Genomic DNA, 72,089 nt, shown 5'->3' on the forward strand with positions numbered 1-72,089 from the left:
GTGAGGGAGATCTTTGATCTCCCCACCGGCCCGTCATGGAATACAGCAGGGCCGGCGCTCGGATAGTGCCGGCCCTGCATAGACCGGCAGGGGAGATCCTGTGACCTCCCCTGCCGGCCTCGGCCCATGGCCACCGCGGCCCACCGGGCATTTGCCCGGTGTGCCTGATGGCCAGTCCGGGCCTGCTATTGGTTCTTAAACTGTGACCCAAGGTGCATGTGTATGGCTGAAGGATCCTGCTTTATATTAAAGGAACACGATAGGGTCATGAACACAATCATGTATTCCTGACCCTATAGTGCCACCCTGGCTCTCTCTTCCCACCAGTCTGCTGGTCCAGTCTGCTGGTGCTGGCTCTGCCCCATATCTGCCCCATATCTGCAAGCTTTGCTGACATCATCAGAAGCCAACCACAATATTTCCACGCAGGAAAGCATTGGATTGGCTGAGCTTGTCAAGAAGGCAGGTCAGGGGCAGAGCCAGCACAAGCTAAACACAGCCCTGGCCAATCAGCATCTCCTTACAGAAATGCATTGAATCAATGAACCTCTATAAGGAAAGTTCACTGTCTGCATGCAGAGGGTAGAGACACTGAATGTCAATGCTGCACATTGCGCAGCACTGACCCAGGAAGCACCACTAGTAGCCATCTCAGGAGTGGCCAGTAAGGGTATCCCTAGGCTGTAATGCAAACACTGCGTTTCCTCAGAAAAAAACTGTGTTTTCTACAAAAAGCCTACAAGGGATTGTGATGTAATTCCAGTAAAATACAAGTTTAGCAGGCTAAGATTGCCACAAGGCATATGTATGTATATGTGTTTGTAGTATCAGTTAGTTAATTACACGTAGCTAAGATACTGTTATCACTGTACTGACCAGGTGCAGGAATGTAAGAACTGGAATTACGCGTCCCTCTCCTTTGTATCAGATGAGCCACGTGGTTAGACCGGATGGATGAGTTTAGACTCTATTTATTAAATAGGTTAAGGGTATGTGTGGGTGTAGTTAATTGTGGGAGGAGCTACAGTGCTATATAAGGAATGTACTCTATGTATTCAGTACTCAGACTTTGCTGTATTTTGGTGACGCTAGTCCCTCTGAGTCCCGATCGGTGATCCAATAAAGAATCTCTTCCTTCCTGAAGAAACCTGTGTCCATCTCTCTGTGCTTGGCTTCCGTCAGTTTCTCCGGTATCATTTGGTGCATTGGCCGGGAAGCTCATCGTTCAACGGTAGCTGAGAGGCAGAGGCGTGAGACGGTCTATCTTTGCCCACGTTCTCTACGGCTGCACCCCTGAACTTCTGCGTGGACCTCCCTTCGTCTCGGCGCCACTGGTCTGTTGTCCAGGAGATCATCGGCCTCTACGTGAGAAGTGCTGGGGTGTCCCCGTCGATGAGTGTGAACTCAGGTTCAGGAACGAGGAGGTAAGACAACTGCTGTTTTAGACGGCAGGACCCACTAGGGGTATACCGATTGTGCGGTAGGCCCAAAGGGGTTTTGAATCAGTGTATCTGCCCCCTCTGTCGGAGGGAAGGAGCGAAGGCGCACCGCTCGATCGAACGCTCTTTAGTCAGACCGTTTGATTTGGTTAGTCAGGCGGGGTCCTGGTGTAAATAGCCCTAGCCGGACACCGGTGTCTTGTCTAGACTAGCGTTCTAGGGTGTATATTACGTTCGCTAGGTCGGAGGGACCGGGAGACTAAGCGGCGCCTGTGTAAATTCGGTTCGCTAGTTCTCATCCTATCTGGGCTAAGTGGGAAGGCGTGTAAATTTGGAACCCACTAGACTTTTGATAGTGCGACTAAGAGGCGCCTGTGTAAATTCGGTTCTCTAGCTCGCTATATATGTGGTGATTGGGCAGTGTGGCTAACCAAAACGGGTGTATATAGTTTTAGGTAGTCCATTCAAGGTACTGGCCAATAGTTTAGTTGGGAATTGTAAATGTGTTAACGATTGTTTTAGTAAAGTGTATATCTTGTTAGATAGCGCGAGCTCAGCCGTCTAGCGAGAGTGTTAATAGTGTGTTGCTGTATTATAGTGCACGGTACCATAACCCTGTATATTTACTGACATTATATAATAAGTACTAATCATTGTCGTCCATTGCATGTTTAACACCATAACCACTAATAATTGTATTGTGACCTTAACTTGTGCTTTGACCTATGCTAACCGTACTGTAACCGCTATTTGTAAAAGACGATGTTACTGGGGTGTGTTATAGACGGGTAATTCGTATATAGAGAATTATAGCGTGGGTGACTGTATAGTTACGCCAAAGGGCATAATATTGATTATATAGTGACTGGTGTAACAGCTGTGTGTGTACGGGAATTCCCTGAGTGTTTATTGTTATTGTGTACGTTTCACTTGGTAACCGTACCACGTGGTGCTGTTGCCAGAGGAAACGGGTGTGACTGTTGAATAGTACGCGTGTATAGTATTCGTTGTCGACGACGTTCCATTGTTAAGTATGGGTGCGTCGCAGTCAACGATTCCGGATCCCTTAGGATGTATGGTTAAGAATTTTAAAAAGGGATTCAAAGTTTGTGATTTTGGGGTAAAGATGTCTCCTGTACGTTTGGTCACTTTGTGCACTAGGGAGTGGCCTACTTTGGTTGCGGCATGGCCGCCACGTGGCAGTTTGGATCCAACTCTGGTACAGCGCTTACACGTGGCTGTATCGGGTAGGCCTGAACTTTACGGCCAGTTTCCTTATATTGACTGTTGGAGACAGGCCGTAAATGACTCGCCAAAATGGCTCCAGACATGCCACGAGGAGCAGTGTCGCCTCATGGTAGCTAGGACTTGCTCGTCCACTAGGACTGGTGTTAGGCCCATTTTGGACACGCCCCCTGAGTCCGAGATCCCTTTGCCGCCCCCTTACTTTCCGTTAAGAAGAAGTGACGCAAACGCAGGAAGTCCTGCACCCCTCCCCTCATTACCCTCATCCACTTCCGCTTCCTCCTCCAGTACAGGATCCACCCCCCCTCGTACTAAATCTCCCCTTCCGGAACCAGAATCCACCCCCATTAGAAACGAATATCCTGATTTGGCGCCACTTCAGACTTCCGGTCAAGCTTCATCTAGCTCGGCTCGAAGTGTTTTATTTACGACCTTTTCCCAAAACCGACCTCCCACATCCCCATACCCTATCTCTCCCCGACCGGAACCCATGACTGACGCCTCTCTACGTAGCCCCATCCAAACCCGACAGTTGACTGGTGCCCAACAATTAAAGCACTATCAGATGCCTCTTCGTCTGAATCCCGGGTCAGCTTATATCGATGCCGCAGGTCAAATGGCACACGCTGACCCAGTCTTCGTATATGTCCCATTTACCACAACCGATCTTTTAAACTGGAAGACCCATAATTCCTCGTATACTGAGAAACCACAAGCTATGACTGATCTGTTCACCTCAATAGTACAGACGCATAATCCGACATGGGCTGATTGCCAGCAGTTACTAATGACTTTATTTAACAATGAGGAAAGGACAAGAATAAATCAAGCAGCCATTAAAGCATTAGAGGATAGAGCCCGTGCTTTGAACCAAGCCAATCCAGCAGCATGGGCCGCGACACACTATCCCAACACCGATCCTGATTGGAACGTAAATGGTGCTGATATGGTTCAACTCAGAGCCTATAGAGACGCTATAATTGCTGGCATGAAAGCCGGAGGAAAGAAAGCCATTAACATGTCGAAGACAGTTGAGGTGATCCAGAAAAGCGATGAAGCGCCCAGTGTCTTTTATGACCGATTATTGGAGGCATACCGCTTGTATACCCCCTTTAATCCGGAAGACGCAGACAATTCCCGAATGGTTAACTCCGCCTTTGTCAGCCAAGCATACGGAGATATTAAGCGCAAGCTACAAAAGTTAGAAGGGTTTGCAGGTATGTCCATCACCCAACTAATGGAGGTAGCAAATAAGGTCTATATGAACAGGGATACAGAAAGTAAGAAAGAGGAAGAGCGCAAGATGCGTAAAAAGGCTGATATGCTAGCGGTAGCGATCGCAGGCGTAGATAAACGGGGCCCAGATAGAGGCAATAATAGATGGAGTAGGGAGCCTTTGAGTAGGGATCAATGCGCGTATTGCAAGGAAGAAGGGCATTGGAGGAACGAATGTCCGCAAAGAGAGCAGTACGAGAGAGACCAACCCAGGGCAGGCTACGGAAACTTTAGAGGTAGAGCGAGAGGTAGAGGAGGCCCCGGAGGGAGTAATGGTTATAGAGGGAGTAATGGGAACAGAGGAAGTGTTAGGGAAGACAGGTATATTCCAGCAGCGCAAAGGTCCCGCGATAGAGAAGGTAGGGACTTTGTAGGATTGGCTGACACTGTCATGGAGGACTATTGATACCGACCGGGCTCCATCCCCCTTGGTCGAGCGGAGCCTATGGTCGATGTATCAATAGGGGGGAAAAGGAGTGCGTTCATGATCGACACTGGTGCTGAACATTCAGTGGTGACTAATCTAGTTGCTCCTCCATCTGGAAGGACTATTACTGTGATAGGAGCAACTGGAAGAAGTGCTGAAAAACCGGTTCTTAAAAGTCGACTCTGTACATTGGGAGGCCACGTAGTAAAACACCAATTCCTTTATATGCCTGAATGTCCAGTCCAATTGCTGGGACGTGATATGCTATCAAAATTACAAGCGCAGATTACGTTCCTACCAAATGGAACAACATCCTTAAAGTTTAATGGACCTTCAGGTATTATGACTTTATCCGTACCAAAGGAAGAAGAGTGGCGACTTTATACAGTGTTGACTAGCCAAAACCCTAGGAGTGATGAGACATTGTTTAACATACCAGGAGTTTGGGCAGAGAACAACCCACCAGGACTGGCCCGCAATATTCCACCAATAAAAATTGAACTGAAACATGGGGTTTATCCAGTGAGCCTAAGACAATATCACATTCCGCAGAAGGCTAAGAAGAACATCCAATCCTATCTGGATAAGTTCATACGGTATGGTATCCTAAAATTCTGTACTTCCCCCTGGAACACCCCATTGCTGCCTGTTCAAAAGCCCGGTACAGATGAGTATCGACCTGTACAGGACTTAAGAGCAGTCAATGATGCGGTTGTTAGCATACATCCAGTTGTACCCAATCCATATAACCTGCTTGCTTTAATTCCGGGCGGGGCTACTTACTTCACAGTCTTAGATCTCAAAGATGCCTTCTTTTGCCTCCGAATTGCCGCAGAAAGCCAATGTATTTTCGCTTTCCAATGGGAGAACGCTGTAACGGGCTCAAAACGCCAAATGACTTGGACAAGACTGCCCCAAGGGTTTAAAAATTCACCTACCCTATTTGGTTCAGCTCTAAGTCAAGATCTACTGGATTTCGAGTCTATCCCAGGAGAATGTGTATTGTTACAATATGTAGATGACTTGTTGATAGCAGCAGTTACAAAAGAAAAATGTCAGCAAGCAACGCACGATCTACTACATATTCTCTGGAAGGCAGGATACAAGGTGTCCAGGAAGAAGGCTCAGTTGTGTTTGCCAACTGTCAAGTATCTGGGATTCCATATCTCTGAAGGTCAAAGGATTATGGGGCCAGAGAGAAAAGAAGCTGTCTGCCAAATACCAATACCCAAGAATAGAAGACAAGTGCGAGAATTCTTGGGGGCAGCAGGCTTCTGTAGGATATGGATTCCCAGCTATGCGATACTGGCAAAACCTCTGTACGCATCCATCAAAGGTACAGAGCACGACCCCTTCTTATGGACCCAAGAACAGCAAACGGCATTTGAAGATGTGAAGAAGGCTTTGATGAGTGCCCCAGCATTAGGTCTACCTGATCACACACGACCATTCTACTTATATGTACACGAGCAAAGAAGAATGGCTGTGGGAGTATTGACACAGTACTTGGGATCATGGCAAAGACCTGTTGCCTACATGTCTAAGCAACTGGATGCAGTGGCCAGCGGACTTCCACCTTGTCTAAGAGCCGTAGCTGCAGCCGCCCTGCTAGTAGCTGAAGCCGATAAACTCACTCTGGGTCAAGAACTTTATGTACGAGTCCCACATGCAGTACAGACGTTGTTGGATTACAAAGGAAATCATTGGTTTAGTAACAGCCGTATGACCAAGTATCAAGCAATGTTGTGTGAAAACCCAAGAGTGCATTTAGAGACTGTAAACACCTTAAATCCAGCTACCCTTTTGCCGCAACCTACTGAAAGTCAACATGATTGTTTGGAAGTAATGGATGAAGTATTTTCAAGTAGACCAGATCTTCGTGATTTTCCCATCCAGAACCCCGATGTTCAATATTACACCGACGGCAGTAGTTATGTGAAAGAAGGGATCCGCTATGCAGGATATGCAGTGACAACAATAGACAAGGTGATAGAAGCTCGGCCACTGGCGAAAGGAACATCAGCACAAAAGGCAGAATTAATAGCACTAACACGAGCGTTACAATTGGCTGAAGGTTTAAGAGTAAATATCTATACGGACTCTAAGTATGCGTTTTTAACCACTCATGCCCACGGAGCTTTGTATAAAGAAAGAGGACTACTGAATTCAGAAGGCAAAGAAATCAAGTACGCAGCTGAAATCCTACAACTATTGGAAGCAGTGTGGGAGCCGAAAGAAGTCGGTATCATACATTGTCGAGCGCATCTGAGAGGAGATGGTGATGTAACCAAGGGAAATCGGATGGCAGATAGTGCAGCTAAGCGTGCTGCTGAATCAGGAAGACAGGAGTATGTGGGGCATATAGCTGCTCTTATACCAACTCCACTGTCCCAATGGACTCCAGTTTATACAGCTCAAGAAGAGGAGTGGTTAAAGACTGAACCGGGAAAGTATTTGGAGAACAAGTGGTATCAGCTAGAAGATGGAAGAATAGTCATACCAGCATCACTAGCGGTAGAAATTGTCCAAAATTATCACAACGGGACACATTCTGGGAGAGACAGTACTGAAGAATCTCTCAGGAAACATTTCTACATACCAAGATTGTCCAACTTGACTCAGGCCATTGTACGCAGATGTGTAACGTGTGCTAAGAATAATGCAAGACAAGGACCAGTAAAGCCACCAGGAGTCCAGTTTATGGGGGGACTCCCCATGTCCGATCTACAAATAGACTTTACAGTAATGCCTAAATCGGGTGGACATCGTTACCTGTTGGTAATTGTGTGCACCTATTCAGGCTGGGTAGAAGCATGTCCTACTCGTACAGAGAAAGCAGGAGAAGTTGTAAGATTCCTGCTACGAGAAATAATACCCCGATATGGACTACCCTGTTCTATAGGATCGGACAATGGTCCAGCTTTTGTTCATCAGTGCCTACAACAACTGACTCATATGCTTGGTATAAAGTGGAGGCTTCATACTGCATATAGACCCCAGAGTTCTGGTAAGGTAGAGAGAATGAATAGAACTATAAAGAACCAGTTGGCTAAAATGTGTCAGGAAACACAACTTAAGTGGAACGTTCTCTTACCCATAGCTTTATTGCGAATCCGCAGTACCCCTACCAGAAGGATGGGCCTCTCTCCTTTTGAAATCATGTATGGGCGACCACCTCCCGTACTTGGTAACTTAAGGGGGGACTTGAGTCAGTTGGGAGAAGGAATTACCCGGCAGCAGGTTGTAGAGTTGGGTAAGACTATGGAGGAGGTACAGAAATGGGTACAAGATAGATTACCTGTGAATATTTATCCCCCTGTTCATAGTTATCATCCAGGAGACCAAGTGTGGATTAAAGAGTGGAATAATGTACCGTTAGGGCCCAAGTGGAGAGGTCCTTATGTTGTTCTTTTGTCTACCCCTACAGCGATAAAAGTAGCCGAAGTAACTCCGTGGATACATCACTCCAGGGTTAAACCAGCAGCAGTCGATTCTTGGCAAATTACAGCAGATCCAGAGAATCCCTGCAAGATCCGGTTGAAACGCACTACTCAGTCGGAGTAACGAGGAATTATTGTGGATTACAAATTTTATTGTTACAGGTGTGAGTGAGAAGGCCATAATAAAGCCTGTCCGCTTACCAACACATAGTGTATAAGCCAGGAAAGTCTCGAAGGGACACCTGTGAAGACGAGCAGAACTCCATTCCCTGCAGCCCTCACATCCTGGAAGCTGAGGTTCCATCGCACGGACGAAGACTGAGGATGACGGCGAAAGATGTGCTTTTGATTGTGTTTATTTATATGTGTTTTTATATTCAGGAAGGTAGAGGTACCGACACTCCTAGCTGTGAGGTATGCATTAAGACTACGAGAACAGGTAACCATATTTCCCAAACCCTAATTTGGCATTCACAATACGAATGTAAAGGAGAGGTATCAAGATGTAGATACCTAAATATAGACTATAGTGTGTGCCATTTAGGAGTAGGAGAACCTAAGTGCTTCAGTCCAGAGTATCAACCTCGTACAATTTGGTTGACTCTCAGGAATGGAGATCCTCAGGGGACCCTAATTAATAAGACGGTGTTAGAATCCGTACATTCTTCGGGTGTTCTGCTATTTGATGCATGTAAGGCGATATCAAGTGGTAGAAAACCGTGGAATGTATGTGGGGATCTTAGATGGGAGAGGACGTATGGGTCTAATGATAAATATATTTGTCCCAGTAGTAAAAATAAATATGTGAGTCCTAGATGCCCAAATAAAGACTATAACTTTTGTCCATATTGGTCTTGTGTGGGGTGGGCGACTTGGGGACAGACAGTAGATAAAGACATGATAGTGACTAAGTTGCCGACTAGCCCTTATTGTAAGTCTATGGAATGCAACCCAGTCCATATACTTATTAATAACCCCGACAAGTTCCTAGATAAGTATGGAAATTTATTTGGGTTTCAGATATACGGGACGGGTTTAGATCCTGGGACATTATTGTTTATAGGAATAGAGACTGATACGGTATCCTCCCAGACTCATCAAGTATACCATTCCTTTTATGAAGAGATGAGTATAGATAATAAGATCCCCCATAACGCTAAAAACCTGTTCATTGACCTAGCTGAAAGTATTGCCGGTAGTCTTAATGTTACCAACTGCTATGTGTGTGGAGGTACTAACATGGGAGACCAATGGCCTTGGGAAGCAAAGGAGGTAATGTCCGGTTCTGAGGCAGTTGACCAACTAATATCTACACAAGCCGATTATCATTTGAGTGTTAGAGGTAAATCTGAGTGGAGATTAAAGACCTCCATCATAGGTTATGTTTGCATAGCAAGGAAAGGAATAATGTATAATACTTCTGTAGGAGAATTAACTTGTCTAGGGCAAAAAGCTTATGATGATGATACTAAAAATACAACTTGGTGGTCGGCTTCAAATGTCTCAGAACCATCTAACCCGTTTGCTAGATATGCCAGTTTAAAGGATGTGTGGTTTGATTTATCCATCACATCTACCTGGAGAGCCCCAGCAAATTTGTACTGGATCTGTGGTAAGAAAGCCTATTCGGAGTTGCCACAGGACTGGGAAGGGGCATGTGTGTTGGGTATGCTCAAACCATCCTTCTTCTTGTTACCGATTGAAACAGGTGAGACTTTAGGTGTTAAAGTGTATGATGTGAATCATAGGAAGAAAAGGGGACCCTTAGAGATAGGCACCTGGGAAGATAATGAATGGCCTCCCCAGCGTATCATAGATTATTATGGGCCAGCCACGTGGGCAGAAGATGGTACCTTTGGTTATAGAACCCCAATTTATATGCTCAACCGTATTATAAGATTACAGGCGGTGGTTGAGATTATTACTAATGAGACCTCACAAGCACTCAATCTTCTAGCGAAGCATAATACCAGGATGAGGACAGCAGTGTACCAAAATAGATTAGCCTTGGATTACCTTTTGGCAGTAGAGGGAGGTGTATGTGGGAAGTTTAACCTGAGCAATTGCTGTCTTCAAATAGATGACGAAGGGCAAGCAATAGCTGAGCTTACTAGCCATATGGTTAAACTAGTGCATGTGCCTACTCAGGTATGGAAAGGGTACAATCCAAGTAGTTGGTTTGGTAGCTGGTATGAGTGGTTTGGAGGGCTTAAGGCAGTGGTAGGTGGAGTCCTACTGATTTTACTGTTGTGTCTACTCCTACCGTGTCTTATACCCTTAGTAGTTAGGTCTGTGCAAAGCCTGATAGGAAGTATAGCAGAGAGGAAGGCTGCTGCACAGATAATGGCGATATATAAGTATAAGGCTCTAGATCAAGGAGAACCAATGCAGGAAGATGAGTGTTAAAAGATTCACATCATAAGATAAGTCTGGTCTGGTTCATGGTAACCTGAGGTATATGCAAACCAAGGTTAAGTGATGCCTCAAGTAATTGTGAAATATCAGAGGCATCAAAGGGGGGAATGTGATGTAATTCCAGTAAAATACAAGTTTAGCAGGCTAAGATTGCCACAAGGCATATGTATGTATATGTGTTTGTAGTATCAGTTAGTTAATTACACGTAGCTAAGATACTGTTATCACTGTACTGACCAGGTGCAGGAATGTAAGAACTGGAATTACGCGTCCCTCTCCTTTGTATCAGATGAGCCACGTGGTTAGACCGGATGGATGAGTTTAGACTCTATTTATTAAATAGGTTAAGGGTATGTGTGGGTGTAGTTAATTGTGGGAGGAGCTACAGTGCTATATAAGGAATGTACTCTATGTATTCAGTACTCAGACTTTGCTGTATTTTGGTGACGCTAGTCCCTCTGAGTCCCGATCGGTGATCCAATAAAGAATCTCTTCCTTCCTGAAGAAACCTGTGTCCATCTCTCTGTGCTTGGCTTCCGTCAGTTTCTCCGGTATCAGGATTGATTATATTCACCAGAACAAATTCCATAAGCTGTAGTTGTTCTGGTGAGTATAGTGTCCCTTTAAAAACAGCGATGATTTTTTTCATTTCTTTACCAAGATTTCTTTCTTTTTTTTCTTCTTTTTTTTTTATGAAGTATATTTCCTTTTAAAACTCAATGAAAGAATTGTTATAATAATAAAAAATGTTTTGAGGTGACAGTTGACCTTTAATTAATCAGTTTAAGAATACCGCCTGTCCTACTGTCCGGTTCGGTTCCTTAGTGACCCACCCATGTCTGGGACACCAGGGAACTGCTCCCAGTCAGCTCAGTATGTGATGTGGGCAATAGGACCATGCAGTGGGCACTTCAGCAACTATGCATGGCCTGGCCTGCGTGATTCTGCCTGGGAGACTTCAGTCAACCTGATATGCATTGACGCCAGGTTGATATACCCCTTTGGTGGGTGTGTGAGACTGCACCCTGTGTAGATGAGCTTTACCAGTGATGCAAGTTGCGTAACGGCCCCCAGCTTTCCAAACCCAGTTTTACAGTTTTAAACATTCTACTAGCTAACAATTGTCTTTTGTTTACACCTATATTTTTCCAAGTTGTTTAGTCTATTTAATTTATTTTGCACATTAAGTGGAATAGATAAGCCTTTAGGTATTTATTGTTTTTTCCTCATATCCATACACATTTGACCCCAATTTTCATAATTTTGGTAGATGTCATTTTTTGTTTTGTTTTGACCTATTTAGTAGATGAGCCGCTGCTGAGTATAATTCTAAACAACACTTTTTCAAACAGGTCAAGCTATACAGAGATGACATTAATCCACTTTATAACTTGGGGTGTGATAAGTTAGCTACACCTTTGACCCCACAAGTCTTTGTTTGCCAAATGTTTTATTTTTACATATTTGGGGACCTTCTTTTCTCCTGACATACATGGAGAAATGGACTTGGTATCTCTCTCCAAATGATCACTGTTTGTGTGTACACATGGATATTAGTAGAACTCAGTTATAAGGTCTTAAGGCTTTCTGCACAGCTATTACATGGATTACGACAGTTCTGAAGCGGGCTGGTCCCGCCCACCTGCCTATGAATACAGGAAGTAGAAAAGGCAGGCAGGCAGGCCTTGGAAGGAGTGATACAGTCTGTATGTGTAACAAGCTATCCCAAAAAGGGAACAGACACTCGTGGACCACAACTACTTCATTAGTATGGGATCCTTTGGATGCCATTATACTTGAGAACAAAGTATTCATACAGTGTAAAGACATTGACCCAGTGGGAGAGGAGACTCATTAATTGAGCCCCTGGTGAGATATTTATTTTTCTCTTATTGTGCCTGTCCACTTACTGGGAAGCATTTAGAGCTTTGCATTTTTTTTTTTTTTTTACTTTTTGTTGCTGTTTTGGAGGTGTGTATTATCTCTGTAACTGAGGTCTTGATTTGTATGTATTGTGTTTTCAAAGCTATTACATTTAATAACTGGTGGAATGCTTCACAAAACTCCCAAGGATATTAATCCACTTTTTGCTGACATGTTTACCAATAATGAGGGATATAACACTATTGCTGCACTGTGTCCACATTGATTTTAAGCTCCAACTGCTAGAATTTTTTTATTTATTTATTTTTTAACTTTCCTATTTTTTCTGTCATCTCCAATGGATGTTACTTTTTATTTATGCTAGCTTTTTTTTTTCCTCTAAGGTTAACAAAGAACCAATAGAGGGTGCTGTGGCAATATACAAGTTTTTTTTTTTTTTTTTTTTATATGCAGTAAAGCGATATTTGTATAGTTTTGGTTCTTGGGTTATTCAGATTATAGGTTGCCTCCTTTTTTAATAAACAAAACCCTTTTAAACGAATGCTAGCATTGTCTTAATTCGCACATTGAGGTCCCTCTGTGCTGGATATGTCTCCTCCTCTGATGTCATGCCAATGGAGATACTAATGCGCATGAGCGTCGAACCGTGTGCACATTACAACTTCACCATAGGAAAGCAATAAATCCGTACTCTCCTATGGAGATTCTGAACTTCCTCATGCAAAGCGTGAAGATGTTTAATGGAGTTAAACTCTGTGAAAATGCAGGAAGCTCATGTAGTTGCTGTCAGTATGCAGGGTTAAGGGAACAGGGACACTGCACCCAGACCATGCCAATGAGATTAAGTGGTCTAGGGGCCTAGTGTTGCTTTAAATTTACTGGCTAGCAGTGAATTACCAATCTCCTGACCGCTGCAGCTCTTCTGTTGAGATCCTCCACCTGGATGACCGCTGATCCAGTCCAATGTGTTTCGTAGAGAAATAGTGGAGACTTGCTGGGTGTTTGTTAAGTTAAAGGATCACTATAGTGTCAGGAAAACAAACTTGTTTTCCTGACACTGTCATCCTTGGGGGACCATCACCCTCAGGGCCCCCCTCACGCTGGGCTGAAGGGGTTAAAACCCCTTCAACCACTTAACTTAATCCAGCGCTGGGCTCCCTCGGCGCTTGTGACCTCTTCTCCCCGCTGACGTCATCTCCTGAGTGGAGCGCACGTGTGCGGCATGAGCCGTGCGCACTTTCTAACAGTCCATTGGAAAGCATTTCTCAATGCTTTCCTATGGGCGTTCTGCACGCTGCATGTGAATTTCGCATCCAGCGTTGCAGAAACCCCTCTAGTGGCTGTCAGGAAAACAGCCACTAGAGTCTGGATTTACCCTATGTAAACATAGCAGTTTCTCTGAAACTGCTATGTTTACATAGCAAGGGTTAAAACCTGATGGACCTGGCACCCAGACCACTTCTTTGAGCCGAAGTGGTCTGGGTGACTAGTGTCACTTTAAGCCAGTTGTATGCATATTATCTCCTAATATGCAATAGGTGCCTGGATTGTGCCATGTGGGGTTCAGTTAACTGCAGTTAGTAAGAACCTGAAATTTGGCATCTGATTCCTACTTTAGTGAAAAAAGCCTGTCCCATAAATAACCTTTTGTGACAGATTCATTCCGGGTAGGAATAATGAGCTATCTATACACTCAGTAACTCCAAAAACATTTATCAAATGAGAGATGCAAGCCATATTTATCTTTTGCACCTGTGCTCATGAAAATGGCATATAATTAACACTGCAAAGAAGTAGTATCTTATTCTGAGGCAGCAAGTTTGAGCATGGTTTTTATGAAATGCTGTTTTTTTTTTTTTGTTTTTTTTTTAGCTTTGGGATTGCTCAAATCGTGGTAGTCCCTGCTTTGTTTTATGGGATCTCTGGATTGCACTAATATTTATTTACGGAATTCATAGAACTGGCTGGCTGGCTTTAAACTAACTGGTGTAGAATTTCTATTGCCAAAAACCTGGACATGTAGTACCCTTGATTTGGTGCTCTGAACCTTTTGGGTCACTGAATAGTCTTAGATGGACCATATCCTCATTAATATTACGAAGGCACAGTTCTATAGGGAGTGTAACTTGGATTTTGTTTATATGGAACATTTCCCACATTTTAATTCTACTGCCAAGGACTAAACTCCCAGTCTTGGTTTCTGCAACAAGCAGAGGGCACACATTTTGCAGGGACAAACTCTGATTTGGGCTACATTTCCTATGTATGTTATGAAAGAGATTTAGATTCTTGTAATGAGGTGTGTGTTTTAATTTTTTTTTTTAAATTTTACTAGGGCACTGAAATGACCTGTTAGAGGCTTGTCTGTCTTTTATTCAAGTGACGTGGTCTAAATGGCACAGCATGACTTCGCTCCAGCCTGGCTTAACTTTCCCACACTCTCATCCACCTCTTCAAAGGTAAATACTCAACTTTTAATTTGTACTTCTGTACTGCACTAGAGTGGATGCAGTTTAACTGGTTAAAAGGTAATTTTGAGAACAGTAGCAGACTGTGGTGACATCTTCATATTTTTTTTTTTCTTTTATCTAAAAACTCAGTTTTACAAAAGGAGGGAGGGCTCTTTCTGGTACCTGTAGCCACATTTTCATTTGTCACAAAGTAACATACACTTATCAGTATGTTTCTGTATTATCTTTTTTTAAATTTACGAGCATTACAGGGATATCCCTGTAATGATAACAACCAGTAGATGGTGGGAATAGTGCAATAGTACACTTTACCTGTATTACAGAAAGGATTTTATTCTAGAATCTTAAAGGACAGCTGTCACCTCAAAACGACTTTGTCTTTTCAGCCATATACATGCACCTTAGTTTGTTTGTGTGGTTGGGTTTTTTTTTTTTTTTTTTTTAACTATAGTCTTCCCTGCTTCTGTGAAGTTGGGAAGACATAGAGACCAATTGACCAAGGTGCATGTATGTGGCTAAAGGACCTGGTCATCTAGTAAAGGTAGGGATTTACTTCTTATTTATTTTTTTAATCTTCAAAAGCTTTATTTTATTCAAAAAAACAACAAACAACTAGAGTGTTCCTTTTTTTCCCCCTCAAAACAAACATCCAAAGTACTTCAGTATGCTGTCCTGTTAAAAAGAGGGGGGGAAAAAAAAAAAGTGGATTCATATTCTGTATACTGCCTGCTAACTTTTATTATGGAAAATGTTTTATGACTTGTCTATGCAGTACTCTTCAAATATTGAGAAGCATACTGACACGTCTGCTCGCCAAGATGCCTGGTGCAGTGCAATACGACGACATCACAGTTCTTCAGAGAATTTAGACTCTGCTTTTGCAGATTCCAGTTGGAGTAGGTAGTTTTCCATACATTCTGTTTCTAATGGGTTCAATAAATTTTAATCCTTGCGTTGATATGGGAATAGTCCATTTTAGGCTAAAATAGTGCTGTTGGGCATACAGTAGGAAGTATTCAAACTTTGCAGTGACGATGATCCCAGGATTAAAGTTCTAATACAGCAAGATTTTACAAAGTGAAGTCCAATAAAGAAGCCGTGCACCAAAAAATACAAAATACTTGTTTTGTCCTAAACAAGTACTTATTCATAGGCAATTAGGTTTTTTTTTTGTTTTTTTTGTTTTTTTTAATTGTACAAACCTGTCAAAGTTTATTACTAAACCTATTTAGAACAGCCAATTTGCAACAAGGGCCTCAGTTTAGTAATTCATATTTTTAATATAATTTTTGTTTTTTTTTGATAAACTTTTCAAATTATCATTTTTTTTTTTTTTTGTGTTTATGGCAATTTTTTTTTATTTTTAGCTTTTAATTTTTATCATACATTTAGAATGTTAAATATTCTTGGAAGTATTGATCATTCTCCCTGATGGGTCTTTTTGCTCTTTGAACAAAGGTAATTTTGGAAGGAAAGAGAAAAATGTCTGGCATTCACAAAGCCGGAATGGAGCAGAAAATATAAATCCGCGTATGGCATACAGCAGTACTAGTTCACGCTTTTGCACTAGCACTTTCCACGGTGGAAAAAGTAATCAGGAGAGCACTACTTTTGAGCATGAGATTACATGGAAAGAGGATTGGGAACGATGCAAGCCGTTTCCAGCTATTGATTTTGTAAGTATTTATCTTCTGAGTGGTTACTTGAAGTCGTAGCACTTCAATTTGTAAATCATATATTTGTACTACAGTCCTGTTTTTGGTCCATCCCTGTGGGATGAGTTGTAAAGACGAAAGTATCACATGATGGAAGCTGTGTTTTTAAGTAGGGATGCACCGAAATTTCTGCAGACAAAATTGTTTGGTTTTTTCAATCTTTTTTTTTATTGAATTTTTTTTTTAATTCACATTTTTTTATTTTTGTAGTGCATAGTTTAACAGACATGCTTGCATTGACCATTCAGATGATTATATATCACAATGAAAGATAGTAATGATTACATGAAATGTTAAGAATACTGCACATGGGGGACACTAGAGTCTAATATGTCTTTCATATTAGATTCATAAAAAAGTCTAATAATAAAATTATAGGAAAAAACTATTTTAAAATCCTTGGGGGGGAAAGTTGGTTTCAGTTTTCAGCCAGTGGCCTCCTGAAGTTTTGGTGCGTCTCTATTTTTAAGCATGGGTGATTGACATCCTTTGTCAAAGTGACACCATTACTTTAGACACAGGATTTCTGGATTCCAGCATGTCACGATTGAGCAAAATCTTGGCTCTGGAGCAGAGGTTGTCACCCAGTTTTGAGGTTGGTTTTATTTCCATTTGCTAGAGTATGTGTAGGATATAGGGTAAACTAGGTGTCTGTATGTGTGCGCGCACTCTGCCAATGAGACCCACGTATGCGCAATTTGTACGTCAGCTTGTTACATGCTGGCCTTAACCATCCGACTTCTAGTGCCTGGAGTCTAGTGCCATATAGTGGAAAGTCTCTCTTCATGATTTGGTAACACACTGTTTTTAAAATGATCGCTCTGAAGACACCGCTCTCCTTATGAGATGCAAAGAATTCCAGCCACTACAAGTTGTTTCATGCGACTTGTATGCAATATGATCCACAAAATGGAGTGTACCAAAAAAGGTATCTGTCAAGCCAAGTAAAGGTTCCATTAAAGAAAAATGGCAAAGTAATTGTAATCAGTGACACTTTTTTTTAGAAACCTAAAATATTCACCTATTGGAATTGGGTGGTAGCAGCACAAATCTCTATGGATATAAGCAGGAAATGCCTTGCATTCATCCATTTGATATCAGACCATTATGGCTCAACCATAGTGAATTGTATGTGTATTCATTTTAAAAATGTTTTTCGCTTTTCTGTCTCGTGTCTGTTGCATTGATGATTCATTAAATGTTGTAGGCTATATATATATATATATATATATATATATATATATATATATATATATATATATATATATATATATATATATATATTTTTTTTTTTTCTTTTCTTTTTTTCAAAAAACTCTTTTGATTAGTGTTGAGACTTGTGCTATTTTGTTTTTATTCAGCCTTCTTATTACCCGGAGAATGACGTAGAACTGAGCGAAACGAAGTCTGTTACTACAAGTGTATGGGGTAAGTTCATTATTTGTCTCAAAATATAGACTTCATACTCTGTGCAGCAAAACCTGCCCCTTGTGCCACAGTTTTTATTTTCTTAAATGCATGTAGCAGTGAATCTCTTGTAATATATAAAGCTCACAAAGGAAGTGGAAAGGTAAGTTTGTAGTGACAGTGCCACCTCAAGTTCACCCTTATCTGCCATCCAGTGCCATGTCCGACTCCTCACTGCTACACAAATCCTTAATTACAATCACAAAGCTTTGTCTTTGTCCAGTCATATCTTTGCATTTCTATGAGAAGCATCTGTTTAGTTGTCTTGCATTCACTGTCAGGTCATAAAGGACTAGTATAAGGGACGATTTATGCATACTGACACATGACAATCGCTTTTCATCCAATTTTACAAAATCCATTAAAACATGGATTTATTTGTAAATCTATTAAAGGAACACTCTTAAGCATCAAACTATACATTGGTGTATAGGTTATGTACCATGCAGTCTCGCTGCCAAACTATCACTAGAGTTGTAGTTGCCCTGCAATACCACTACTGTAGTTTCTCAAACTGCAATGTTTTACATTACAGGGCTAAAGAGGCATAGCACCAGATCACTTCAATGAAATGAAGTGGTCTGGGTGCCTATAGTGTGTTTGCAAAAAAGTTCAATTTCGGCTGGTAAAATAATACCCACAATCAGTCAACATAATCCCATAGAAGAGCAAACTCCATGGACAGAGGAGAGCAAAATGGAGGCACCCAGGTATTGAGATCCAGCACACAGAAGACCATAAATATGAAGTGGCATGGGAAGAAGTATGATCCTTAAGATGCAGGAGGCATAATAAAAGGTCTGGGGGGAAACGCAAGTTTCTATAACAAGTTGTGTTCCAAATAAGTTAGGTTTAAATAATAAATAAATAGGTTTTAGTTTTGTCCTCTAAAATACACGAATTCTAGAAAAGTGACCCGAAATTCTAAATTTAAAAAAAAAAAAAAAAAAATGTATCTGAACTTCTCTGACTAGAACTGCCTTTTATGACTTTCTTGATTTTGTTATTGCTCTGCAACTTTGATGTCAAAATTGCAATTCCACTGTTTCTCCCGAATAGTAACCTTTAAATGGCGTTGACAGCTGATGAAGGTGACAAGCTTTGTAGAAAGGTTTATAAGTGTAGTAAAAAAAATGTAATATTTGTCTTGATTTTTAAATTCCAGAATACCCTTTAATTACCAAATCTAGAACATCACCAATGCTTGTGACTAAGCAGGGTATGAATGATGACTTCCCATCAGAATATCCAATTGAAACCAGTACCTATATTCAGCCAGCAAATAACATGACAGAAGCTCCTAAAACTCAAACCTCGAACGAATCTTCTCCTGGGGTAAGAAGGCACTTGTATAACTTATACATTTATGAGTAACGTTCACTTTGGTAAAGTGTTGGTTTGAAGCAACATAGGAGCGGTTATCTGTTTAATTTGTCTTTCCTTCGCAAATACAATCTGTATGTGGGTTATAACCCTTAATTACCGGAGCAAAAATATGTAATATTTGAAGTAAGTTCTGCAAAGTCTTTTTAACATTTCCTAAGCACACTGCCTCTGACCTTGGCCCATGTTGTATGACATTGACATTCATAATGTGAAAGTGACTCCACATTAATTCTTCATTGCAGGGCTAAAATGACAGGGTACTGCACCCCGAGTAATGAGTGCCCTACTGTTCTCTGCCCTTCTGAAACTTAACACTCTCTCCCTCTGACACTACTTGCCTATCCTATGGTGATTTGCAGCCAACCCACTCTTCCATGCATCTGATATTAAGTGGTGTAGTGGGATTTTGTTTTTCTTCCAAACATTTTGCCCTTTGTCTGTCTTCTCCCTCTCCAGAGGTTCCTTCCATCTGTCTACCTACATTTCTGTTATATAGTCCTTTTTTTTTACTTTTTCCTTTATAATGTTTCTGCTTGGCTTCCTCACTTTCTCTCCTGACATTTCATCTATCATGTTCATTCAACATCCAACCACTATTGTCCAACCTAATAGCTTGATAATCTACAGAGTAAGGTCAGATAAGAACTTATAACCATGAGACTAACTACAGACATCCTGCAATACCTTTAACCAATATCTGCTTTGACTCGCGCTTCTCCCCCTGTCTGATCACATCTCTTATCTTGTGTTGTCAGTGTGCCCTTACATCCTAAACTTAATGCAGATTTCTTATTCTTCTATCCCAACACATATTTAGTGATCGAACAAGACTGTCTGGTGTGTTTCCCTCTGCCCTCAAACTCATCCTAACAAATCTTGAACTTTGCTTCACTTCTTAGCTTCCCTCCGTTTATCAGTACGAACACTTGCCCCACTTCATTCTGGTGTCCACTTCCTTCATTCTACTGTGTGAAGCCTTCACTAATGTGACAAATGGTTATAGTAATAGGTAGCTCAAGTTAAATCAACAAGGAAAAGCTTTTATAGAAGTAATATAACAAAAGGTAAAATCTGCATTTATTTTGAAATCGGTTGACCCTGGTTTTGTGTTTAAAATGTATTTGCTTTGTCATAACTGTCTTGCAGGAACACAATCCTCAATGTGAGGGAAAAAATATTCAAAGTGATATTTGTCTAGATTCGGCTTGTGACATCTTCAACTCAAATGCATCTTTCTTTGATGGCTTTCTAAATGTGCCGGAAAGTCGCCTGAATGAGGTATATATCTATCTTTGTAGTATCAGAAACTAATCTGTTACTTCTGTTAAACACCCTGCACAAGTGAACAACTCTTTGGCTATTATTTTAAAGACTGATTCTTGCAGTCCTTAACTAAATGTCCCAGAATCGCTTTCACCTCCCAAAAAGGGGTTAATCCCGCCCCCTTTTCCCAGAGTTCCATCTTTATACAAGTCCTTTTCTTTGATCTCCTTCCCCCAGCTATACTATAACGTTCTGTAAGAATTGACCAGTTAGGGTTGGTTTCTGGGTAGATTGGACAGTATGGCTTTGGAAAACATACTTCATGGTTACACCAGGGGCGTATCTTCCGCGAGGCTCTCCCTGCTCAGCTCCTTCGCGCGCCGCAGGGAGAGATCACAAATCAGCCCTCTCTTGCCACCTGCCTGGAGATAAACTAGCCGCCTGGCCAGCAACCCCTCTTGACCCCAGGTATACAGCCTGACTATAATACTTAAAATGGAACCATCTATACTAACCGGTACGAAAAAAAATTCCTTCTAATCAATGTTGTGGATGTAAAGGTGTGTGTGTGGGTTTTTTTTTTTTTTTTTTTACAAATCCATGAATGTAAAAGGTTGATCATTAATAAAATGGGTCTGAGTAGCTTTGGATGGGCTAGTTTACGTCTCTGGTCCCAGTGAAATCTTTACTGTATGCTGAAGCAGACTATAGCATTTGGCCATAAATAAATCTTTTGGCTTGGTAGCGAGTGTCAACTCATTCGATTTAATTTCTAAAATATTGACGTGGAGAACAGTCTGTCCTGCTTCTGAATAGAGTATTATATGAAATAATATGAGTAATGTGAGTTTGCAGATCACTTTCCCTGAAAGTTAGTTACACGTGTTTTTTGTTTTCTGTGTAGCAATCATGTTTTTTCCCCATGAAAAACTAAATACAATATTTGGATGGTTTGGCTTCATTTCAGGAAGTGTTTTTTGTTGAATATGGGCAATTATGACTTTGTACTTTCAAGTATCTTCTTTAAGAAGTAGACAAATGGGATCTGGTGAATTATACGATTTATAACAATGCAAGTTCTAAGGATGAGTTACTTGTTTGCTTGCTATATAAAATGTTGCCATATTGTAAATGAACGACCTTTTGATGGCTGCACGGTCAACTTTGCAGATTTTTGTGGTAACTTTTAAATAAAATCACCATTACAGCGTTCTTAATACTTTTTAAATGTGGATGAACCCCATCTCTTAATTGCTGTTACCTTGATTCTTGCAGCAATACTTAGGCCGAATACATTTTAAAAGATCATGTTCATTTGTTCCCCATGTATTTGTTAAAATCCATCTTCCATTATACAGCATACATAGTGTGTGTGTGATTGTAAGGGATCCTGTGTGTCTGAGTGATTCTGTGTCAGGGACTGTCTGTGAGTCAGTGATTTTGTCAAATCAGAGTGTTTGTGAGTCAGTCAAAGTGTTAGTCTTTAACAGGAAGAGATGTGTCCTTGACAGGAAGGGGTGGGACAAATTTAAATTAAGGAGTGCCCAAGCTCTGTCATACCTAGGACAGCACAGATCCATAAATATACCTCTGGATTACACCTAGATCTTCTGATCCCCTAATAACATGCATGGAAAAACTGGTTGGCAGGAGAACTGATGGAGGGATGTAAGCAGTGGCGTACACACAACCCATGGGGCCCCGGTGCGAAAACTGATCTGTGGGCCCCCCCCCCGCTTACTCTGCGCGGGCTGTGGCTGCAACACATGGCGGGCGGGCACCTGGTCGCAGGGCTGCGACCCGTGCGACCGCGGTATGTACGCCAGTGCATGCATAAACACATACACTTAAAGGACCACTACAGACACCCAGATCAAATCAGCTCAATGAAGTGGTCTGGGTGCCAGGTCTCTCTAGTTTTAACCCTGCAGCTGAAAACAGCAGTTTCAGAGAAACTGCTATGTTTCACTGAGGGTTAATCCATCTCTAGTGGCTGTCTCATTGACAGCCGCTAGAGGATTTTCTGCGATTCTCACTGTGAAAATCACAGTGAGAAGACGCTGAACGTCCATAGGAAAGCATTGAGTAATGCTTTCCTATATGGGCGGTTTGAATGCGCGCGTGGCTCTTGCCACGCATGTGCATTCGGAGCTGAGAGGCGGATCGGGACGGAGAGATCCCCAGCGCCAAGGGAGCCCGGCGCTGGAGAAAGGTAAGTGCTTTAGACACACACACACACACACTCTCATGAACAGACGCACAAATTTACTGACAGACACACACTCAGTGACAGACGCACACAAACATACTCAGTAACAGACACACACACTAACACTAACACACTCTAAAACTAACACACTCACTAACACACTCACTAACACACTCACTAACACACTCACTAACACACTCACTAACACACTCACTAACACACTCACTAACACACTCACTAACACACTCACTAACACACTCACTAACACACTCACTAACACACTCACTAACACACTCACTAACACACTCACTAACACACTCACTAACACACTCACTAACACACTCACTAACACACTCACTAACACACTCACTAACACACTCACTAACACACTCACTAACACACTCACTAACACACTCACTAACACACACTCACTAACACACACTCACTAACACACACTCACTAACACACACTCACTAACACACACTCACTAACACACACTCACTAACACACACTCACTAACACACACTCACTAACACACACTCACTAACACACACTCACTAACACACACTCACTAACACACACTCACTAACACACACTCACTAACACACACTCACTAACACACACTCACTAACACACACTCACTAACACACACTCACTAACACACACTCACTAACACACACTCACTAACACACACTCACTAACACACACTCACTAACACACACTCACTAACACACACTCACTAACACACACTCACTAACACACACTCACTAACACACACTCACTAACACACACTCACTAACACACACTCACTAACACACACTCACTAACACACACTCACTAACACACACTCACTAACACACACTCACTAACACACACTCACTAACACACACTCACTAACACACACTCACTAACACACACTCACTAACACACACTCACTAACACACACTCACTAACACACACTCACTAACACACACTCACTAACACACACTCACTAACACACACTCACTAACACACACTCACTAACACACACTCACTAACACACACTCACTAACACACACTCACTAACACACACTCACTAACACACACTCACTAACACACACTCACTAACACACACTCACTAACACACACTCACTAACACACACTCACTAACACACACTCACTAACACACACTCACTAACACACACTCACTAACACACACTCACTAACACACACTCACTAACACACACTCACTAACACACACTCACTAACACACACTCACTAACACACACTCACTAACACACACTCACTAACACACACTCACTAACACACACTCACTAACACACACTCACTAACACACACTCACTAACACACACTCACTAACACACACTCACTAACACACACTCACTAACACACACTCACTAACACACACTCACTAACACACACTCACTAACACACACTCACTAACACACACTCACTAACACACACTCACTAACACACACTCACTAACACACACTCACTAACACACACTCACTAACACACACTCACTAACACACACTCACTAACACACACTCACTAACACACACTCACTAACACACACTCACTAACACACACTCACTAACACACACTCACTAACACACACTCACTAACACACACTCACTAACACACACTCACTAACACACACTCACTAACACACACTCACTAACACACACTCACTAACACACACTCACTAACACACACTCACTAACACACACTCACTAACACACACTCACTAACACACACTCACTAACACACACTCACTAACACACACTCACTAACACACACTCACTAACACACACTCACTAACACACACTCACTAACACACACTCACTAACACACACTCACTAACACACACTCACTAACACACACTCACTAACACACACTCACTAACACACACTCACTAACACACACTCACTAACACACACTCACTAACACACACTCACTAACACACACTCACTAACACACACTCACTAACACACACTCACTAACACACACTCACTAACACACACTCACTAACACACACTCACTAACACACACTCACTAACACACACTCACTAACACACACTCACTAACACACACTCACTAACACACACTCACTAACACACACTCACTAACACACACTCACTAACACACACTCACTAACACACACTCACTAACACACACTCACTAACACACACTCACTAACACACACTCACTAACACACACTCACTAACACACACTCACTAACACACACTCACTAACACACACTCACTAACACACACTCACTAACACACACTCACTAACACACACTCACTAACACACACTCACTAACACACACTCACTAACACACACTCACTAACACACACTCACTCACTAACACACACTCACTAACACACTCTCACTCACTAACACACTCTCACTCACTAACACACTCTCACTCACTCACACACTCTCACTCACTAACACACTCTCACTCACTCACACACTCTCACTCACTCACACTCACACTCTCACTCACACTCTCACTCACTACCACTCTCACTAACACACACTCACTAAACACACACACGTTTTTTCTGGTTTTTTTTTTTAAATTTAATCCCCCCAGCCTCCTTACCTGTGTGAGAGCTGGGGGGATTCCCTGGGGTCCAGTGGTGTCACCCGGCTGGCGGGCGCGCGAGGGAGCACTGTCCCCTGGGTGCTCCCTCTTCAGCTCCCTCGCGCGCCGCGTACTGATACCGGAGCCGGAAGATGACGTCATCTTCCGGCTCCGGTTTCAGTGCGGTGCGCGAGGGAGCTGAAGAGGGAGCACCCAGGGGACAGTGCTCCCTCGCGCGCCCGCCAGCCGGGTGACAGCAGGGCCAGCCTCGGGGGGCCCGGAGGTGGCCGGCTCCTGGGCCCCCCAGCAGAAGAGGCTGGCCCTGTGGGTACATACCGGGTCGCAGGGGCGGCCGGGCCCCCTGGTGGGCCGGGCCCGGTTGCAGCCGCGACCCCTGCGACCCTGGTATGTACGCCACTGGATGTAAGCTATTGTTTCTTTAGCGGTGTGCTGTAAAATGCAACTCAAAGCTTTGATCAGTATCATACTGTTATCAAGTAGATGACCCGAAGTTGTGAAACCAGTCACATACACAGAAATTTGTATACAATATTGCAGTTTTGCATATCAACTTCTTACAGGTGAGAACCATAAATAACAAGGGGGTTGTCTTATTATCCCTCCCTTCACCCTCTTCACAAAAATGACTTGGTGACTAGGGTGCCCCAAGCAGGCTCTGTGCAGGTTGAGGTTGCATGGCGGGGAAATATTTGAGTCGGTGCTCTGACAAGAAAAAAAATAGCTATAGGATTTACCTATCGGTGAGCAGCCACTGGTTGTAACTTTGGTCTTTCAGCTTCTTAGTAGGTAGTTCCCTAATCCTTGTAGGATTCACATAACTAGCCCCAAGAGCTATTCTATTGTACTCTTAAATATGTCAATCCCAAAAGATACCAATTTAGGTAGTTATCTACTAAACTGCTGCAAGAGGCAGCTGCAACAAGATTTATTTTTCCAAACTAATTTCTGAAACGAAAATGGTAAAATTTGTCCGAAATTGATAGTTTCTGATAAGCAGGCTATAGTGATTATAGTGGTTTCTTTGTTTCATGGTCTCACTATGACCTTATGACATCTGTACAGTACCATCCATGAATAAGCTGTGAAACACATCCTTGTACAAATGTGTTCATGCTTAATGTTTAAAGAAACGGCTTACACAAACTTGTCTCAATGCTCTTGATTATGGATGAAACTCAAAACTGGCTAGGTTTCAGGACAGTGACCTTTTGTTGTATTGCATACAATGCTTTTTAATATTTCTCTCTACACCACTATAGTCTGAACGGGACAAAAATAAACTGTTAGGGCGTGGAAGTAATTTAATTCTTCAAACTCTATAGAGAAAAATATTTGCTTTTATTTGTAGGGGGCTGGTGATTTCCATAACCAGATGTCAACATGCCAAGAAAGAGAATTAGAGCTAAACTTTGATACAGAAGAAGTAACCAATGGCAATTCTGTGATTTCGGAAACCTTGTCAAGGTCTCCAATGTTTCCTGAAACAGATGTACTTTCAAGTTCACTGGAAGCTGAGCACAGGTGAGGTTTCAATGGCTTTTTGAAGAATATGTAGACTAAAGCTTTCATAGTGTTTGAAGCAAAATTTTACTTTCACTACAACGTATGTAGTGGTTTTGGGGGGGCGGGACTGGACTTTGAACTCCCTCCATAGTCGTATGCCAATAGAGTGTAACCTGTCGAGCGTTTGCTTTTTAATTTGCTCAGTAGCGATATTGGGTCAGACTATCTGGAAAAACTGCTGCTCAACCTTGCCTGTTTTAATTCCTCTGTGTAGAAATGCATTAGGCAAGGTAGACTGAGCAGCAGGTGGTCACAGCAGTGCAGTTTAACTGAATATGGCTGCTCAGCCATATAGTGGAACTTTCTAAATGTGTTTATTTTATTTTTTTTATTCTAGTTTAATAGTGTAAAAAGACACGTCTATCAAGTTTAGTGTGTTTTTTTTTTTTTTTGTATTTTTGTAGTGCATAAGCTGATAACCGGTTGTTGCGAGGTACGCCAAAGGCATTCCTCCAACGCATAAAAGACATTTGAAACATATATAGGTACATGCAAAATCAAGCACAATTTTTATGTTTAGAGAGAGTTTAGGTAATTAACAGTAGATGGTCTAACCGCTGATTCTGTCTCATATCTGTAGGTAATATCACTGATATGTCTAGTCAGCTAGTTTGGGGCATAAGAGTGGTATTCGATTAGTGTTATTCAGGCTTAGTCTAGCTTTTATGTCAGAGAAGAGGCAAGATTGTTACACTGACCCTGACTATCTGCATTGCTGTTCTCTTACTGTATTAGTCGCAGTAGCATAGGTTATAAAAGTAGAAGTACAAAGTAAAGTTAACATTAAGTGCTAGCAATATACGTTACAGGACTGTTACGTGTGCCCTAGGAGTTGCATGCCAGGGGTGGTAGAGTCCTCAGTATAGCTGTGTGTTCAGCCAATTCCCCGTTGGGGCCAAGCTACATTTTGCCACAGGAGTCCCAGAACATTTATTTTGCCCTTGTACTGCCAGTCCCAAAATCCTGTACATCGTTGCATCTTGGCTGTTGTCGGGTAGCGGCGTTTTCTTCCCGGGCCTTGTCCCCTGTGTCGCCTTTGAGCCTTTAGTTGGCGCTGTGGCGTGGGCCTTCTCCGCCAGGAAGTATTGGGAGCATGGAGTCTGTGTGCCGGGCTGGCGTGTGGTGGAGCTGCAGTAGGGTTGCCGAGTAGATCTGCGTTGGTGCCGTGCCCGGATGAGTGTGGGTCTAGGGCGGCTGTGCATGCGCCCGTTCGCCTGCTGGGAGTTTGGTAGCGGTGACAGCCTTGTGAAGGTAGGAGGCTGTGGCGGGGCTCGCAAGTGCAGCTTACCCTCCAGCTTCCTCCAGAATGCCTCAAAGTGGCCGCGGATTCGTGAGAGGATGTCTCGTGTTGGGTCAGTTAGGGTCTCAGCGCTTGTCTCTTCCGACATTTTAGGTAGGTCTTTGCTGTCCTGTCTTGGTGCCTTTTTGCTTCTCCGTATGCCCGGGGTAGCCACCCCTGGATGGACCGGGATTACCCCCGCCGGTCCGGGGGGTGGAAGGGGGGTACAGGGCTTTCTTGTGCCTCAATATGCCTCCAGGCTGAGGGAGCGGCCGCCTCCCCCGCCCGTCGCGCACCAGGCGGCTGTGTCTGTCGCGGTTCCATCTGGTCCCAATCGGATTGCCCGGCGTCCCATCGTGTGCCCCCTGTTGTGGGTGGCAGGAGGGTGCCTGGGATTGCCGCTTGTGTCGCCTGTAGGGGCCTTATTTTTCTCGTTTCGACGCGTTTACGCGGGAGCTCGTGGAGAACACGTCTCTCCGCCATGCTGGTCAGGCCCCGCCCCCTTCCATCTTTTTAGCCAGAGAATTCCACATCCTTATTCTTACGTTTTAAAAAAAAAAAAAAATCCCTATCCTCTTCCTTGGACTAAATCTCCTTTCTTCCAGTATAAATGTGACCATGTGTCCTATGTCTAGTCCTACCTATATGGTTACATCTGGTTTGCTTGGGTCAATTTAGGAGGCATGGAAGAGACAACTGCATGTAAAATATATAGTGTATTTCCTAGCGCATTTTCACATTCCTATGTCACGCTGGAGCTGGATTGAAGCATACAATTGGTGGAAAGTATCAGAGTGGTCTTCAAGAAACTTTATCAAACTGGCATTGTGGCTAAGAGGATCTACAGGTCTCTTAATTTCACGTTTATGTATCCTCCTGTCTCTAATAATTGTGTACTAATTCATGTAGTGTTATATCCAGGAACAACAAAAGGAAATCTCTGCTAATTGTTGTTGGGCCATCTAGCCAAGCACTTTGTTGTGGCTAGATATCAGCTTACGGGCAGGGCTCTCTTACCTCTTGTATTTGTCTGTGTATATTGTACGTTTCTCCACTAATTGTACAGCGCTGCGGAATCTGACGATTTATAAATGGCAATAAATAATAATAATAATTGCGGTCTTACAAGAGACGTTCTAGGCATTCTGGTTAAGAGATCCTCAAAAGTAGCAAACTGCTAACTTGGTTTTGATAAATGTTCCATTTTGGCTGCACTTTTGTTTCATTATATTGCTTCCAACATTCTAATTTAATTGTAGGACTCTAAACAATATCTTTGTACCACTTTGATTTTTATTTTTTTTCCAGGTTGTTGAAGGAAATGGGTTGGCAGGAAGATGCTGATAATGATATTTATGCTCCCTTAACAGAAGAGGAGTTGAGGGAATTCAAGGCCATTAGCGAGCAGGTAATATAATTAATATTAGAAGGGCTTTAGATTGTAAGCTCATTTCACCTACAGCACTATTTCCTGTATGCCAAACATGGTTTTTGTTAGACTGTTTGCCAGTTGTACTGCACTGACTATGTTGGCACTAAATATTATTGTACATTCATTAAAATTGGTGAATTGCTAAATTTGCACTAAACTTGTACTAATGGGTAAGCTTCTCTGCAAATCTGCCATTGTTACTATTTTGCAATTTAGGTTTATTCACTGAATATAAAGCGTAACTTCAATCTACTGCAAAATCTATAGCTATATTGGTAACCATAGTTTCGGATCCCTGTCGGACCACCTCACCAGTAAGTGTCCCTGGGCAGGATATATATCTATATCTAATCACACACTCTCCCACCTCAGTAATAGAGTAACCCGAACCAAGAAAGGAATGCCGGTTCGGACATCGCCTGAATTAGCAATGTGGTGACAAGTGGGCTACTAGAACAAACCAGTCCTAGTCTTGCTTGACTGCTACAACAGCAGACCCAATGAGAGGGGCTACATGAACCATCTGTGGGAACTAGGAAGGAATAGACAATCTACCCTGATACAGATCCAATTTGACCTGTTCTATTCAGGGGAACCCAAATTGTTTTCAAGTGCACTTGGAAAAGCGTGAATTAGACATGACTCGTGTTGGCTATCAAAATAAACCTCTGACCTTTATTTTGTCAGTTGTGTTTTTTTTTTTTTTTTGTTGTAACTCTTTATTTTTGCTGTGCATGAATAACAACCGCTTGTCAGCAATGCCACAACAGCATATTCCAACACATTGAGCATACAGATTTGTCAACTGTTATATAGCATTTAGATAGAGCAAACACAATTTTTATGTAATAAGGCAGGCTAGGTACACATAGGTTATTCGCATTCGTTATAATAAGTTACATCGTCGCTTGGTAACAGTAGTTTAGGGTGAACGTTTCTGTTGCATATCCTCGCTTATAAGTAGTTTGTATGTTAATGTATGCTTTGCTATGCTTTAGTCTGATGTGTCAGGGAGGGTTACACATGCAGGTGTACATGCAGATTGACTTATTGACATATAATAAAATAGTAAGGTAACAAGCGTAACTGAATCAAGTATTTAAAGTAATACAATGCTAAAAGTGATTTCGCCTATAAGCAGCCAGAGCGCAATTTAGTGTCAGTTTTGTTTTTATACACTAGTGCTTATGTGCAAATAATCATAGAACAGTAGATGCAAGGGAGTGAAGGGAGTACAGATAAGACATAGGGATGAACGTCATGTACATATAACAGATAAGTTCTGTTATGTACATGAAGGTACAGACTGATTTAGGAGAGACGGCTCAGGTGGGGGGGGGGGGGGCGCGCGCGCGCGCTCTCGCTATCTGCTCACGGAACATATATGGTCTTAAGTGTCTTTTTAAGCATTTCCAAGTTAGCCTATATTAAGATTGGCTATCTAATAAGACCCCTATAAGATTGAACCTAGGAATCAATTTTCACAACCCCATCCCCAAAAAGGCTAGTTAAACATCTGAGCATTGCCAAGAAGAAGGAATTGTCACAATTGAAGTTGGATGGACTACACAAAACATCATACATGAGCCACATGGAGGAAGACACCGATATTTGGGCATACTTGGGTTGCCAACCCAAATCGTCTCCAAGGGTGCATAACCTCAGATATAAGAAAGATGATCCTAGAAAAGTCCTTGACAATATGACCGAAGATCACTGGTAAATTGCCACCAGACTGTATACAAGTTAGTGAACATCCACAGCAGAACACATCAACAGGCTCTTATATGAAAGACGAACCATGCCCACCATGGAAATGCAGAATGGAAGCCAAGATAAAGTAAACACATTTGGGAGATATCAAACAGTGAGTAGCCCACATTAAGAGTTGGCTAGCCCCAGGACCCAACATGATCCACACCTAATGGGTAAAGAAACGAGCAATGCTGCATGAATGCCTAGTGGCACAAATGAACCTGCTGCTAGCAACGGGTTCCTAATATGACTGGCTAACACAAGGCAGGGAAATACTGGTCATGAAGGACCCTCACAAGGGATCACCATCTAACCACAAACAAATCACCTGCCTTCCAATAACATGGAAGGTCCTGTCAGGCTTCATAGCCTCAAAGATTCAAGGACATACAAGACAGTAAGCGCCTTCATCAAGAGTTCAATGGGCACGTGGAAAACTGCTCAAGAAGCCAATTCCAGGACTGTATCTCAAACACATGGCAACATGAGGAAGAGGCAAGGAGAATAGCAACATCTCACCTTCAGAGAGTCACCGGTTCTGAAGTTCCAGCTCAGTGTCAAAAATGAGATCAAAGCCATTAACACATCCCCTACCAGTCATCCGGTACCCAGCTTAAATGATAATGTGACCAAGAAAATAGCTGGTCACCATGTTTGACAACCCAGAGACCACTCTCACTATTAATGGATGATTCCCCCTGAAATCAAGCACCCAGAGACTGTACACCAGCAGGAAGGAGATTGTTGCTTAATGGTCAGGGTCAGTCCTGGATGAAACAAAACTTCCACAAGTACACCACAAAGATGGCTCCTAAAGATGAATTGTTAAGGGAATGACTGACAATAGAGGATACAGAAAGGAAGTGGTTCCATGGCGAGACTAACCCACCATTTGCCGGTGGTACATGGAGAGATGTGGCACAATCTAAAACATTTTTACCAGTGGTTGGGAAAAGGCAGGACTGAAATACTGCACATAGGCACTAATTCTAGCGGCACAGGCACTTTGCACTAGATCAATAGAAGCAGGGTCTAGCACAACAGGCATGACCTAAGGTGTAGATTGTGCAAAGAGGCCTCTGACCAGCCAGCAAATGGTAACCAGGTGCAAGATAATGGCAGGGACAGCATACACTGAGGCACAATAAAGTTGCTGGTATTGTTCCAAGAATATGGGCCTGACCTGCCCAGGTCCATAAGGGAGATAGCACAAAGGGTCATTGAGAATGACAGTGCTAAGATCTTGTGGGACTTTCAGATCCAGACAAACCAGTAGTGGCCAACCAACCTGACGCTGATCGTAGAGAATAACAAGACTAGAGTGGTGGATGTGTCAATACTCTGTGACAACTTCAGGAAGAAGGAACATGAGCAGATGGCCAAATACCAAGGAGTAAAAGAGTAGCTAAAAAGGATGCAAAAAGTTTTTTATTCCAAATGAAATGTAGAATGTTTCCATTCATGAGCCAAAGCATGGACTTTGATCCACGAGTCGACTGTAGTCTCAGGTTAACTGCCTGAACACCACTTTTTTTTTATTTTTATTTTTATTTTTGATTCATAGTAAAAATATATTGGAACACTTTAATCGTAGCCTCTAGTGTTGCAGGAGTGTCTGCCTGCAGTATATTGGTACACATACTGCTCAATTGTCTTAACACAAAACTTGCTATGTAAAGGCAAGTATGTTTCAGCTATATTTGTACTACAATTTGACTGTATCTTGGTTAACGGAATAGCTGAATTATCAAACTGGCAGCATCTTGGTCGATTTGTATAAATTGACTTACCATTTCTTGTTTAAACTAATTCTCTTGATACAAAGGCAAGACTGCCCCCCCTCACTGTTACTCTAATGCAGGCTTCCCCAAACTCTGGCCCTTCAGATGTTGCTGAAGTATAACTCCCATGATTCTCTGCCTATCTATTTCATTCATAGAATCATGGGAGTTATAGTTCAGCAACATCTGGAGGGCTGGAGTTTGGGGAAGCTTGCTCTAATTCAACCCCAACTCCTACCTTCAGTCTAATCACTGTCTGGTTTTTTTTGTTTTGTTTTTTTTAATAGCTTCAAAAGAATGGTCTCCGTAAACAAGGTTTCATGAAAAACTGTCTTTCGCTTGATTTCAAGCTCTCGTCATGGAAAAATGGCAATCTTGCCACAAATGGTAATGAGGAGTCTGAGACCAGCAGCAGTGACACCTCTGACGACATGTGAAGGTTTTCTTTAGTTCTGCAAAAACTGTACCACGTTTGATTCTAATTGTACTAAAGCCTTGTCTTGCGATCTCGTAATGGCTCACTTTGGCTGAGTCTCTGCACCCTTTCATGTATTTATTTTCAATTTTTTTACACCTGGATTCTCACTCAGGCTTAAGTCTGACATAAATTATATACTTTAATTCCTTCATCTCTCTGATTAGCAGTGTGACACTAACAATTTGGGGCTACTTCTTGTTTGACTTATCCGGTTTTGTAGTATTTGCCAAGGTGTTTGTGTTTTTTTTTTTTTGTTTTTTTTGTTTTTTTTTGTTTTTTTTTAAGCTTGACTCTTGAAATCCAATCAGATTGTTTTTGTGCTAAATGTTGGATGTTTTTGTTGAGTCTATGCAACATAACTATTTGCAATTATGCAGGTTAAAAGCATTTAATTTCTACACTTCACAATTAAGGTTATTTGGGTTGTTGCAAAAGCCTAGAACTTGACTAAAAATGTTGTTAAAAATAAAATGTTTTGATATTAACGTGGGACTGTCACTTTGCATGTTTTTTGGTTTAATTTTCATTAAAACTAACATTGGTTTTTAGTTTTGCATGGGATTTATAACAGGGCTGGGCACATGCTAGATCATCTCCAGATGTTCTAGAACTTCCGCTATCATGATACTCTGCTAATCTATTTGCCCAATTCAAATGTAGAAATCAACTTTTCTCGTGGATGGCAAGATACTTGGTAATGGCCAGTGCTTAAAGGGACATTTTAAGTATTAAAACCACTTTAGCTTGAGAACGTGGTTTTGGTATATAGATCATGCACCTGCAGCCACACTGCTTATTCCTGTGCCATTTAGGAGTGAAATCACGGTTAAAGCAGCCTTGGTCACATCTCCCCTGCCTGTGACTGACACTGCTTCATTAAGCTAAAGTTGGTTTGGTACCTAGTGTTCAATATCTGATTTAACCACCTGGTCAAAAGAATCAGAGGTGCAAACTGCAGGTATTATGGACTGAGCAACAAAATAGATGCTCCTTGATTATTGAGATCCTGGACACAAAGACCATAAATATTAAGCAATGGGGCAATTGTAATACATACAGAAGGCATAAACAGAAGAAAATGACAGTGCCACTAACAATGTTGGTCTTAAAGGACCACTATAGTGCCAGGAAAACCTACTTGTTTTCCGGGCTCTAGGGGGTGGAAGCAGGCCTGTCGCTACCCGACAGGCAAAACAAGCAACTGCTTGGGGCCCTGAGCTGGCCCGGGGCCCCAAGCAGAGCTGGCAGAGGCATGCGGTCCTGGGGGGCCCGGACTGCTCAGGTCGTCCGGGCCCCACATTCAGTGGGTACATACCGGGTCGCAGGTATGGAGGGAGGGAGGAAATTTTGAGGAGGGGGGGGGGGGGGAGAGGAAGGAAATTTTGAGGAGGGGGGGGGGGAGAGGAAGGAAATTTTGAGGAGGGAGGGGGGGAGAGGAAGGAAATTTTGAGGAGGGGGGGGAGAGGAAGGAAATTTTGAGGAGGGGGGGGGAGAGGAAGGAAATTTTGAGGAGGGGGGGGGAGAGGAAGGAAATTTTGAGGAGGGGGGGGAGAGGAAGGAAATTTTGAGGAGGGGGGGGGAGAGGAAGGAAATTTTGAGGGGGGGGGGAGAGGAAGGAAATTTTGAGGAGGGGGGGAGAGGAAGGAAATTTTGAGGAGGGGGGGAGAGGAAGGAAATTTTGAGGGGGGGGGAGAGGAAGGAAATTTTGAGGGGGGGGGAGAGGAAGGAAATTTTGAGGGGGGGAGAGGAAGGAAATTTTGAGGGGGGGAGAGGAAGGAAATTTTGAGGGGGGGAGAGGAAGGAAATTTTGAGGGGGGGAGAGGAAGGAAATTTTGAGGGGGGGAGAGGAAGGAAATTTTGAGGGGGGGGGGGGAGAGGAAGGAAATTTTGAGGGGGGGGGGGAGAGGAAGGAAATTTTGAGGGGGGGGGAGAGGAAGGGAATTTTGAGGGGGGGGGGGGAGAGGAAGGAAATTTTGAGGGGGGGAGAGGAAGGAAATTTTGAGGGGGGGGGGGGAGAGGAAGGAAATTTTGAGGGGGGGGGGGAGAGGAAGGAAATTTTGAGGGGGGGGGAGAGGAAGGGAATTTTGAGGGGGGGGGGGGAGAGGAAGGGAATTTTGAGGGGGGGGGGGGAGAGGAAGGAAATTTTGAGAGGGGGGGGAGAAGAAGGAAATTTTGAGAGGGGGGGGGAGAGGAAGGAAATTTTGAGGAGGAGGGGGGGGGGAGGGGGGGGAGAGGAAGGAAGGAAATGGGACTCTCCCCAGGGGGGCCCAGACCTTGAGCGTGCATGTGGGGGCCTCCATGTCTGTTTTGCTTGGGGCCCCCAAATTCCTTCAAACGGCCCTGGGTGGAAGGGGTTAAATTTAGCTATTTTTCCAGCACTAGGCGGGGGACTCTCCTCCTCATCGACTGAATGCAATTGAATGTTCTCCTTCCCCCCCAATCCCCCCTTCTCGACTGGTTAAAGGGACAAAAAAAATTGTTAGGACTAGGAAGACTCCTACATTTAATTTGCTGTTGTCATAACAGAACCAGCAGAGGGTGCTGTGACTGCATCAGACTCCTACTATAAATTCTACATTGAGAGCCAAGACTTCACCAAATTGATATAGAACATGCAGGTTTCATGCTTTTGTGCAGTGCTCACCCTGGGACAAAATGTCTTATAGATCCTGCACAATCTTGAATGTTTCAGCTGAAATTAATTCCAATCTCACCATGCCCTTTATTTAGCTTAGTTAGAACATGCTTGGACAAAGTCTTCATGTTTCAAGAGTTCAAAAACGAAACCGTAGATAATTCAAGGTATTCTAGGTGGCTAGCTCACCAAAGCCTGTTTGTCTTCAACTTTAATGTTTTGCAGAGAATGATTGCTGAACTGGGTGGATCAAATTGGGGTTCAGCATGGTGTTTAACACTAAACAGAATTCTATGGGTATTTATAGATCTGCATTTATTGAAATCTAAGCTAGATCAAAAGAAAATTAAAGATTGCAAGGAGTAATCCCTATAATATATTCACAAGAGGGGAGGGAAAGTTAATATTAATTCCTAACCTTTATACATTTTTGTGAATAACAAAAGGAAACAATATAATTACATCATAACTGTATGTATAGATGTAAACCTATCATGTCAGAAATGCTTGTGTGGTTCAATGTTAGTAGCACTAAGAGAAATCAAGGCTTGAAGTTTCTACACCACTCAAATAAGGGCACACACTATAAAGTTTGTATCAGCAACACTTAGAAGTAAGTAAATAAAAAATAAAACTAAGTGGCATTTAAAATGTATGTCATGCTTCTACTTTCTGTAATGTTTTGGTTAAACTGTACTGTGGTTTTTTTGTGTCTTTTTTTTAGAAGTTAGAGTGGAAGGAGGGATAGGAAAATCTCAAATACTTGCCTATAGAATATAAAAAAAATCTTACTTTCTTTTTATATAGTCTGTAAAGAGACTTGAATCCATAAAGTTCAGCCTTCTCATCAGTTTTTGTGGTTGATCAAAAAGGACAAACACACCCAGGTTCAAGCACTTCCAATTATGAAACCAGCTAGGGAAAAAAAAAATCTTATTGACTCCAGAATTATCATTGGATCAAGAAGCAATTACCCCCACAAATGAAAATGTATATCCCTATTAACAGTTTAATTGATATGCTTTTATGAAGAAGTGGGTTTTTGATTAAATTTTTTTTTTTTGAAGGAGTGGAGACTGGGTCAGCATCTAACGGAGGAGGGAAGCGAGTTCCACAGGAACCTTTTGTGCAATAATTATGATTGGTTTTGGGTGGGGGATATCTTTCCTTGATCCATTTTGGAATGTACATACTATACATGAAATCTGCTAAACACTCTTACTTGATTTATTTATTCTTTGGCTGACTAGCTGTTGTATGGAAGATTTAAGATGGTGCCATGATATTTAAGTAAAAAAAAAAAAAAAAAAAAAAAAGTTAGCGCACTACTTCCCAGTAACTTAACCAATCTAAATCCAGCAACTGCTACAATCAACAATTGGGTATCCTCTCATTCCTTTTTTTTTTTAATTTTTTTAAAATTCTGTTCTTGATTTATTTTGGATTTGTGAAAATGCAAAGTGTATTCTAGTGCAGGCATTCCTATTTTCACATATAACTCTAGAGGGTGCCCAAGATCTAAAATCATTTTTCTGTAGGCCAGTTATGTTTCAAGATGAGTTATGTTTTTCTGGCTTCAATCCCAGGGAATATTAACCTCCTTTTAAAAAGTAGGGAGTTTAAATGTTTATTGTTTCGGTAGTTAATCTATGTACAATAAAATTGTGCAGGATTTTATAATTGCAGTACTTTTTCCTGACCTGCTGTAATTATACTCTTGCTAAATATTATTCAGAGTTTTTATAACCAGGCATTGGGTTTTACTACATGTGGACACTATGCTTCTATACAGTTATTAGCCTCCTCCCAACTGTCCTGCTTTTGTTCTCTGGGGTCACCCATCTGTAGACAACAGGGAACTGGCCATGGACAGCACAGCATGAGTGTATTTAATATTAGTATTGTGTGTGTGGCAGACACAAGCACCGTGCAGAGAAACTCTGCATGGCCCTGTGTTGGATAGCAGGCTGTCTGTCAACCCAGCTTGCTTAACACCAGCAAGTCCTACCCACTTTCAATGCACACCCATTATAGGCATCACTGTTGATGCAAGTTGTCACTGGTGAGGTCCTTCCCTCCTCATTCCGTAGCTCTGAATTTTGGGAGGTATGTCATATTTGGTCACTTTTTTTTGTTGTCACATACAGACAAAATTAATCATCCACTATTCTCTCCACCCCCACCTCACCACCACCACCACCACGTGTGAAGGCTTACACTCAACGGTCAGAAGTACATTGCTCAGCACCCAGAATATCGGTGTGAAAACCACACAATCTTGGTTCCCACAACCAGAGACCAGATTTAATTTGAATGTACCTGAAGGATTTGGGATTACCGCATGGGGAGGGGGGGGTGATGCCTGCTCAGCTTCTTGGTCACTTTGCAGTAGAGTGCAAACTTTCCAGATTCTATGCTAGAGAAGTTTCTATGGAAGCCATTTTACTTAAATCAGGTCCCTGTACACTGCACCGGATGTGATGCTGGAACAGATTGATCTCACTTCCTGCTATTACTAAAGAGTGCTTCAGGGAGCGATGCAAGCAGTGCAAAGTGTGAGGTTTTTTTTTAAATATATTTTTTCTACAGTCTATGAATTCCATGTTTCATGACAGGTTCACGTTCGATCCCAGAGATGAATGACCTATTTAATTTGAGAATTATATTAAAGCAATGTGTAGATTTGGTTTAAGGTGAGGGTTTAAGTTACAATGTTAAAGGAACGCTATAGTGTCAGGAATACAAAAATGAAAATTGGTTTACTCACCTTTTCTCCCACTTCATGCCAGTCTCGCTGTGACTGGTCTGGCCTCTATGGCTGAGATCACCTATCTTGATGATCTCAGCCAATCCAATGCTTTCCCACAAAAAAGCAGTGGGAGGCTATTGCACATGCGTGGCAAAACGCCACTCTGCCCCAATCAGCATCTCCTCATAGCGATGTTTCAATGCATCTCTGTGAGGAATGTTCAGTGTCTGGAGACACTAAATGTGTGCAGCACTGGTCTAGGAAGCATCTCTAGTGGTGGTCTCCGTGAGTTTCCACTAAATATTTCTAGGCACCAATGTAAACCATACCTTTTCTCTGAAAATACATTGTTTACAGTTCTAACATTGCAGGGACATGCTTTAGACCCCAAAACCACTGCATTGCGCTATAGTGTCCCTTTAAGTCCCAATACATGCACACAAAAAACAAACTGACTACTCATTGCCATTGTCATGCCAATAGATTACATTTTATTCATTGCCATCAAAAGGAAAAAATATACAACTGAATTACGGTTTCTTGTTGTGAAGATGAATCTACGTCAAACTGCTTAGTTCCAGGAAAAAGTATGAAGACCACAAAATTGCATCAATTGTAATTTATAAGTTAAACAAACTTAATCCACTTCTTCCAAGTATCTTGCGCTTTTGATTACTTTTTTCCATTTGTTGAGCGATCCAACAGATATTACTATGAAGTCCAAATCTAAAACAGGAAGTTGTGTTTTAAGTAGGAGCATGACTTTGACTTTTGAAACAAATATTAAAGTTTAATTTTATAAAAATAAGCAGTGTTTATAACACAGCTTGGGAAAACAAAATGCAGTGTCAAATAAAGATAGTGTTTAAAAAAATAAAATAAAAAAATGAAGTCAGAAGTATGGTATAAGAGCATTGAGTAAGCAATGAAATTCACGATTTCTGCAATCTTTACACTGTTTGACAACAGTGTGATTTACAGAATTGCATCTGTGAGGATTTGCAATCACAACACACCCATTGAAATGTCACTCTATTGCCGTTTATTTTTACATCAGCTAAATTCGAAACATCAATTTCAGTTATTTAATAGATTAGTAATGGATAGTTTTTGCACTTTAGTTGTGGACTGCAGTTCCCAAATGCTCAGCCAGACAAGAATCCTCTTCGTATCACTTTACACGCTGATGCCAGGAGGGTTAGGTGACGGCTTGGGTGGATTGATCCAGTTTACTTTGACATTGCATTGCAATGATGTATTTGACACACAGGCTATTTTAGAATAGTTTGTCTTAAAGGTAGGGATGCACGGAAATGAAAATTCTGGGCCAAAACCAAAAATTCATGATGCCCTTGGCCGAAAATCCAAAAAATGTATTATTAGACTTTTTAATGAATTTAATCTAATATAAAAAAACTTCCCTTCTCTTTTTGTGCCCCCCCTTGCTTAATGTTCCTCTCCCCTCTCTATTTTTTAGTGTTCTTGTCCCCCCTCCTCCCCAGTCCCATAATTTTCTTGTCCCCCCTCCTCCCCAGTCCCACAGTGTTCTTGTCCCCCCTCCTCCCCAGTCCCATAGTGTTCTTGTCCCTCTGTCCCAAGTACAGTATTCTTGACTTTTGTTGTTATTACTATCTTTCTTAGTGATATATAATCATCTGAATTGTTAATGCAAGCATGTCTGTTAAACTATGCACTACAAAAAAAATAATATTGACCTGTTTTCGGCCGAAACGGGATAGGCCAATTTCCGCCAAAATTTCAGTGCATCCCTACTTAAAGGACCACTACAGTCACCCACACTGCTTAATTTAAAAAAATAAAATAAAAAAAAATGTGTTTCATTGCAAAATAATAAAAAATGTGATATGTTTGAGGTTCATGTACTTGCTGCAGTTCCCATCTTTGCAACGTATCCAATAAGCTATCACCTGAACAATAGACTTGTGCGCAAATCCCTTTCAGCTGTGCGTAACTAGTTAAATGCCTGTCAATTTATGGACAAACAAATCCATATGTCCATAGATTGACAGATATTCAATTCAAATGTCCATAAATTGACAGACATTTGATTTCTTTATGTGAAAGAGATTTGTACACAAGTCTATCAAACAAGTAGTGGATTGTGGAATGAGTCTCTCAGCTTATCTTGCTGCTCGTGAACGCACACACGCGCATTATTTAGTGATCGGTATTCCTGAGTGATTTGATTGGCTGGTTATGGCGATTGCTGCACATGTGTTCTAGGTCCAACAATGCTTCTATGACAGCATTTGCTTGGACCAAGAAGCCATGATACGGGATGTGCTTTAGGGTTGAAATTGGCCCTTTTGCTTGATTCAAGGTAAGTAGTGTTTGTTTCTTATTTCAGAGGGGATGTTTTTTTGTTTTATATTAAAAAACAGGCAACAATATTAATCACTAATGCTTATAGAAGAAAATAAGCATTAGTGAATTTTAAGCTCAAGTTAATGTAGAGAAAACTACTCCCTTTATGGCAGTCCACTACACTGCCATACACAGAAATGGGACTTCTCATTTTTCCTTTAAAGCATACAATGTAAAGAGAATGTTCTTTCTGCTTAATTTCAGTCTCTGTTAAAAGGATACTAGAAACACCAAAATAACTTCAGATTAATTGGTTTTAGTACGTAGGTCATGCCCCTAGAGATTTACTGCTAGTTCCAGATCTAATGAATTTCAAAAATCTGATTGGCTGTGATTGGCCAGTGCAGCATGTGACCCAGCCTCTATATATAAGCTGGAGTCGCGTAGCGCCGCACGCACATGAGGTCTTATTAGTGTAGGGAGAGGATGCTGCCGCTGTGAGGGACAGCTTAGGAAAGAATTCTGCAAACTAGTACATTAGTGGGGTGCACTTCATATCTGAGAGTCAAATAGAAGCGTAAAATACTGCTGTCACATTGCAGTTTTGAAACTTAAAATTTTTTGGGTGCTAAACAGCTAAATAGTATTTTAGTGGGGTGCACTTCATATCTGAGAGTCAAATAGAAGTGTCTAATAGTGTGCTTACAGCGCAGTGGTAAACATTCTAATTGTTTTGCTGCTAATCTGCTAAATAGTACATTTTGGGGCCTGCAGTGCACTTCATATCTGAGAGATGTGTCAAATAGTGCGCTTACTGTGCACTTGTAAACATTCTAATTGTTTTGCTGCTAATCTGCTGCTTACATTGGAGTTTTAAAAAGTCAATTTATTTTGGTGCTAAATAGTATATTTGGGGTGTGCATTTCATATCTGAGAGTCAAATAGAAGCGTCAAATTGTGCGCTTACTGCGCAGATGTAAACATTCTAATTGTTTTACTGCTAATCTGCTAAATAGTACATTTTGGAGCCTGCTCTTCATATCTGAGAGTCAAATCGAAGCGTCTAATAGTGTGGTTACATCGCACTTTAAAAAAAATATATAATTTTCTGGGTGCTAAATAGTACATTTGCGGCCTGCGGTGCATTTCTTGCAGTCCAATAAACTAAAAAAAATACAAATAAATTGTTGACTGTTGGCAGTTACATTGTCGCCTGACATAAAACATCTGTTAGTTTGGTGGGTGAACGCAAAGAATGAGGAGAGCGTCAAATAAGGGACGTGGCCCTGGTCGTGGTACTTCTGGTGTTGGTGGAATCCCTGTTGCAAGGAGAGGACGTGGTCGATCTGTGCCAGCTACATGCACAAGTGAAACACCTTCCTCATGTGCGAGTACGCAAAAGAACCTTCAGTGTTATTTGGTAGGCCCGAATACCGCTATGGCAGTTCTTCAGACAATGTGCTGATGACAAGACACAAGTGGTTTGCACGCTGCAGTGGAGTAAGCACCTCAAAAACCAAGAAAGGTCTCAGGCTCCTCCTCCTTCCTCTTCTGCTGCTGTCTCGGCCTCTTCCTCCACTCCACTCCTGGAGTCACAGTGGCACCTGCCACCCTGCAAACAGAGGATGTGGCAGCAACGACACCACGTCCGCCACCGTCCCCAAGCATCTCCCAACTGTCCCATGGAAGCGTTCAGCTGTCCATCTCCCAATCACTGGAGACAAAGGGGAAGTACCCCCCTAGCCACCTAGCGATCCCTGGCCCTGAATGCCAGCATTTCAAAATTCATGGCCTTTGAAATGCTGTCATTCCGTCTGGTGGAGATGGACAGTTTTAAAAACCTGATGGCGGTGGCTGTCCCACAGTACGTGGTTCCCAGCCGCCACTACTTTTCCAGGCGAGCCATCCCTTCCTTGCACAACCAATTGGCGGACAAAATCAGGTGTGCACTGCGCAACTCCATCAGTGGCAAGGTCCACATAACCACAGATATGTGGACCAGTAAGCACGGGCAGGGACGCTATATCTCCCTAACTGCACACTGGGCAAATGTAGTGGCGGATAGCAGTTTGGCGCGTGTCCTTCCCCACCGAGGATTGCAGGGCATTTTTTCTTTGCCTCCTCCTCCTCCTCTGCTTCCTCCTCCTCTACCACCCCCTCATCCGGGCAGCTAACACCTTCATCACCAACTTCAGCACAGCCAGGGGGAAACGACAGCAGGCAGTTTTAAAACTCATATGTTTGGGGGGAAAACCCCACAGCGCGCAGGAGCTGTGAACGGGCATGGAACAACAGACCGATGAGTGGTTGTTGCCACTGAGCCTCAAGCCCGGCCTGGTGGTGTGCGATAATGGGCAAAATCTCGTAGCTCTGGGCCTAGCCGGTTTGACGCACGTCCCTTGCCTGGCGCATGTGCTGAATTTGGTGGTGCAGAAACATCCTGAAAAACATTTTTGTTGTATTTGTCTGTCTATCTAATCTATCCGAATCCGAATAGTAGACTAGTGCAATCTGCTTCAAATAAATTGCGATACATCTGAAGTTTGGGTGATCATTGATTCTAACAAATTCTGTAAATCTGAAATGCTATATGGACAATTCACAATACAAACAAATTGGGACATCTTCCATCCATGGCTAAATCAAGAGATGATTAATGGGGAAGAAGATAATGGTCAGGGGACAACCACTAAATGTTAATTTTACTCACAAATCAAGTGAGAAGTGACCAATGGGTGGCAGTATACAATACATCTATATTTCTATATTTAATATATAACATATAAACATAGATTATTTAACTAATATTTTTTTTTTTTTACTGCTCTTACTTTTGTTCCTTTATTGGATACTTCTTTTCACTTGATTGTGAACCAAAGGGCGGGGAAATGTGCACATCGGTGTACTGCAAAACATCAATTTATATTTTGTATATATTTTAAAGCACAATAATTGGCCCATTTTACTCCCCCTTTTGTGTTTTTCCAAACAAAGGGATGATTTGGGATTTGTCAATGTGGTGTTTTGGTTTGGCCGAATTTTGATGGTCAATTTTGTTTCCTAGACTAATCAATTTGGCCAAACCAAATCTTTTTTCACCAAACAGAGGTCTACTGTACCTGTGCATCCATCTACCATCTACCTAGCTGCCTGAAATTTCACTCTGCCACCCTACCTATTTCTACATAAATTAATTGTCTATTATATATGACTTGTCTTTCGGAATGTTTCTTTTTTTCCATCTTTGACTAAATCTCTGTTCCCCAACTTTTTTATCTTGGCACCCATTATAAATAGTCTTCTTGATAGAGAGCATAACATGAATGGATTAACACGAGCTGGATGAGTTTTACAGAATACGAAACCAAAAGGTTAAACATTGTTAAACCAAAAATTATAATAACTGCTACTATACTTCATGTGTAACACCAAAACAACCCAAAAATATAAAATACAGTGAAGTGTTTTATGTACAATCACCACAATATGTGTTTAAGTTGTGAATATTGACACTTATCTGAATTGAAGCAAGGTACAATTAAGATAAGTGTCAATATGTACCACTCTATCACATTTTGTGTTGATTGTACATTAAGTGCTCCACTTCACTCTACTCACTATTAGGGATGGACAGTTGCAACCGTTGCTACAGTTGTAATCAAAATTATTCAACCCCCCCATTGAAAATCAGGATTATTGTCAACCTTTATTTATATTATTTATTTATAAAATATTTTACCAGGAAAGATACATTGAGATTTCATTTGTTTTCAAGTATGTCCTGGGTGTCATGGTACCTGTTGTTGCCACTGTAGAGGAGAGAGAGAGAGATCACACTTGGACAATCTTTTTATTTGAATCCTCTGTCCATTAGTCTACATTTGCACTGCATCACACAGCCAGACAACAGTAGGGAAGGATCTACTTTGAGTATAGACTGAATGACATGTGCACGGACAACATTTTTGGTGTTTATGGCCATATCTCCTAAAGATCCACTAATATTTTCAGCCCAGTCGCTAGAATAGACCCCCATGGGCATTGAGTGAGGGACTGTAACATAATTAAATGCTTGTGGGGACTTTTTACTAAATAGTGGTAATGTAATATCCCCACCTCAGCCCTCACCCATCTAAGAAGTAAAATCTCTACAGCCCATTTATAGGCTATTTTTTTTGGTTATGATGCTAAGAGGCTGCATGTTTAGTCCCTCATTTCTTTGTCAAAATGTTTTTAGAGGATTAAAACAAACGCCTCCTAAACACCCATTCCCCATACTCTTGTTTTTTTGCTTATGTAGAAGGACAGATGGACAGTTGCAACCATTGCTACAGTTGTAATCAAAATTATTCAACTCCCCATTGAAAATCAGGATTATTGTCAACCTTTATTTATATTATTTATTTATTTATTTATAAAATATTTTACCAGGAAAGATACATTGAGATTTCACTCGTTTTCAAGTATGTCCTGGGTGTCATGGTACCTGTTGTTGCCACTGTAGAGGAGGTTGGGCATATGGACGCCCATTCTCAGGAAGGCACACAAGCACCCATCTTCTTCAGCCATTTCGGCCATTTAGACGCCGGCCGTGATAGTCCCGCCCCCTTTTATGACGCGGCGCAACTTTGCCGACGTCATGACGTCACGGGCCGCCGAAAAGTTCAAACCAGGACGTAAAAGGTACTCACTTACAGTGAGTCATTGCCCTGTCGTGGTTCCAGCTTGTCTGTTCCCTGTTATTTTTGTGATTGATTTTGGTTATTGACTTGGCTTTGTATTCTGACTTTGCTACTTTCTCTTGGCCTTGTACTCGGCTTGGCTTTCGCTTACCTGTCTTCTCGTTACCTCGACCTCGACTTGTTCCTGACCATTCTTTGTTTGTGTGACGTTAGTCCGGCCACTCTAAGGTCCGGTATACGTCTTTATAATTGTTAGTACTCTGCGTGTTGGATCAATAAAATACAAAAACAATATTAAATACACTATATATACAAAATTTAACATAGAACAGGTAGGAAATATATAATCAACCATGACACATGCATTCTGTTTTGAGGTGTGTAGAGAGTACTTTACAGACTTTCAGCTTTCTTCAATTAACAAATCAAACCAAAACAATTTAAATAGCTCAACACAACAACTGATTCAAATTGTTTCCCCAAATTCAACTTAAAATGCAACTTATAATGACTTCTCCGGTCTCAAAAGTATTCAACCCTTGAATAGAATCAATCACAGCATCACAAATAGGCAAAACAGGTTTTGTCTCAACCACACCTGATACAAATAATCAAGGGCTTCAATAGTTGCACCAGGAGTGCTTGAGCCTGAACACTTGTAATACCGGTACAAGCTAGGTGTTTGTTGAGTGTCATGTTTGACTGCATGTTAGAAACATGGCTACGTTAAAATAATGAACCCATACATTGGTGCGCAATTTAAATTAAAACAGTGCACAATTATGTTTCAATATCTCTTGCCAATAAAAACACATTAATAAACCACTACATTTCTGTGCAACATCAATAAAAACAGTGCACAATTTCCTTATAATATATATCAAGCAAGTAGATACCAATTAAGGTGCATAAGTGGCCACTAATTATTATTAATATTATTATTATGGTGCATAGATTAATTAAAGGGACACTATAGTCACCAAAACAACTACAGGTTATTGTATTTGTTCTGGTGAGTATAATATGTCCCTTCAGACTTTTTGCAGTAAACACGGTATTTGCAGAGAAAAGGCAGTGTTTGCATTACAGCCTAGGGATATCTCCAGTGGCCTCTCCTCAGATGGCTACTAGAGGTGCTACTAGAGGTGCTTCCTGGGGCAGCACTGACATCCAGTGCTTCCTGGGTGCAGCACTGACATCCAGTGTCTCCACCCTCTGCATGGAGACACTGAACTTTCCTCCTAGAGATGCATTGATTAATGCATCTCTATGAGGATATGCTGATTGGCCAGGGCTGTGTTTGACTTGTACTGGCTCTGCCTCGATCTGCCTCCTTGACAATCTCAGCCAATTCAATGCTTTTTATTGGAAAGCATTGTGATTGGCTGAGTTCGCCACTTCTGATGATGATCAAGGGCAAATCCAGCACCAGCAGACTGAATAAAGGTAAGATTTTACTATAATTTGGGGGCAAGGGGAGGCAGGAGAGGGGTAGATGGTGTTTTTAAAACTATAGGGTCAGGAATACACCAATAGTGTTCCTTTAAGGGCAAAACATTTTGCACAAAAATCACCAAATATTATGAGTATTTTCCAGCAGTTAACAAATATAACTAATATATTTGCACATATCCATGCGATGATCTCAAGGTTCTAAAACCAGAAACAAAAACAGTCATACATCAGAAACTAAGATAAACGCTTTACCATTTATGTACCATTTTTGTATGAATCATTTGTGGCTACTTATGCACCTTACTTGGTATCTATTTGCATGATATATATATTATAAGACAATTGTGCACTGTTTTAATTGATATTGCACACCAAGTTAGTGGTTGATTAATTTTTTTTTTTTACATTCTTTATTTTGGTTGTGCACTGATTGAACAAACAGCCGGCGTGTGCCACAACAGCGACATCCGGTAGAGTAGGTAAACACTGGTATGACATGTTATGGCATTTGATATACAGGCACATTTTTTATAATATTTGAAAACAGTAGATCAGGATCACGTTTTATTTTAAATAACAGCTAAAATGATAGAGTAAGCTTAACTGGGATACAATGAAATAAAATAAAATAACATAACATGGTTGCTCGTCGGTGCTAATTTTGCTATGCTAGCCTAGTTATAATGCTTGAATCTGTTTTGCAGTTCAGCAGTAGCTAATTAAAATATGGTTGTCATGCTGTGAGTGTATAGGCTAGGAGGTTTATAGGCTAGATAGTGGTTAACAGCGCTAAGAGTTGCCTACAGTATAGAGTCACATCGTTAGTCTCTCTAGACATGTTAACGCTCTGCTGTGTCATTAGGTACTAAGTGTAAATTTACCAAGCTAGTGTACATTTTGTAGGCATTGTGATCAGGCTCATTGGAGTATGTATGGGGTTAATAACCTGCTGTAGATGCTTCAATGAGCTACATTAACTAGCATTAAAATGTGATGCAGTCGTAAGCTTATTGCATTTGCTCAAGGTAGGTCTCTGAAATGTCCCAGGAGGCTCCATCTCAGATCAAGTCCTTGAAGCAGGGAGACAGGGAGGCAAAATTAAGACTTGGGCCCTCCTTAGATTAATTTGTTTTAATTGGAAAGAGATATATTGCAAGATAATTGTGCACTGTTTTAACTGATATTGCGCACCAATTTATGGGTTTGCTGGGAATCTGTTTACCAGGGTTTGAGTTGATTGCTGCATGTATTCATTATTGATACAGCAGGTAATTGCACTTGCACTTTAAAATCACTTTTGCGCCATCTTATTCATTCTTTGGTGTTATAATAAGTGGAACTTATGGTCCACCAAGTTAAGAGAAGAAATCATCGCCATTCACAAACAATTTGCAGGATACAAAAAAGATAGTGAAGGCACTGAATGTTCCTAAAGACACCGCTGGAAGGTTTCCATGCCAGAACTCCGAGACGTACACCACTACTGACCTAAAAGCAGAAGAAAAGTAATCTCCATTCTACAATATGCTCGAAATGGTATAAATAAAGCACAGAATAGTGATGTCCCGAACGGTTCGCTGGCGAATAGTTCCTGGCGAACATAGCTTGTTCGCGTTCGCCACGGACGGCGAACATATGCGATGTTCGGTCCGCCCCCTATTCGTCATCATTGAGTAAACTTTGACCCTGTACCTCACAGTCAGCAGACACATTCCAGCCAATCAGCAGCAGACCCTCCCTCCCAGACCCTCCCACCTCCTAGACAGCATACAATTTAGATTAATTCTGAAGCTGCATTCCTTTTTTTTATTTATTTTTTTATTATTTTGTTTTAGACAGAAGTGTGTTATATTTGAGCATGCTAGGCTGAACGTGCGTATATCATGGCTAGTTGCACTGAGGGTATGAGTATATAGCAGTACATTGTTGTGAAAGATGGCTGTCATGTTTAGGGTGTAGCTTGCACGTTATCAACTGTGTATTTATATCAGCAGCTCCACCACTAGTTATAAATCAAGTGTGAGTCGCCCCATGAGATGAGACTAGTGAATAACATAATACATGAACGGTTAAGGTAAAGGCATGTAAGGAACTACGACAATAAACTCTTTAGAAGGTGAAATAATGACATGTTTAAACGCTTGCTACTTTACGATTAGTTAATGTGCAGAGAGCAGTTCATGTGATCAAAGGCATGGTGTGGAGGATCTGCTACAGTGGGACATGCTTGGCAGGCTGCTGTTTACTGCTTGTGCTCATCTGATCCCTTCAGGGCGCCAGGTGCAGACCCTGGTAGTCCCTGATACCTGGAACAACAAAGGCAAGTCTCTGGCTGAGTGCCGGGTTCGCGGCTGGAGGTGGTGGAAGCTTGTTTTGTCGGGTGGTCGGATCTGTCCCGGTGGTGCTTCACGCCGGTGCGGGATTGTGGTGGCTTAAGGTGGAGGCGAATGCTTGACGTGGGGCAGGCTCTGCATTTCTGTTTGTGCCTCCGGTCCCGTCTTCGATGCCTTTTGCGTTGGTGGATTTTAATGGGGACTGCTTCGCTTAGCTGTGGTGGAGCTTGTTGGGGCTTCCTGCTTGTTATTTGCTTCCAAAATTGATTAAAGAGTCTGTCCAGCTTAGACTCAATATCCTGCCATGCTTTGCTGGTACCAGGAGGACACGCGGCTGCCGCCATATTGGGAGAGTCGCAGATGAGTATGTCAGCCTAGGCGGCTGTGCTCTGTGCGTCCATTAGCTCCAGACAGCCTCTCAGGGGTGGACCGGGATAACCCCCACCGGTCCGAGGGGGGGGGGGTAACGGAGCTCCTGCCGGGAAGTAGCTGCTCCTTGGCATCCCAGGATCGGGAGATCGGCCGCCTCTCCCGCCCGGTGAGCACCAGGCCACACTTGCCTGAAGGACTCATCTGCTGTAAGGACAGCACCCCAAAAAGCCCTTTTTAGGGCTAGAACATCAGTCTGCTTTTATTTATTTTTGTCCTGTGTAATCTAATTGCAGTTGCCTGCCTGCCAGCGTGTGTGTCAGGCTCACAGCGTATACTGTGCCCACTTGCCCAGTGCCACCACTCATATCTGGTGTCACCAGGGGCGTCCCTGGAGTATTTGGCACCCGGGGCGGATCCTTTATTTGCCCCCCCCCCCACACTTTTAAATGTAAAAAACAACTGCCATTTTTTTCAATGTATTTGGCACTGAACACGGAAACAGACACACACACAGACACACACACAGACAGACACACAGACAGACACACATACAGACACACATACAGACACACAGACATACAGATACACATGTATAAGTGTGTGTTTGCGTAGTGAATGCAGTGTGTTTGCGTAGTGGATGCAGTGTGTGTATAGTGTATGCAGTGTGTGTGTATGCAGTGTGTGTATGGTGTATGCAGTGTGTGTGTGTGTTTAGTGTATGCAGTGTATGGTGTATGCTGTGTTTAGTGTATGCAGTGTGTGTGTATAGTGTATGCAGTGTATAGTGTATGCAGTGTGTGTATAGTGTATGCAGCGTATAGTGTATGCAGTGTGTGTGTGTATAGTGTATGCAGTGTATAGTGTATGTAGTGTGTGTGTGTATAGTGTATGCAGTGTATAGTGTATGCAGTGTGTGTATAGTGTGTGCAGTGTGCGTATGCTGTATGCAGTGTATAGTGTATGCAGTGTGTGTATAGTGTATGCAGTGTATAGTGTATGCAATGTGTGTGTATAGTGTGTGCAGTGTATAGTGTATGCAGTGTGTGTGTATAGTGTATGCAGTGTATGCAGTGTGTAGTGTATGCAGTGTATAGTGTATGCAGTGTGTGTGTGTGTGTGTGTAGTGTATGCAGTGTATAGTGTGTGCAGTGTGTGTATGGTGTATGCAGTGTATAGTGTATGCAGTGTATGTGTATAGTGTATGCAGTGTGTGTGTGCAGTGTATAGTGTATGCAGTGCGTGTGTTTAGTGTATGCAGTGTATAGTGTGTGCAGTGTGTGTATGCAGTGTGTGTGTATGGTGTATGCAGTGTGTGTGTGTATAGTGTGTGTGTGTGTGTGTGTATAGTGTGTGTGTGTGTGTGTGTATAGTGTATGCAGTGTGTGTGTATAGTGTATGCAGTGTGTGTGTGTATAGTGTATGCAGTGTATAGTGTGTGTATGGTGTATGCAGTGTATAGTGTGTGCAGTGTATAGTGTATGCAGTGTGTGTATAGTGTGTGCAGTGTATAGTGTATGCAGTGTGTGTATAGTGTATGCAGTGTATAGTGTGTGTATGTAGTGTGTGTGTGTGTAGTGTATGCAGTGTGTAGTGTATGCAGTGTATAGTGTATGCAGTGTGTGTGTGTGTAGTGTATGCAGTGTATAGTGTGTGCAGTGTGTGTATGGTGTATGCAGTGTATAGTGTATGCAGTGTATGTGTATAGTGTATGCAGTGTGTGTGTGCAGTGTATAGTGTATGCAGTGTGTGTGTTTAGTGTATGCAGTGTATAGTGTGTGCAGTGTGTGTATGCAGTGTGTGTGTGTGTGGTGTATGCAGTGTGTGTGTGTATAGTGTGTGTGTGTGTGTGTGTATAGTGTGTGTGTGTGTGTATAGTGTATGCAGTGTGTGTGTATAGTGTATGCAGTGTGTGTGTGTATAGTGTATGCAGTGTATAGTGTGTGTATGGTGTATGCAGTGTATAGTGTGTGCAGTGTATAGTGTATGCAGTGTGTGTATAGTGTGTGCAGTGTATAGTGTATGCAGTGTGTGTATAGTGTATGCAGTGTATAGTGTGTGTATGTAGTGTGTGTGTGTGTAGTGTATGCAGTGTGTGTATAGTGTATGCAGTGTGTGTATAGTGAATGCAGTGTATAGTGTGTGCAGTGTGTGTATGCTGTATGCAGTGTATAGTGTATGCAGTGTGTGTGCAGTGTATAGTGTGTGCAGTGTGTGGGTATAGTGTATGCAGTGTATGCAGTCTGTGTGTATAGTGTATGCAGTGTATGCAGTGTGTGTGTGTAGTGTTTGCAGTGTATAGTGTGTGCAGTGTGTGTATAGTGTGTGCAGTGTGTGTATGGTGTATGCAGTGTATAGTGTTTGCAGTGTGTGTGTATAGTGTGTGCAGTGTATAATGTATGCAGTGTGTGTGTATAGTGTGTACAGTGTATAGTGTATGCAGTGTGTGTGTATAGTGTATGCAGTGTATAGTGTGTGCAGTGTGTGTATAGTGTGTGTGTGTATAGTGTATGCAGTGTGTGTGTATAGTGTGTGTGTGTATAGTGTATGCAGTGTGTGTGTATAGTGTATGCAGTGTAGTGTATGCAGTGTGTGTGTATAGTGTATGCAGTGTATAGTGTGTGCAGTGTGTGTATAGTGTGTGTATAGTGTGTACGTAGTGTGTGTGTGTGTGTATAGTGTATGCAGTGTGTGTGTATAGTGTATGCAGTGTATAGTGTGTGCAGTGTGTGTATGCTGTATGCAGTGTATAGTGTATGCAGTGTGTAAAGTGTATGCAGTGTATAGTGTGTGTACGTGTATAGTGTATGCAGTGTGTGTGTGTATAGTGTATGCAGTGTATAGTGTGTGCAGTATGTAGTGTATAGTGTGTGCAGTGTATAGTGTATGCAGTGTGTGTGTATAGTGTATGCAGTGTATAGTGTGTGCAGTGTGTGTATGTAGTGTGTGTGTATAGCGTATGCAGTGTGTGTGTATAGTGTATGCAGTGTGTGTGTATGCTGTATGCAGTGTATAGTGTATGCAGTGTATTGTGTATGCAGTGTATGTGTATAGTGTGTGCAGTGTGTGTATGGTGTATGCAGTGAATGTAGTGTATAGTGTATGCAGTGTGTGTATAGTGTGTGCAGTGTGTGTGTATGCAGTGTGTGTATAGTGTATGCAGTGTATAGAGTGTGCAGTGTATGTATAGTGTGTACAGTGTGTGTATGGTGTATGCAGTGTATAGTGTTTGTAGTGTATGCAGTGTGTGTATATAGTGTGTGCAGTGTGTATAGTGTATGCAGTGTATAGTGTATGCAGTGTGTGTATAGTGTGTGCAGTGTATAGTGTATGCAGTGTGTGTATAGGGTATGCAGTGTATAGTGTGTGCAGTGTGTATGCAGTGTGTGTGTATGGTGTATGCAGTGTGTGTGTATAGTGTGTGCAGTGTGTGTATGCTGTGTGCAGTGCATAGTGTATGCAGTGTGTGTGTATAGTGTGTGCAATGTATAGTGTATGCAATGCGTGTGTATAGTGTATGCAGGGTATAGTGTATGCAGTGTGTGTATAGTGTGTGCAGTGTATAGTGTGTGCAGTGTATAGTGTATGCAGTGTGTGTGTATAGTGTATGCAGTGTGTAGTGTGTGCAGTGTGTGTGTATGCAGTGTGTGTATAGTGTATGCAGTGTATAGTGTATAGTGTGTGTATAGTGTGTGCAGTGTGTGTGTGTGTGTGTATAGTGTGTGCGTATAGTGTGTGCAGTGTGTATAGTGTATGCAGTGTATCGTGTGTGCAGTGTGTTATAGTGTGTGCAGTGTGTGTATGCAGTGTGTGTGTATGGTGTATGCAGTGTATAGTGTATGCAGTGTGTGTATAGTGTGTGCAGTGTATAGTGTATGCAGTGTGTGTATAGGGTATGCAGTGTATAGTGTGTGCAGTGTGTATGCAGTGTGTGTGTATGGTGTATGCAGTGTGTGTGTATAGTGTGTGCAGTGTGTGTATGCTGTGTGCAGTGCATAGTGTATGCAGTGTGTGTGTATAGTGTGTGCAATGTATAGTGTATGCAATGCGTGTGTATAGTGTATGCAGGGTATAGTGTATGCAGTGTGTGTATAGTGTGTGCAGTGTATAGTGTGTGCAGTGTATAGTGTATGCAGTGTGTGTGTATAGTGTATGCAGTGTGTAGTGTGTGCAGTGTGTGTGTATGCAGTGTGTGTGTATAGTGTGTGCAATGTATAGTGTATGCAATGCGTGTGTATAGTGTATGCAGGGTATAGTGTATGCAGTGTGTGTATAGTGTGTGCAGTGTATAGTGTGTGCAGTGTATAGTGTATGCAGTGTGTGTGTATAGTGTATGCAGTGTGTAGTGTGTGCAGTGTGTGTGTATGCAGTGTGTGTATAGTGTATGCAGTGTATAGTGTATAGTGTGTGTATAGTGTGTGCAGTGTGTGTGTGTGTGTATAGTGTGTGCGTATAGTGTGTGCAGTGTGTATAGTGTATGCAGTGTATCGTGTGTGCAGTGTGTTATAGTGTGTGCAGTGTGTGTATGCAGTGTGTGTGTATGGTGTATGCAGTGTATAGTGTATACAGTGTGTGTGCAGTGTGTGTGTATAGTGTATGCAGTGCATAGTGTATGCAGTGTGTGTGTATAGTGTGTGCAATGTATAGTGTATGCAATGCGTGTGTATAGTGTATGCAGGGTATAGTGTATGCAGTGTGTGTATAGTGTGTGCAGTGTATAGTGTGTGCAGTGTATAGTGTATGCAGTGTGTGTGTGTATAGTGTATGCAGTGTGTAGTGTGTGCAGTGTGTGTGTATGCAGTGTGTGTATAGTGTATGCAGTGTATAGTGTATAGTGTGTATAGTGTGTGCAGTGTGTGTGTGTGTATAGTGTGTGCGTATAGTGTGTGCAGTGTGTATAGTGTATGCAGTGTATCATGTGTGCAGTGTGTTATAGTGTGTGCAGTGTGTGTATGCAGTGTGTGTGTATGGTGTATGTAGTGTATAGTGTATACAGTGTGTGTGCAGTGTGTGTGTATAGTGTATGCAGTGTATAGTGTGTGCAGTGTATAGTGTATGCAGTGTGTGTGTATAGTGTGTGCAGTGTGTGTGTATAGTGTATGCAGTGTATAGTGTGTGCAGTGTATAGTGTATGCAGTGTGTGTATAGTGTATGCAGTGTATAGTGTGTGCAGTGTGTGTATGCAGTGTGTGTGTATAGTGTATGCAGTGTATAGTGTGTGCAGTGTGTGTATAGTGTGTGCAGTGTGCATGTTGTGTGGAATAAGTGCTGCCACTTACCTGCCCGTCCTGTCCTCCTCGACTGGTGGTCCGGTGGCAGTGAAGAGGGGCCCAGTACTTTGCATCCTCGTTTCCCATCCAGCAGCAGCAGCAGGGTCCTCTGTTCTCGTGATCCGCGAGAGTGTTGCCGCGGGTTGCTATGGCAACCCGCGGCAACGCTCTCGCGGATCGCGAGAACAGGACCTACTGCTGCTTGATGGGAAATCGCGTTGATACACGAGCTCGCGGCACAGTCCCTTTTCATAACAGGACCTACTGCTGCTTGATGGGAAATCGCGTTGATACACAAACTCGCGGCACAGTCCCTTTTCATTAAGACACAGGGACTAACAACTGGACTGTGGCATGCTGTATTTTTTTTTTTTTAAATGTACACCTGGACTGTGGCATGCTGTATTTTTTTTTTTTAAATGTACACTACTGTTACACCAGATATGAGTTGCACTGGTGTGACACTGTGCCCTGGCAGGCCCTGAAACGCACACGTGTGAAGGAAACTGACTGCTATTATTTCACAGTCAAAAAAGTTTTTAGTTTTTTTTTTAAATGCAAGCTATTGTGACACCCAGTGGCACCCTAAGGGGGAGGTACCCGGGGCGAACCGCGCCCACCCTCCCCTCCCCCTTAGGGTGCCACTGGGTGTCACAATAGCTTGCATTTAAAAAAAAAACTAAAAACTTTTTTGACTGTGAAATAATAGCAGTGTGCGTTTCAGGGCCTGCCAGGGCACAGTGTCACACCAGTGCAACTCATATCTGGTGTAACAGTAGTGTACATTTAAAAAAAAAAATACAGGGGGCTTGTTGTCACCTTTTGGGGACCCTTGGTGTTGTACGTGGCTGGGTGGAGGAAGAGACCTTCAATTACATCAGTGAGGACAAGGAACGGGACATGGCCAGCTTGGTATCCAACCTTGTGTAAATGGGGAGTTTGCGGTTGTGCAAATGGACTGTTTGCGGTTGTTTGCGGTGCGTTAAACAGGGAGTTTGGTCTGTCACTGTGAAGTGGGCGTAACCCTTACACTACCTGATCGATACAACATCATACCTGATGTTTTAAAGCACATTATTCCAAACAATTTAGGAATGTTAGGTGATTTATGCCCTTTATGGATTAAAACCAGACTCTGCATCAACTATGTAATTTTCCATGGGAGTTTTGCCATGGATCCCCCTCCGGCATGCCACAGTCCAGGTGTTAGTCCCCTTGAAACAACTTTTCCATCACTATTGTGGCCAGAAAGAGACCCTGTGGGTTTTAAAATTCGCCTGCCTATTGAAGTCTATGGCGGTTCGCCCGTTCGCGAACATTTGCGGAAGTTCGCGTTCGCCATTCGCGAACGGAAAATTTTATGTTCGCGACATCACTACCACAGAAGTTTGAGGATTCTGTTCTGTGGAGCGATGAAACAAAACTAGAACCTTTTGGCCCAATGGATCAGCGGTATATCTGGAAGAAGACAAATGGAGTATACTCTGAAAAGAACACTCTGCCTACAGTTAAGCATGATGGTGTCTCTGTGATGCTATGGGTCTGATTCACATCCTCTGGCACAGAAAAAAGTCTTTTAACAAACCCATGATATCAAGCATACCACAAATTCAACCAAGGTTTGGTTGCAGAAGAAATCCTGGGAAATTCTAGTGACCATCATAGTCACCTGACTTGAACTCCATAGAAAATCTCGGTGGAATTTGAAGAACTGGAGGCGATTGTTCTGTGAGGATTTTTATGGGGCTTAATTATCATTATTAATTTTCATTAATTCAAAATAATATTTTCATAAAAATTATTACAATTAATAATTTTCATTAAAATATCAGGGGTTGATATTTTATTGGCGCTTATTCACAATTATTATTTAAAGCGAAGAGTTTACTCACTATTTTAACTCTTTAGACCTGGAGTATGTTTTTGAATTTAATACTTCATACATTAATATCACAACTTTTTTATTAAAATTATAAATTATAAATTGTTAAATTATAAGGAACCATATGAGTTTATCAGCATATGGACTATTATAATTTAAAGACAGAATTTTTCAGGATCTTAAACTACAATGTTAGCTTTTTACTTCTTAGTACAATTTACAAACACATGTGGATCGCTTGCTTATTGTAAACACCATTCATTAGACTTAGCTGGACAGAGTCCGTTATTTACTCAGGTGTCTGTACACAAAGTTGGTATATAATCCCCAGATTGTTATAGAATTAATATTCCTGGGTAACTCGTGATATTCTATTTTTTTTATTTCATGATTTTGATTATTATTCCAGTCTGCAGTTTGATATTTCAATCTTTATCATGAAACCCAATCTGGCAGATTTCGTATCCGCTTTTACCCAGAAAATATTAGCTTATAGTTATGTAATATTATAGTTAGTATAATTGGCTTATATTTACCGATAGATGTTCTGGATGTTATTTTTAAGAATGCTTCAAGATGTCTTCAAAAAATTTTCTTTTTTTGGTTCGGAAATTAATTTAGTCTGAAACTGCCAAATTTGTCCAAATTTTAATTCAGGACTAAACTAATTGCATATCCCTACCCAGCAGTATTCTCATTTAAATTTATGGAAATTATTACCTCCCCCTCGATCCTTGCTTTAACCCTTTGTGTGCTAGACTGTTGAGCAATGCTTTACTTTCTCAGTCTAAAATTACTGATGTGATATTTCTAAACCATTTTGAATAAAAAGAGTAAAAGCAAAGCAAAACCTAAACTTGAGAGTTTTTTAAAGTTACTATTTCCTGCATACTGACATTATAATTGCTCCAGAAATATGTTTACACAGGATGTTTAGAGTTTCCTTGTGGGAAGAGAGGTCAGGCAACAGTTTGGAACACATATTCATTGGTAACGTTTGACTTCACAGAGTATTGATTAAATAATATAGAATGTTGTGCAGTTTGGTGGGATTGTGTCATTCTGACCATGACCATAAGTACCACCTAATTTTAAATACCCCTAACCTTAAACCTCTCCTAGGTAGGGGAGCGGGAGAAACATCAAAGGGCAATAAGAATAGAAGGGACCACAAAGGGATGGGAGTAGTGGGAGAGATAACAAAGGGATGGGAGAATGGAAGAGACCACAAAGGGACGGGGGAGTGGAAGAGACCACAAATGGACAGAGGGAGTGGAAGAGACCACAAATGGACAGAGGGAGTGGAAGAGACCACAAAGGGACAAGGTGAGTAGAAGAGACACACAGAGGGGTGAGTGGCAAAGACCACAAATACACAGGGGGAGTGGAATATACACACAAGTAACACAATACCAAACCAAGAAAAAGACCCCTCTCCCTCCCCCCCCCCCCTTCCCAACGTTATAGCCTTAGCACTTTGTCAAGGGAGGATTGCCATTATTAAATAACAATTATCAGATTTGATCTGGTATAAGATTATTATCAATTATGAGAACTCCATCTTAATCCATGGAATTCATTGAGGTTTTTTTTTTTTTATAATTCTTTATTTTATTGTGCATGAGAAAAGTACAACGAGGCAGGCAATGCCACAATAGCGATTGCCGGCATATCTGTCAACATATAAGAACAATTGCGTGGCAAAATTAAACATTGCACATTTTGTAAATTTATAAAGCGTAGTTTCATCAGGAGTGAAATCAACGTGCCAGTTACATGTGGGCGCTCAAGCGTATCAAATTCAGATTTCCCAACTGACTATGTTGTATGAATTTAAGGTTGCAAGCTTAACTATGATAATTGTCGAAGTAAGGTACCACCAAGCAGAATATGGCATATTTTGTTAACGGCAACAGTAGGCAGGCAAGCATAGGCGTGCGCAGCCTATTGCATTAGGGTGTGCACCCTAAAGCACAAGCACACGCAGCGTGTATATATATATATATATATATATGTATATGTATGTATGTATATATATATATATACACATATATACACACACACACAAAGCTGTGTGTGTGCTGTGTGAGGGTGCTGGTAGTGTACTATGTGGGTGAGGGTGTTTGTGTGTGCGTGCTTGTGAGGGTGCTGTGAATGTACTGTGTGTCAGGGTGCTGTTTGTGTGTGTGTGTGTGTGCACTTGTGAGGGTGCTGTAAATGTACTGTGTGTGAGGGTGCTGTTTGTGTGTGTGTGTGTGTGTGTTTGTTAGGGTCCTGTTTGTGTTTGTGAGGGTGCTGTTTGTGTAATGTGTGTGCGGCAACGCTCAGATCTCGCGAGAGGAGCCCGGCGGAGCTGCTGGCAATAGCTCCGCCGGTCCTCTCCTGCCTCCCTCACTGCCTGTGAGCCGGTGAGGGGAGGCTGAGAGCAGAGCCGGCGCTCGGATAGCGCCGGCTCTACATGAGCCGACAGGGGGGATCCTGAGATCTCCCCTGCCGGTCTCAATACATAGGCGTGCCGCGGGGATTAGGGTGTGCGCAGGCACACCCGGCACACCCTGTGCGCACGCCTATGCAGGCAAGTAATATTAAACTTAAAACTATAATCGCTCGAACATTCACGAAGAGGGAGCATGCTTATCAATATCCCCATCCACCCTAACATCAGATGGGGCTAGCTGAGGTATATTTCTACCGTGTGTGCTATGTGGTATAGCCTGCTGGGCTGGGGTCTCTGCCTGCTTCAGACATAAAAAGGTTATGACAATATTAACCCATTCCCGTGCGTTGGGATAGTCCCTGTATCATTGCAAGGAGGTCAGGTTCGCTTAATTATACCGGAATAAACAATGAGAACCTATTGAACAGAAACTTGGTATGAGCATGCAGTCTAGCTATACTTCCTTAGGCTCAGAGAAATGGACATGTCACATTTTGTTAACTGTTCACTAAGTGCTGCTGCTGGGTTGTGGAGAATTGACAGGGTAAAACTGGGGATGAAGTACGAATTGCAGTGACTGGCTTAGATGAAGGGCCCTATGCACATGTGTACTGGCTTGTGAACGTTGCCATTGTATGCTGAAAGAGTAAAGCCACTAATCTAAGCAAAGATCATGTGTATATTACTGACCTCCATGTTGGTTGCCTGAGGGGGGGCACCTAGCTTGTTCGTTAAGTGCATCTTACACCTAATGGCTAGCAAGTAAACAGTGGTAATGCAATAACAATGTTCTAGTCCAAATGTTCCACATTAACTATTATGTTGCCTGTGGGTGCCTGCAGGATCACATCTGGTGGGATTGCAGCACTTGTCGCCCTCGGGTTGAGAGTCTCTGTGGTTTGCTCATCCGATGCCCTGCAATGGGAGGCTGCAGGAGTGTGTCTGCTGCAGATCAGCTAGCTGTGTGTGTGGGCGCTTTCCATGCTGGGTTCTCGATGCCGGGTCTGCGTATCTGCCATGATGGAGGTTGAGTAGTGGGGAGCGTGATAGTGCTGCGGTAGGTGAGGTCCGCTGAGTTCTCTCTCTTGTCAGCCAGCGTGATGTGCAGCATGGTGCTTCATGCGGCTGTCCGGCTTGGACCGGGCATTTGCTGGGAGTGTGGAGGGTTCGTTTCTCTCTGCATTTTCGCTTTGGTGCTTGTGGTCTCCTCGTGTGATTGCTTGTGTGCGGGAGATATTCCCGCCTGTGGCGCCATTTTGGTGTGCTGTCTGGGCGAGGAGTACCTTGCTTGTGGCTGGGCTGCTTGGGTTTTTTGCTCGATGATCGCTTACTTGCTTTCAGCTGCCGTGCCCTGTCCTCCAATTTCGCCCAGAAGGCGTCACAGATGGCGTTGAGCCTGGTCCTAAGGTCCAGCTCCACTGTTGTGCGTTCTGATGTGCACGTGGTGTCTGCCATTGTGCTGTGCTGTGCGACTAGGTGCCGTGGCCCGGTTGCTTCTTGGTGGTGGACCGGGATAACCCCCGCCGGTCCTTGGGGGGGGGGGGGGAGGATAGGCTGATATTCGGCTCCTTTGTCTCAGGTACCCCGGTGTGGGAACGGAGAGAGCGGCCGCCTCTCCCCAACCCCCTCTCCCGTGGGCCGCTGGATGCCTTGTTCAGGTCGTGGTCGCCCAAGGTGCCCATGTCTGGTATCAAACGATTCGCCAGGGCGCTCCCTACGTGGGTAGCGTGCCCCGGCATGGTTTCAGGCTTTAGTTAGGGTCTTGGCGCTATTTTTGTGCGATGTTTGGCAGGAGCTCATTCAAGATGCGTCCATTCAGTTTGCCATTCAGGATCCGCCCCCCTGAGGTTTTTTTTTTTTTAACTTAGAAGATGTGACATTACATCTTCCCAAATCCAAGCTGAAGATGAGTTAGAAAGAAATTAGGAAGGTACTGCAGAAAGAGATGATTTCCCTTTGCCTTTAGATGTCCTTTTTATAATTTTTCTACCAAAAGTGTCACACCTATTTATTTTTTGTGAAATAATCTCCAGTGTCTGGTTGCTGAATATCTCTGCTAGATCCTTCACCCTTAAAGGATTACTCTAAGGCTTACAACCACTACAGCCTGCTGTAGTAGTTATGATGCCGGGAGTACTCTGGTCCTGTTTCCTGGTAATGGAGCAAACTGATTAGCAATGGTTTACACCCTTACCTGGGTGCCAGCCAAGCACCAAGGCTTCCTGATATGTCAGGTAATGTCCTTCTGCAGAGTTGCAGAAGCCTGAAACCACATTAATTGGCTGAGAACGTCAACAGACCACTCTAAACCAACGATTCACAGTCTGTGCAATGAAAGTTGCATAGAATTTACATTATCCAGCCTGGAACTTTGAGGCTGCCGGAGGTGGAGTTACACTTCAGGAAACAGAGGAGTTAAATGCTGCATGTGTAGCATATCATAGCAAAATGGTACACAAACAGACTCCAGGCACCATGAACACTACAAATCAATAAAGTGGTCATGGTGCACGGTGTAACACTTTCAAATTTGCTCTTTGGCATCTTACGTAAATCTCCCCAGGCATGTGTATCCCTACTTTGGCCACCTGGGACAGATTTCTCATTTTGGAGCCCATTCAATTAGAGAAGCCATATCTACTGTTTGACTGGGTATTTTAACTTTTTAAGCAATTCCTGTTATTAATCAGCTTTGAACGTGCATCATACAAGCCTTCATTTCCGTAATAAGATTGATCAATTTTTCTAGGTTTCATACTGGAAAGTCACTTAATTTGTTTTCTTTATGCACACAGTGGTGAGTATTATCCGTCTTTACTTAATTTTTCACCTGAATATCTTCCTGTGCTTATTTGTGTTTACTGATACCTTAGTTATATTATGTGATATTGACTAATGTTGAATTATTTACAGGATCATTTCCTCTAATTTCTCTATATTTTATATTCTTTCCACTTCTTAAACATTCTTGATTATTTCTCGGTGGAAGCACCAGCCTGTTATCTTCTGACATGGACTTGTTGTCTGGCTCTCCTGCCTTTTCCCCCTCAATGTTTCCAACATGTTCCAGTTTACCTCCTGTTGTATATTTAATTATAAATTATGTTCTTGTTCTTCTCCTCTGTCTTCAGGTGACAGCAATTCTTCGGTTTGGTTAAAGAAAGAGGAAGATAGAATGTTTGCAGGCATTTTTAAAAATAATAAGAATAAATGATTTCACAAAGGTATTCTCCTCCAACTGACAAATGGAAAAACTGATTTTCTTTTTCTTTTTTTGGCAAATAATTTTGCAGCAATTGTCTGATATGGCATTGCCTAAGTACTTCAATGGATACATCACTACTTGTGACATTTGTTCTGGAGAAGGAGTAACATTGCATATTTCAGTTGTGGCCAAGCAAGGACATTGTGAAAAATCTACGCTCTTGTGGTTCCTGATGTTTGCAATATAAATATAAATCCGCTTCCTAATGGGTTTCAGACGTCATTGCACATCAGTAATTACATTAACTCTAAATATAACTATTAGTCATAAAAGCACTACTATTGTGTCAAAAAATAAATACATAGAATTATTAAAGTTCTTCTACCATGATATAGTAAAAGTTTATTTTCTATATGTTATAGGCTTGGATGCATAGTGAAGGTATTGATTCATCTAGAGAGTGGAATACTCATATAGAAAAAAGTAATCCAACACGGTCCTATGAATATCATAAAATAACATTGCTTACCTTTTGCGATTATTACACCTTTTCATACACTTCATGTATATAATTATGGAATATGTCCCCACCAAACTGCTTTCTCCATTACACTCTTGGTTTAATTATTTTTGGAACATTGTTCCAGGTATTTCATTCTATTAGGATTAGCATTTATATAGAACCAACATTTTCGGCAGCGCTTAGAATTATGCAATGATGATATATGACCAGTAATTGAACGCAAACATAATGTTGACAGATGCAAAACAAGAAGAAGACCTTTGCTCTTAGAAACATACAATTCAGGATTCAACCAGATAAGCATTGGTAAGGTGGACCATCCTTTTGGGCAACTTCACTAAAAGTTTTTTTACATTTTTTTTATTAAACCATCCTTAATATGCTCAATGAGATCAGAGTTCTTCAACAACGAACTTTAAAAACTATTTCTGCATGGACACTGCTTTGTTTATGGAAACCTTGACATACTAAAACTAAAAATGGTCTTTTAAAATGTTGAATGCATGGAAGTATCTAGAATGGTATGCTGTTGCATTAAATAAACATTTTAAGCACAATAACAACTAGAGCCCACTATAGTGGTGGTTATGGCACGTGGGGTGCCCTGGCACCGCCCCATGTAAATTGTCTGTTTGAAAATGGTTTGACTTCTTAACAGGGGGCCGCCAGTGATTGCTCCTCACCTCCTCTTAGCACGAAGTGTGAGCCAGAAGCAGTAACTAACAGAAGGAGCTTACATTAGCTGTCTAGGTTATTGGCTATCACTGCCAGGCTTGGCTCATTGTTGCGACTTACGGGTAGAGAGAAGGCAAGGAGTATCACCCGATGGTCCTCAGATAAGAAGTCAAACTATTACCAAATAGTTTTACTGCTTACATTGGACAGGGGGCACCAGGGCAGCCCTGGTCCCATAACTATTACAGTACCTTTTAAGATGTCCCTTCAGTGGAACAAATGGACCATTTAGAATAATGCAGTTCAGACCAATATTCCTCCTCCGCCTAAGATTACTGTTTCAGTAAGTCTTTCTAGTGGCTGTCAAATATGTGTTAGGTTGCAATGTAAATGCTGCCTTTTCTCAGAAAAGGTTGTGTTTACACTGCTGAGCTTGCATGGACAGGCTCTTTGTCCCAGATACACTGCCTATAGTGTACTTTTAAAGTCAAACTCAAAGTCACATACACATAAGAAAATGCTTAATATATTATTGAATACTGAGCTCTCTTGTGTCATTTGAAAAGTATGTTTGTTTCACCAGCTTCAGCAAACTCAGCTCAAAGAAAAATAACATAAACACAACTGGGGAAAAGTATTAGCATGATTTATCTGTTATTTGTTTCCGCTAGTTGTTCTTATGATGCCTTAAAAGGATATCCGTTCCTGTTGAGATGAGACTTGCAGAAATGTCTTTCTTATTGCAATCTGCTGTAGCAGAATGTGTCTACAAAAATATTATTTCTGAATAATTGGTGCCTACTATTTGAGCTCGGCAAAAAATATACATTATATAATTAATTAGCTTCATAATATGTATTGATTCAAATTATGTCATTTGATTAATTGCTTAATAACTTTACATACAACACATTTGAGTTCATTAAATATTTCAGTAGGTGCGGAAAATTGGCAAGAGAATTTTCTCTCAAAACAGGCAAGCTGGAAACACACAAGGTTATTCACTAAATTTGGAATTCAAAGTGAATTCAAAGGGAATTTCCCAAATTTAAGGCCAAACTGGAAGCATAGCTGACTTAGAGAATGTTCCTAGTTCAGATATATTCACTTGAAATCCACTTTTTTAGAAGTCCACTTTGAATTTTCACTTTACAGATGACCCTGAAAATCTCCAAATTGACCATTTCTTTCTATCCCGTTTGAAAATTCTGCACATTTTCTCTTTTAATGACTAAATCCTGTTATATTTATTGCATTGCATGCAGGGATGTGTCTTCCGCGAGGCAAACAAGGCATCTGCCTTGGGTGGCACTTTGCAGGGGGTGGCAAAAAAAGCCGCCCCCCCAAACGAAATTCAAGAACTGACTGTTCACTTCTACCTAATATATCTCACCCCTTGACAAGAGCCGTTGTATTGTCAGTGATTTTAATGTTGTGGCTGGTCAGTGTATATTCTGCAGAATTCTTTGTTTATGCAATGCTTGATTTTCTTTCAAATAATTTTTATTGAATATTATAAAACAGTGGAAAGGGGACAAAAGAGAAAATAGGGAAATAAAAATGGGTTAAACAAATTCTACATTTTACATTGAGCTCTGCTGCTTATTTTGTTATTTGTATTTCTGAATTTTTCACTGTTCACATTTTTAACTTATCTTGGAATAAAGACTATTGCTTTTAGAAGCTCCAACCTCTGGACTAGCCTAGGCCATATTATTCCTCTATATGTCAGAGACAGAAATAATACTTGAAGCAACGCTTTAAAAAAAAAAACAACAAAAAAAAAAACCTCTCACCAATGATTTCTGTATGTTGGCGGTATATCCAATACAAGTTTAATCATTTACCTTTTCTATTATGGATCATTACCGTTTCTGTTTCTTCATTACGAAAGTATTTTAGCATCTCTTTCTATGTCTGATCCATTGAGCAAGTCAATGTATTTATGTTATTGTTTCATCTTTATTTGTAAAAATAATAATAAATAAAATAGCATCCCTAAAAGAAATACTACACAGTGGATTTGACAATTTATTTTTAAATTTGTGTGATAAATATGTTGATATTAAATCCGTCACCTGAATCGGTGGCCACTTCCTAAAGTATATTTCTAGAATCTATTTACCTTTAACCCCTTCAGGACGGAGTCAATAGTACACCTTCTGAGCAAAACAAAACGTAAACAAAAACTGGAATTTGCGCTATGTCTGTTCACCCGTAATTCACCTCTTTAATATTAAATGCACCCACACTTATTATATATCATTTTGTTCAGGAGAAACAGGGCTTTCATTTCATATCAAATATTTATATATGAAAGATAATTTATTATGAACAAAATGAAAAAAACTGTGAGAAAGTTAAATTTTTTAAAAAAAATTGTAGTTCCGCCTCACATTTTAGCTGTAAATGTCATAATACTGTTAGGTTTTAGTGCAAAAAAATCCACATATTTGTAATCAGCGATGTCTCACGAGTACAACAGTACCCCCCCCCCCCCCCCCCCCCCATTAACAGGTTTTATGGTGTTTTGGAAAGTTACAGGGTCAAATATAAAACGTTCCATTTTCAAATTGAAATTTGCCAGGTTAGTAATGTTACCTTTGTGATGGTGTGGTAGCCCAGGAATGAGAATGACCCCCATAATGGCATTCCATTTGAAAAAGTAGACAACCCAAGGTATTGAACGTGGGGTATGTTTAGTCTTTTTTAGTAGCCACTTAGTCACAAACACTGGCCAAAGTTAGCGTTCATATTTGTTTTTGTGTGAAAAAAGCAAAAAACTAATATTTGGCCAGTGTTTGTGACTAAGTGGCTACTAAAAATGACTGGACATACCCCATTTGCAATACCTTGGGTTGTCTACTTTTGCAAATGGTATGCCATCATGGGGGTAATTCTTATTCCTGGGCTACAATACGGTCTCAAAGGCAACATAACTAATCTGGCAAATTTCAATGTCAAAAAAATTAAATGCATGCCTTATATGTGACTCTCTAACTTTCCAAAACACCATTAAACCTGTACATGGGGATAACTGTTATTCTCGGGAGACTTCACTAAACACAAATATTAGTGTTTTAAAACAGTAAAACATATTACAACAATAATATAGTCCATAAAAGTGCTGTTTGTTTGTAAAAAATGCAAAAAACGTCACTTTTACTTAAAATATCGTTGTAATACAATTTACCAGTTTTAAACACTAATATTTGAGTTCAGCGAAGTCTCCCGAATAAAACAGTACCCCCTATGTACAGGTCGTATGGTGTCTTGGAGAGTTACAGGGTCAAATATAGTGCTTGCGAATTAAATTCTCTGCACTTTCTCCCTGTGTTGTCAGGCATGACAATCAAATTTTAATTAATCAAATCACATAATTATGTTAAAAGATTACTTAAAAATACACATAGAATTTTAATATATATGCATTTAAATTCTATGTGTATACTAATGTAATCTTTTATGTAATTATATGTATTTATCTCTGTATATATATTTGCGGTTATTTGTATTTTATATATAGATAGATATATATAAAATTTCATTCTAAGTGTATTTTGTCACCAATATATATATATTAATAACAAAATCCAGTTAGAATGAAATTACATATGAATATATAATTTATTTTAAATATTGTTTCAATATTTTATTTATTTATTTTATTTATTTATTTTATTATTTTATTTATTTATTATTGTAATTATACGTGTATATATATATATATATATATATATATATATATATTATATATGTGTATATATCTATTATATATATAATATATATACATATTATATATATGTAACGTCATTCTAAGTGTATTTTAATACTAATATATACTTATATTAATATTAAAATACATTACGTATGACGTTACATATATATATAATATACATATATTATATAAATAAAATTACTTTTATTTTATTTTTTAACATGTTTAATATTTTTGTTTTTACAGATCCCACCAGCAGGGGGACTGTCTGATATTTCAGACAGCCCCCCTGCTGGCAGATCCACAGCCAGCTATAGGGGGCCATGTGATCGCTCTTTGTGAGCGATCACATTGCCCCCGGGGGCCTCACTTGCCGGAGGAGGGCTGTCTGGGCTGTCAGGCAGCCCTCCAGAAGAGGATCGCGGCGGAGGTAAGTACCGCCAAGATCCTGGGGGCTTAAGCCGTTACGGCGTTCTATGCCGCCGCAACGGCTTTAAAGCCCTTTAGAGCCATGACGGCATAGAACGCCGTAACGGCGTTAAGGGGTTAAAGCACAGCTGGAACTTTCACTCCTTGTTAGAATACTGCAACCTTCCAATCCAGGGCTTGACAAATTGACTTGAAATCTAGGAGCCAGCTGAAAACGTTAGGAGCTAGATTTTTCAACGTCAAAAATGCAATTCTTAAAGGGACACTACAGGGAGTGCAGAATTATTAGGCAAGTTGTATTTTTGAGGATTAATTTTATTATTGAACAACAACCATGTTCTCAATGAACCCCCAAAACTCATTAATATCAAAGCTGAATATTTTTGGAAGTAGTTTTTAGTTTGTTTTTAGTTATAGCTATTTTAGGGGGATATCTGTATGTGCAGGTGACTATTACTGTGCATAATTATTAGGCAACTTAACAAAAAACAAATATATACCCATTTCAATTATTTATTTTTACCAGTGAAACCAATATAACATCTCAACATTCACAAATATACATTTCTGACATTCAAAAACATAACAAAAACAAATCAGTGACCAATATAGCCACCTTTCTTTGCAAGGACACTCAAAAGCCTGCCATCCATGGATTCTGTCAGTGTTTTGACATGTTCACCATCAACATTGCGTGCAGCAGCAACCACAGCCTCCCAGACACTGTTCAGAGAGGTGTACTGTTTTCCCTCCTTGTAAATCTCACATTTGATGATGGACCACAGGTTCTCAATGGGGTTCAGATCAGGTGAACAAGGAGGCCATGTCATTAGATTTTCTTCTTTTATACCCTTTCTTGCCAGCCACGCTGTGGAGTACTTGGACGCGTGTGATGGAGCATTGTCCTGCATGAAAATCATGTTTTTCTTGAAGGATGCAGACTTCTTCCTGTACCACTGCTTGAAGAAGGTGTCTTCCAGAAACTGGCAGTAGGACTGGAAGTTGAGCTTGACTCCATCCTCAACCCGAAAAGGCCCCACAAGCTCATCTTTGATGATACCAGCCGAAACCAGTACTCCACCTCCACCTTGCTGGCGTCTGAGTCGGACTGGAGCTCTCTGCCCTTTACCAATCCATCCATCTGGCCCATCAAGACTCACTCTCATTTCATCAGTCCATAAAACCTTAGAAAAATCAGTCTTGAGATATTTCTTGGCCCAGTCTTGACGTTTCAGCTTGTGTGTCTTGTTCAGTGGTGGTCGTCTTTCAGCCTTTCTTACCTTGGCCATGTCTCTGAGTATTGCACACCTTGTGCTTTTGGGCACTCCAGTGATGTTGCAGCTCTGAAATATGGCCAAACTGGTGGCAAGTGGCATCTTGGCAGCTGCACGCTTGACTTTTCTCAGTTCATGGGCAGTTATTTTGCGCCTTGGTTTCTCCACACGCTTCTTGCGACCCTGTTGACTATTTTGAATGAAACGCTTGATTGTTCGATGATCACGCTTCAGAAGCTTTGCAATTTTAAGAGTGCTGCATCCCTCTGCAAGATATCTCACTATTTTTGACTTTTCTGAGCCTGTCAAGTCCTTCTTTTGACCCATTTTGCCAAAGGAAAGGAAGTTGCCTAATAATTATGCACACCTGATATAGGGTGTTGATGTCATTAGACCACACCCCTTCTCATTACAGAGATGCACATCACCTAATATGCTTAATTGGTAGTAGGCTTTCGAGCCTATACAGCTTGGAGTAAGACAACATGCATAAAGAGGATGATGTGGTAAAAATACTAATTTGCCTAATAATTCTGCACACAGTGTATAGTCACCAGAACTACTACAGCTTGATGTAGTTGTTTTGAAGTTTATATATTGTCCCTGCATGCTTTTCAATGTAAAAACTAACTTTTCGGACTAAAGGCAGTGTTTACTTTGCTGTCTGGTAACAGCTCTAGTGACAGTCACTCAGACGGCCTCTAGAAGTGCTTTCTGGGTCAGTGCTGTATCCAATGCATCTCTATGAGGAGAAGTTGACGCCGCGGCTGGAGGTGGGGCCAGCCGCGGCATCACCAGCACAGCTTTGGAAAAAGGGTGAGTAAAAACACCTTTCCCATGTGATTGGAGGGGGGCAGGTCACCTAAACACACTTATTTACTGACAGACAGACACACACACTCGTTTGATACACACACTCACTGACAGACAGACAGATATACACACACACACACACACACACACTCACTCACTGACAGACTCACACAAACAAACACGCACACACTGTTTAGTGATGCAGTGCCCGAAAGACGTCATCACTGGAGGGCAGGGCCGCCATCAGGGGGTGACAACCATGATGGCTCTCTTTTTTTTTTTTTTTTTTAAAACATCAGAAAGGTATTTATCCCATAAGTTTGTACCATTATCTCTTAATAATAGAATAAATACCAATTCATCATATGTTGTTATATATAATGAAGTTTCTATAAAAAAAAAATATATATATTATTTTTATTAGACGTAAGACCAGCCATAGGGTATCAATATCCAACCTATTGTACCATCGTAATCTATATCAGCCAATATGTTGAGACCTTGCTTCCCCCATAGCCATGCCTTATAATACTAAACATATAAAACATACATGACAAACTACTCATTTAAACAGTGCCCCAAAGCCATTAGAGAATATCTGATGAAAGTTTTTATTAGTATGCTCTACATTATTGATTAATGGATGTCTTGGTTATCCAGGGTTCCCATATCTTGATGTGTATATTTGTCATGTTGAGATTTCTATATAACTGTTTCTCCATTAAATGCTGATATCCTATTTGAAATTCCACCTCTCTCCATGAGGGGATATTTACTGTTTTCCAGTATCTGGCGATGCAAATTTTAGCCGCCATTAATATATGAATTATTAAATATTTTATAAGTTTACTTTTAGTAGGAATATTCATATGTAACAAAAATAATTGTGGAGAGATTGTTTTTTTAAGAATATTCTTGATTATTGTAGATGTCGCTTACTTTAACGAGTCAAGAATATAGCAATCCCACCAAATAATCAAAGTTCCCTCGTGTGTAAGACATCTCCAACAGAGTGAGTCTGTAGGGGGGTGGAATCTTGCAACTCTCGCTGGGACCATATACCACCTATGAACCAATTTAATCTGTAGTTCATATAAACGTATACAGTGTATTGCTTTTCTAAGCAAATCAAATGATTCCTTCCATTGATCCAATGAAAACTCACTTCCAATATCATAACCATGATGGCTTTCACAGGCCCGGCGGCCCGGGCCCCATGTGTAGTGGCGGAATTGCTGGTCACTTCCTCCCAGCTCACTCCACATGGCAGGGAGAAGGCAGAGTAGAGACCGCGAGGAAGGAAGAGGCAGCCGACTCCCATCAAATTAGATGTGTATCTATGTCAGTATGTATGTATGTCAGTATGTATGTCAGTATGTATGTATGTGTGTGCCAGTATGAATGCCTGAATGTGTGTATGTCTGTTTCAGTATGTGAGTCTGTTAGTATGTATGTGTGTGCCACTATGTGTGTATATCTGTGTCCTTTTGTATCAGTACATGTGTCTGTGTGTGTATTCTGTGTCAATGCTTGAGGATCTGTGTGTGTGTGTATTCTGTGTGGGTATATATGTGTGTCTGTGCCAGTGTGTGTGTATCTGTGTGTGTGTGTATTTGCATGTATTGCATGGTCTTTACCTGTTTGGTCGAAACGTTGATCCACATTGGCGACATTTTGAATACACTATTTTGACTTGAAAATCCATTGAGTGCTCTCATCTTTGTTACATTTTATATACTCAGCGCAGAGCAGCACCTTGGTGTAAGTTATTTTGGTT

The 72,089-nt window shown here is 41.5% G+C and overlaps 1 protein-coding gene across 1 annotated transcript; it reads left to right on the top strand.

Moving 5' to 3' along the window:
- Positions 1-11,910: 11,910 nt before the first annotated feature.
- GPBP1 (GC-rich promoter binding protein 1) lies at positions 11,911-34,023 on the top strand. The gene is made up of 10 exons (XM_063456907.1): positions 11,911-12,110; positions 14,461-14,584; positions 15,369-15,492; positions 16,055-16,272; positions 17,673-17,739; positions 18,944-19,113; positions 20,311-20,442; positions 26,599-26,771; positions 29,401-29,500; positions 33,348-34,023. The coding sequence occupies exons 2-10, from the start codon at positions 14,519-14,521 to the stop codon at positions 33,495-33,497; spliced, it is 1,200 nt and encodes a 399-aa protein (XP_063312977.1). The 5' UTR covers positions 11,911-12,110; positions 14,461-14,518; the 3' UTR covers positions 33,498-34,023.
- Positions 34,024-72,089: the final 38,066 nt, after the last annotated feature.

Source organism: Pelobates fuscus, chromosome 5 (genome assembly GCF_036172605.1).
Source record: "Pelobates fuscus isolate aPelFus1 chromosome 5, aPelFus1.pri, whole genome shotgun sequence".
Lineage (NCBI taxonomy): Eukaryota > Metazoa > Chordata > Amphibia > Anura > Pelobatidae > Pelobates > Pelobates fuscus.

What these genes read in the sequence shown, in the direction of transcription:
- GPBP1 (XM_063456907.1), top strand. Translation starts at nt 14,519, where the DNA reads ATGGCACAGCATGACTTCGCTCCAGCCTGGCTTAACTTTCCCACACTC. An exon ending in TCTCATCCACCTCTTCAAAG is followed by an intron (nt 14,585 to 15,368) that starts GTAAATACTCAA and finishes TTGTCTATGCAG; the next exon opens with TACTCTTCAAATATTGAGAA. An exon ending in TCAAGGCCATTAGCGAGCAG is followed by an intron (nt 29,501 to 33,347) that starts GTAATATAATTA and finishes TTTTTTTAATAG; the next exon opens with CTTCAAAAGAATGGTCTCCG.